Below are 72,089 nucleotides of genomic sequence, written 5' to 3'. Positions count from 1 at the left end.
GTGAGCGCCCTCGGCGGGTATTCCCCAACCCCAGCGAGCTCTGCTGCGACTTCCCTCCCACCTCCCCAGCAAAGGATGGAAAAGTTTGTAAGGCCGGAGTTAGAAAGTGCCCACTATTCCGGGTGGGTGTTCTATAAATGCAGAAATAATAGATCCATGATGCTTGGCTCGTAACTTGTCCGAAATGAGGCGTTTTCCTGCTTGCATGCTAGTTGTTAAAAAGCAAACAAACTTTTTGCATAGTACCCTCAGAAGAATCTCCCCAGCCCACCATGGCGGATGAAATTGATTTCACTACTGGAGATGCTGGGGCTTCCAGCACTTACCCTATGCAGTGTTCCGCCCTGCGCAAAAACGGCTTCGTGGTGCTCAAAGGACGACCATGCAAGATAGTGGAGATGTCAACTTCCAAAACTGGAAAGCACGGTCATGCCAAGGTAAATGCCCTTCCTGGTCTGCCTTGGCGTTGGGGTTTTGATCATTTGTATTCCATTACAGAACATGAGGTTTCTGAACTTGTAAGTGTATAAGAACACATTTTTATTCTTCCCACAATTACTGGGTGATCGGCTATTTGAATACTGAAAGGTAGCATTTCCTTCCTGGGCCCAATAATGTTTCATTAACTGGGAATAGAAACTTTCCTGAATCCTAGTGACTTAGGCGATCTATTTTACAAATGAAAAAACCTGTTCTAACATCATTCTAAGGAAACTAACCTCATTTTTCTTAAGCACTTTTATGATTGAGTTACTAGACTGTATGATATTGTGTCTTGATATGTCATGATACTGTTTAGTTGTTCACTGCTTCTCAGTTGTATGACCACTACTTTTTTGTTTTAAGAAAGTAAAATTAGATGACCTTGAAAGGAGAAAGAATCTGTCATAATCAGCATTGGTATTATGCTTCTGTGTATGTAATGAGTGATATCTTGGCAAAGATTAAACAGATTTCCTGTTCTCCCTTCTCTGTTAGGTTCACCTTGTTGGAATTGATATTTTCACGGGCAAAAAGTATGAAGATATTTGCCCTTCTACTCACAACATGGATGTTCCAAATATTAAGAGAAATGATTATCAAGTAAGTATTAATTTCCTTTAAAATATTACTTGTTTCCTAAAGGTGCAAATACTTTCTACTGTCAGTTGTAATTTAATAAAACCCACAAGTAGTTTTATAGGTTTTTCTAACCCATTATTAGGTACTGCTTATCTTAGAAATTGGAGAAATATAGTGCTGTTTAACACTTGTATTTTATCTAGGATGACTGTTAGTTTGCCCTTTAACATTCTTGCATTTTAAAAATTTGAACACTTCCTATTTTTCAGATCAAGTGACTCCATATTGTGAGTCCAGTGTTTAGTAAAATTACTATTCTCTTTGCTGTAAATTATTTCAAGTTTAAATAATTCCCTTCTAGGTAATGTATTTTTTTTTTTTAACCTTACCAGACCTAAGATTCTCAAGAAATTTTTGGAATTCATGTTCCACCAACCAAGTTTGTATGTATTAAGGAATGAGTGTCAGAATTTGGTGTCCTTAAATAGGGAAATAAGTTGAAAGCCATAAATACAAAGGACAAAATGTATGGTCACTGAATAGGTGAAGGAAAAAAAAAAAAAACTTTGTAGTTTTATTTATATTCAGTGACCATGCTGTGAAATTATAGGTATAAACTGTAACTTTTAGCTCCAATTATACATTTAGATAAGTCATGTTTAATGATAGCATTTTCTTGTTTGGAGTATTGATAGTAACTAAACCACTGACCTCATAGGATGTGGAAACTCAGATTAATCATAACTAAAGTCTTTCTTGAAAGTCTTTAATTTCTTTATCAAACATGCTATATGTAGAACTCTTTTCTATTCATTTTACATAGTGAAAAATACAAATGTGATGCTCAATTTGTTTTACCCAATTTAAACTGATTTCTTTCCATACCTAATATTGTGTTTATAATTTTTAAAGAATGTTACCATTAACTGCAATATCCAATGATTTCCTTTTAGTTTTTGTCCACATGTAAACATATTTTTTTGGAGAAGGAAATGGCAATCCACTCCAGCACTCTAGAGAAGGAAATGGCAATCCACTCCAGCACTCTTGCCTGGAAAATCCCATGGACAGAGGAGCCTGATAGGCTACAGTCCATGGGGTCGCAAAGAGTCGGACACGACTGAGCAACTTCACTTTCAAACATATTTTTACACAATTTTAATCTAGTAAGCAGTTTTATATTTTCATTTTCCCTCTTAATAAATGTTTTCTATTGTTGTTAAAAAGTCTGTAGAAATTTGAATTGTCTTAGTAGAATAGTAGAAAGTTTTTTTTTTTAAGTCAGGCAGATCTGAGTTTCAATCTAGTCCTGCCACTTTCAAGCTGGGTGATCTTGGACAAATTATGCAATGTTTCTAAGCCTCAGTCTTCCCATCTACAAAGGAGGGATAATATGAAGGTTAAAAGATAATATGTACCCCATAATTACCTCTTAATTAGATTTATGCCCCAAACTATTTTTTCCTATATAAAAACTTCACTTAATCACTTATTCTTGGAGTACTTAGACATTGCATACAGTGCTGCTGCTGCTACTAAGTCACTTCAGTTGTATCTGACTCTGTGGGTGCTCGGTAAACATTTGTTAAATGCATACATGATTATTCAATGAGGTAAGGATGGTACAGCCAACTAAAGCTAAGCATAGAATTTTCTTTTGCCAAAAATGAATTTCTGTTTTCATCCTTAACACGTGAATGCTTTGAATATGCAATATTCATTCAGTATATAATGCTTTTGCCTTTGAATGTTTCAGAAAAATAGTAGTTCAGATGACGACCACTGTGATTAAATTAGCCAATCATTGATTAGAACTCAGGATCAACATAAAGGAAAATTTGGGTTTGAGTTGTATTTTGGCAGGACCAGAACTAGAATGAGGGAAATGAGATTAGTAAAGCCATTGCCTCAAGCACAAAATTTTACATAAAGACAAGACCAGTAACAATGCCAAGCAACATAGGGGCCTAAGTCAGAAGGGAAAAATCAGAAATTCTGATCTTGTTTGAAAATTTGTTCATTATAGAATTTTCACATTCTAATTTTTAAAAATACTACCTTAACCCGATCACTGAGGGTTTTGTGTGTTTGTGTGCACATGCACACCACCTTAAATTCTGCACCCAAAACAAGTGCCTCACTTGGTTCACTGTAGTCCCAGCGCTCAGTATATGGTCTGTGTTGCAGAGCTGCTAAGACAATGGCTCAAGCCTAACAGTCTAGGATCAGATCCTTTCTTTGGCACCTACTAATTACATGACGTTGTTTGACAAGTTATTTAATCTCTCATCTGCCTTTTTGTATTTATAAAATAAGGATAAGAATAATAAACTCCTCGTGAAATCACTGTAAGGATTAATTAGTTAATTCTTAGAAAAGTGCCTTGCAGAGTGAGCACTCAGTGATCACACCCCTTCATTATCAAGTCAGCATAGAATATTTATTTCTATTCATTTAAAAAATTAGTTTGATGAACCCTTCCAGTTATATTCATTGTGCTATGGAAGGCAATGGCACCCCACTCCAGTACTCTTGCCTGGCAAATCCCATGGACGGAGGAGCCTGGTGGGCTGCAGTCCGTGGGGTCACTACGAGTCGGACACAACTGAGCGACTTCACTTTCACTTTTCACTTTCATGCATTGGAGAAGGAAATGGCAACCCACTCCAGTGTTCTTGCCTGGAGAATCCCAGGGATGGGGCAGCCTGATGGGCTGCTGTCTATGGGGTCTCGCAGAGTCAGACACGACTGAAGCGACTTAGCATTAGCATGGTGGTCTTCACTATCCAAGTGGCTTGATTCAATTTCTACTTATTATTTGACTACTTGTAGTCCTTTGTGTTTGCTGAATTCAGTATTTCAAATGCCAGTTTGGCAGTCAGCTGAAGTGAAATATATACATATGTGTGTGTATATTCGTTATAATAATTAAAAGGTAAATCTTTGTTTAAGAAAATAAAGGTATTTATAATTTTATGTATTTTAAAATAAGTTCAAAATGAAAGAAAAATTGTCTTCTGAATTCCATTCCAAGATGTAGCTGGAATTGCTAATTTCCATCCTTTCTCTCAAAACTAGTTATGGTTGTCTGGGGCTCACTGATAGTGTAAAATATAAATACACTTAAACACTTTTGGGAATCCCCAGACTCTTAAATACAGAAACGCTTGTTCAAACTCTGCTACTCCCTTGAATCATATTGGTTTAGAAAGTTCTATGTTCCTGTGCACCACACCACAAGTTAAATGCATTTTCATCATTCACTAAAGTTTTATTTGTCATTTAAAGATCACTTTTTAGAAGGAAAGCTAATCACTATAGGACATGTTAAAGTATAGATTTTGTATCTTTGGATTATTGGTGAATTTCCAAAACTGTGAATGTTAAATCCTAGTATATTCTTCAAATAAGTGTATGCCTTTTGTATAAGGAGTCGAATTTTGTTACTGCAACTTAAAATAGAACAAAAAAGAAAATAATGATGCAATGAATTCTCTGTGTTTGAAGTCTTTTTATACTTTTTAACCTGTTTGTGGAATCTTTGTGTTCCCGGGTAGAAGCAGTGTTTCTTTGGAATAGAAAACCTCTAAATCAGCAGATCCCAGTGTTGCAGGGAGAAGAAACAGATATTTTGCTACAGGATCAGTGAGGGTAATAGTGAGAAGAGCCTTCTACCTTTGGTTCCTAGGCCTGTGTATTTTACCTTTGGGAGAAATAGTACCATATATTGGAATATATTGTAACTTGTAAAACAGCACCCAGGCGTGCATTGTCCAGCAGGTGGCAAAGATGAGTAGGCCAATGCAAACTCTCTTAGAATGATGGGAGTACATGGAGCAGTGAATCCTCTGAGTGTTGTCCTGCTGTTTTTTATTTCGCCTGTCAAATGAATTTTTTAACCAGAAATGACACTGTGTGAGGTTCTGAAGGAATGTGACAGTTTATAAATCCACAGATGAGATTTCAGCAGAAGCACTGCAGGCAGCAAAGGCAAATTTATATGTAAAGTAAGAATATATTGCAGTGAGCGCAAACTGCTGCCTCTTCCATGATGGAGGGAATATACTATCACCAGGCAGCTGGCTCTTTGCCCTAGGTCCAGTTCAGTCGCTCAGTCGTGTCCAACTCTTTGCGACCCCATGAACCACAGCACGCCAGGCCTCCCTGTCCATCACCAACTCCCAGAGTCCACCCAAACCCATGTCCATTGAGTCCGTGATGCCATCCAACCATCTCACCCTCTGTTGTCCCCTTCTCCTTTCTCCCTCAATCTTTCCCAGCATCAGGGTCTTTTCAAATGAGTCAGCTCTTCACATCAGGTGGCCAAACTGTTGGAGTTTCAGCTTCAACATCAGTCCCTCCACACCCAGGACTGATCTCCTTTAGGATGGACTGGTTGGATCTCCTTGCAGTCCAAGGGACTCTCAAGAGTCTTCTCCAACACACAGTTCAAAAGCACCAATTCTTCTGGGCTCAGCTTTCTTGTCCAACTCTCACATCCATACATGACCACTGGAAAAACCATAGCCTTGACTAGATGGACCTTTGTTAACAAAGTAAGTCTCTGCTTTTTAATATGCTATCTAGGTTGGTCGTAACTTTCCTTCCAAGGAGTAAGCGTCTTTTAATTTCATAGCTGCAATCACCATCTGCAGTGATTTTGGAGCCCCCCAAAATAAAGTCATCCACTGTTTCCACTGTTTCCCCATCTGTTTGCCATGAACTGATGGGACTGGATGCCTTGATCTTAGTTTTCTGAATGTTAGTTTTAAGCCAACTTTTTCACTCTCCTTTTTCACTTTCATCAAGAGGCTCTTTAGTTCTTCTTCACTTTCTGCCACAAGGGACGTGTCATCTGCATATCTGACATTATTGATATTTTCCCGGCAATCTTGATTCCAGCTTGTGCTTCATCCAGCCCAGTGTTTCTCATGATGTACTCTGCATATGAGTTAAATAAGCAGGGTGACAATATACAGCCTTGGCGTATTCCTGTTCCTATTTGGAACCAGTCTGTTGTTCCATGTCCAGTTCTAACTGTTGCTTCCTGACCTGCATACAGATTTCTCAAGAGGCAGGTCAGGTGGTCTGGTATTCCCATCTCTTTCAGAATTTTCCACAGTTTATTGTGATCCACACAGTCAAAGGCTTTGGCATAGTCAGTAAAGCAGAAATAGATGTTTTTCTGGAACTCTCTTGCTTTTTCGATGATCCAGCAGATGTTGGCAATTTGATCTCTGGTTCCTCTGCCTTTTCTAAAACCAGCTTGAACATCTGGAAGTTCACAGTTCACATTTTGCTGAGGCCTGGCTTTGAGAATTTAAGCATCACTTTACACTAGTGTGTGAGATGAGTACAATTGTGCAGTAGTGTGAGCATTCTTTGGCATTGCCTTTCTTTGGGGTTGGAATGAAAACTGACCTTTTCCAGTCCTGTGGCCACTGCTGAGTTTTCCAAATTTGCTGGCATATTGAGTGCAGCACTTTCACAGCATCATCTTTGAGGATTTGAAATAGCTCAACTGGAATCCCATCACCTCCACTAGCTTTGTTCATAGTGATGCTTTCTAAGACCCACTTGACTTCACATTCCAGGATGTCTGGCTCTAGGTGAGTGATCACACCATTGTGATTATCTTAGTCATGAAGATCCTTTTTGTACAGTTCTTCTGTGTATTCTTGCCACCTCTTCTTAATATCTTCTGCTTCTGTTAGGTCCATACCATTTCTGTCCTTTAATGAGCCCATCTTTACATGAAATGTTCCCTTGGTATCTCTACTTTTCTTGAAGAGATCTCTAGTCTTTCCCATTCTATTATTTTCCTCTATTTCTTTGCATTGATCACTGAGGAAGGCTTTCTTATCTCTCTTTGCTACTCTTTGGAACTCTGCATTCAGATGCTTATATCTTTCCTTTCCTCCTTTACTTTTTGCTTCCCTTCTTTTCACAGCTATTTGTAAGGCCTCCTCAGACAGCCATTTTGCTTTTTTGCATTTCTTTTTCTTGGGGTGGTCTTGATTCCTGATTCCTATACAATGTCACCAACCTCCATCCATAGTTCATCAGGCACTCTATCAGATCTAGTCCCTTAAATCTATTTGTCACTGTCACTGTATAGTCTAGTCATAAGGGATTTGATTTAGGTCATACCTGAATGGTCTAGTGGTTTTCTCCACTTTCTTCAATTTCATTCTGAATTTGGTAATAAGGAGTTCATGATCTGAGCCACAGTCAGCTCCCTGTCTTGTTTTTGCTGACTGTATAGAGCTTCTCCATCTTTGGCTGCAAAGAATATAATCAATCTGATTTCACTGTTGACCATCTGGTGATGTCCATGTGTAGAGTCTTGTCTTGTCTTGTTGGAAGAGGGTGTTTGCTATGACCAGTGTGTTCTCTTGGCAGAAATCTATTAGCCTTTGCCCTGATTCATTCTGTACTCCAAGGCCAAATTTGCCTGTTATTCCAGGTGTTTCTTGACTTCCTACTTTTGCATTCCAGTCCCCTATAATGAAAGGGACATCTTTTTGGGGTGTTAGTTCTAGAAAGTCTTGTAGGTCTTCATAGAACTATTCAACTTCAGCTTCTTCAGTGCTACTGGTCGGGGCATAGACTTGGATTACCGTGATATTGAATGGTTTGCCTTGGAAACAAACAGAGATCGTTCTGTTGTTTTTGATTGCATCGAAGTACTGCATTTCAGACTCTTTTGTTGACTATGGTGGCTACTCCATTTCTCCTAAGGGATTCCTGCCTACAGTAGTAGATATAATGGTCATCTGAGTTAAATTCACCCATTCCAGTTCATCTTAGTTTGCTGATTCCTAGAATGTCAATGTTTACACTTGCCATCTCCTGTTTGACCAGTTCCAATTTGCCTTGATTCATGGACCTAACATTCCAGGTTCTTATGCAATATTGCTCTTTACAGCATCAAACCTTGCTTCTATCACCAGTTGCATCCACAACTGGGTATTGTTTTTGCTTTGGCTCCATCCCTTCATTCTTTCTGGAGTTATTTTTCCACTGATCTCCACTAGCATATTGGGCACCTACCAACCTGAGGAGTTCCTCTTTCAGTATCCTATCATTTTGCCTTTTCATAGTGTTCATGGGGTTCTCAAGGCAAGAATACTGAAGTGGTTTGCCATCCCTTCTTCAGCGGACCACATTCTGTCAGACCTCTCCACCATTACCCATCCATCTTGGGTGGCCCCACACGGCATGGCGTAGTTCCATTGAGTTAAACAAGGCTGTGATCCATGTGATCAGATTGGCTAGTTGTCTGTGATTGTGGTTTCAGTCTGTCTGCCCTCTGATGCCCTCTCTCAGTGCCTACCGTCTTACTTGGGTTTCTCTTACCTTAGATGTAGGGTATCTCTTCATGGCTGCTCCAGCAAAGCACAGCCGCTGCTCCTTACCTTGGACGTGGGGTAGCTCCTCTCAGCTGCTGCCCCTGACCTCAGGCATGGGGTAGCTCCTCTTGACTGCCACCCCTGACCTCAGGCCCCTGACCTTTGCCCTAGGAAATAGTGCCATATCAGTGACTCTGCGTTGGTCTGTGCTCTGAGGTACCAGCAGCAGCTGTAGTCAGTAGTGGCTGTAGGTCACATCAGCCTTGGTGAGAAAAAACCTGTGTCAATTAGCTTATGCCACAATGGCCAGTCATTGATAAGCCAGTTAAGCAAGGACTGAGAAGACTACAGTAAGAAACTAAGTGACATTTGCCGATAGAATCATCTTGTCACCTGTCTGCCTCCTCAGTGGCATGTCCCCTGAGAGACCCCTCAGGTACCAGGTACCAGAGAGGCCCCTCCAGGTACCACTCTCCCAGACCTTATTGTCAGCAGTTTTCCCATCTTGTTCTTTCAGTGTGGTTGAACTTCCATACAGACTCTTAGCCATTGCCCATCATTCGTGTAAATCTAAACCTTCAGTTCTTTATCCTCTGAGTCCAGTGCATGAAGTTCTCATCCTCACTGTCTCTCCAAGTAGTTTCATCAGACCATGCATAACCATCTAGAAACCACTCTGGCTTTTTTTATTTTTCAGTCAGCTGCGCATAGGGAACTCCCCCCATAAAGCCACTGGTATGAGTTGAGGGGGAAGTGGTGGATGTTGCAGAAGGTACTTTCTGAGTCTCATACAGCTTGCCTGTGCCTTCAGGACCTGCTCACGTTGGTCTCATATATGCAGCTTGCACTTGATGATGAAGTGGCGCTATGCATAACCAGTTTTATGGCTTGATGAGTCAGATAGCACTCTAGTTGATAATAGTGTTATTTACTTGTGTTGTTTGATAACAGTGGTCAAGCATTCAGTTCCTTCTTGCCCAGTCTCCTCCCCATGCCCCCCTCCCCCCGCCGCCAGGGACCAGCAGCTCTAAAGAAGTAGCTTGAGAGTGCTGGAGGAAAAGGAAAAGGAAGGAGGAGAAGAAAGGAGGTCTTACTTAAAAGTCTGACTATTTTGAAATATATTGAGAAATAAAACTAAGTTCAGAAGTTAGGGCTAAGAAGGCACCTGTAGTGATGCTATTCCTTCTCCAGCTTTCTGCTGTTGTGTACCAATAAATTACAGGCAAAAAGTTGCCCCATAATTTTCCTTTTTCATGTTCTTATATGACCACATCATGGACAGAATCTCCAGTCACTGGCTTTCTCCACATACTTCCTTTCAGTTCATGCTTTGTTTCCTCAGCTCCCTGTGCCTCCAGCTATTTAGTGGTTACGGTGCTCTTTCTAGAATTCTGATATACCATAGCATTTTTATTTTTTGCTTTTTATAGTAGACATTTTCAAAATATGATGAACCTCATATACCCATCATCTGCCTTAAAAAATTATCAATACATAGCAAATCTTATTTCATTTATACCCCACCATCTACTTTTATTTCCTGTATCCTCTGTCTCTTGATTATTTTGAAGCTAATTCCAGATATTATGTTATTTATCGTTTCATCTGCAAATATTTTGATACACATTTTTAAAAGGTAAGGGCTGTAAAGAGCAAGATCAAAGCACACTGTGGTACCTCAAAAATTAGTAATTCCTTAATGTCTTCAAATATCCAGTCAATATCTACATTTTCTTAATTGTATTTGTGTTTTGCTTTTTCAGATGTGATAGTTAATTGTTTTTATTTTGTAGTTTTTCTAAATCAGGACCTAAATAAAGTCCACACAGTGAAATTGGTTGAGGTATCTCTTAAATCTGCTTTATAGGCTCTCCTCTCTCATACATGCATTTGAGTCTCTCTTTCCTCCCTTCCTTATTTCTCTCTCTCTCTCTGCCCCCTCTCAATTTTTTGATGAAGAATGTTGCTCTATAGACTTTCTCACAGGCTTTATTTTGCTAATTGCATTTTCCTTGTTCTTTAACATGTTCCTTTGTCCCACATATTTCTGAAAATGGATAATTAAATGTACAGATCTAGTTTAGATTTTTATTTTTTTCATCTTTTTTCTTTAATAAGAACTACTCCAAAGGTGATGTTCTGTGCAGTCATCAAGTAAATGAATCTTATGGTTTGCTCTTTTGTGATGTTATTAGATATGTAATAACTGCCTCAATCCATTAACTTATTAGGGAAGACAAAGTAATAATAATCAGTTATTCTTTTAAAAAAAAAATAAAAGCCAGAACACTTCTATAAAGAGAAATTTTCCTTTAGCTTTTTTGATTACCCTTGCAATAGTATATAATAGGAAAGGCAATATAAATACTTGATTCTTTGCCTTTAATTACCAGTTTTCAAAATTAGTTGGTTCTCTGGCTTTTATTGAAGATGACCAGTGAAATGTTTTTTTGCCACTTTGAACTCAAGCATTTAAACACATTTATGTTTCAATATATTATAGTTATTATTATTATTCATTCTCAAATTGTTCTATCTTTGGCCAGAGGGCCCTTATTTCAGTTAGCTCCTGAATCCCTTTGATATGGATTATCATGCTTTCACATCTTGTATGCTTCCTACTCTGGACCTGGAATTATCCATTTTCCCAAGAGCCCTATGGAGAGAAATAACACCATACATTGTATTCTTTTAGTAGGGAATAATAGATACCACATTCTGGTACTAGTATTTTGGGGGTATGGTATAATTTCAGATGTCATTCAGTAGCTTGGTATGCCACTGCATGATTGACTCTTCTATTACAAGTTTTCTGACCCTGCCCTCTCCTGTCTCCTTGCTTACCATTAAGAAAATGATTTTTCTACCAAAAAAAATTCTTCAAAACATTTCAAAGTTACCAAATGAGTATTGTTATTCAGTCGCTCAGTTGAGTCCGACTCTTTTCAACTCCATGGACTGAAGCACACCAGGCTTCCCTGTCCTTCACCATCTCCCAGAGCTTGCCTCAAACTCATGTCCATTGAGTTGGTGATGCCATCCAACAATCTCATCCTCTGTCCCCTTCTCCTCCTGCCTTCAATCTTTGCCAGCACGAGGGTCTTTTCCAACAAGTTGGCTCTTTACATCAGGTGGCCAAAGAATTAGAGCTTCAGCTTTAGCATCAGTCCCTCCAGTGAATATTCAGGATTGATTTCTTTTAGGATTGACTGGTTTGATCTCCTTGCAGTCCAAGGGACTCTCAAGAGTCCTTCTCCAACACCACAGTTCAAAAGCATCAATTCTTTGGCATTCAACCTTCTTTATGGTCCAGCTCTCACATCCATACATGACTACTGAAAAAATCATAGCTTTGACTAATATTGACCTTTGTAGGCAAAGTTACATCTCTGCTTTTCAATATGCTGTCTAGGTTTGTCATAGCTTTTCTTCCAAGGAGCAAGCCATCTTCTAATTTCATGGCTGCAGTCACTATCCGCAGTGATTTTGGAGCCCAAGAAAGTAGAGTCTGTCACTGTTTCCATTGTTTCCCCATCTGTTGGCCATGAAGTGATGGGACCAGATGCCATGATCTTCGTCTTTTGAATGCTGAGTTTTAAGCCAGCTTTTTCACTCCTCTCTTTCACCTTCATCAAGAGGCTCTTTAGTTCCTCTTCACTTTCTACTATAAGGATGGTTTCATCTGCATATCTGAGGTTATTGATATTTCTCCCAACAATCTTGATTCCAGCTTGTGCTTCATCCAGCCTGGCATTTTGCATGATGTACTCTGCATATAAGTTAAATAAGCAGGGTGACAATATATAGCCTTAATGTACTCCTTTCCCAATTTTGAAACAGTCCATTGTTCCATGTAAGATTCTAACTGTTGCTTCTTGACCTGCATACGGATTCCTCAGGAGGCAGGTAAGATGGTCTGGTATTCCCATCTCTTGAAGAATTCTCCAGAGTTTGTTGTGATCCACACAGTCAAAGGCTTTAGTGTAGCCAATGAGTAGATTTGCTTACAGTGAAGGATCAGAAGGAAATACTTAGAATTATAACTCTCTCCTTACCACCATCTCCTTCTGACTGTATAGAATCAGAGAGGGCTTTGAGGAAAGATTGAAAAAGTTGCACAGTAATATGTTTGAAACACAAAAATGACACCGTTAGGTTTTTTTTTTACAAGATTGAAAATTACAAAAGGGGAAATGATACCTTGAAAGTGGAAAAATCTGGCAGATACTACTGTAGCCAGGTAATCAAAGTTAATATCACCAGTAATAGGAAATAGACATTATTTACCTCTTGATGTGATACTCTGAGGACACATCATTTATGCAGTAATCCTTCCAAAAATGCACTATCTTATTCATTAAGAAACTGACAAACTCAAACTAAGAAACATTCTATAATTCAATGAATCTGTGCTTGTCAAAAACGTCAGTGTCATGAAAGACGATGGGAGCTGTTCCAAATTAAGAGACTGAACTGGTATGATAGCCAAAAAGATACCAGGCATGATCCTGGAGCTGGGAGGGAAAAAAAGACAATACTGCAGCTTTGAATACAGACTGTATATTAAATAATATGTTAGCAATATTGAATTTCCTGATTTTGAAAAATAAACTGTGGTTATATGAGTATGTCCTTGAGAAGAACACAGTATTATTGCTAAAGAGTCATAATGTTTGAAACTTACTCTCAAATGGTTCAGTGAAAATAAAAGAATAAGAATGTGTATGGAAGCATTTTATATATTCCATATATACTAGAGATTTTAAAAAAAGCACATGGTTAAATGTTAACAAAGAGTAAATTTAAGTAAAAGACAAAGGATTTTATTGCATTACTTTTACAGCTTTTCTTTAAGAAGATCAAATAATTCATTATTATTATTTAATTTCATTTTTCTATAGCTTAGTTTTATTTTTGAAAATTTTATTTATTATACCAATTTATTTTAATGCTTATAAGCAAATACTTTAGTAGATGTTTTATGTCTGTACATTTTTGTATTTGAAATGCTTTATAGTTCATCCCATGGCTTATGAATGCTATGTTATGAATTGCTCTTAAAAAATAAAATACCATATAAATTTCAAAATACCAATATTATTATTTGGCTAATGTGGTTCAGTCGCTAATGGAGTGGGAACCTTTAACTCTTAAAATTGACAAGTTCTACCTCAGGGAGTTGCTAAAGGAGCTAAAATAAAAACAATGAGCCTGTGGTTGTCTAAAAGTCACACTTCTGTCTCAATCTCCTTGCTCCCCTGCCCTTTTCTGCCAGCTATCTCACAAATGTTTGAGTGACCAAAAGATTAAGTTGTTTGTGGTGGCTCAATAGGGTGGCTTTTTGTTTTTGAGATTATAGACATGTGCAAAAACTGAAATCTCCTGTGGTCAGTGCAGTGTCTGTGGAAAGCCATTGCCTAAGTCGGTTGCGCCATAAGGGAGCGCTCTGACACCTGTGGTTGGTGCAGTGTCTGTGGAAAGCCACTGCCTGAGTTGGTAGCGCCATAAAGGAGCGCTCTGACAGTCTATCTCTGGGGTATGCCTGTGTATGAAATAGTGGCTGAAGGGGACCAGGGACCGTGTCTCTGATTCCTTTTGTGTATCTCAGTGTTAGCATCTGGTGTGCTGGCTGGTTGCCTTTCATAAAACCTCTTGGAATTCTAGGCACACTGATGGTGTACCTGCTTTTAGAATAAATGAATGTGGCCTGCCAGTTTCCTCATACCTGTAATGAAAAAAATTCAATGATATCAAAACTATGTCTTTTTGCAGGTTAGGTTGATGACTGGGTTTGTTGCACTAATGTCATCAACAAGCTAATTTTTTTCTTTTTAAAAAAACCTAGTGTTGTTAGCAGTGAGCTGGAGACTAAAAATTTTCCACTTCAGTTTGTGTATAATCAAGTTATAAAACGTATTGTTTATAGTCATGAAAAACTGAAAATAACTTTTATGCCCATTAATACAAAAATGGTTAAATCAGTAACTGTCTCCATACAGATTAAAGAGATTAAGCCAAGTCCATATTTTCTAAAATTGAAAGATTTCTAAGACATATTTAAGTGAAAACAACTTGCTGAAAAATAACTCATTTATTTTTGAAAACAACTATATTTGTATTGTGTACATAAATGTAAATACTTCTGGATATGCTATTTTAAAAAAGCCAGATTGTTGAATAATGTAGAGATTTGTGGGGGGGGGAAGAATGCAAGAAGGAATGAACTTATACTTTTTCTCTATATCTATCTTCTACTTTTCTATGTGTAGCATTCTTAAGTACCAAGAATTTATTACTGTATTACTGTGTACTTATACAAATAAATGTAAATGGCAATTCATGTTAAAATTACAAAGGAGTGGATATAATCTAATCAGTGCAAATGATATAATTTCTTTCAACAGCTGATATGCATTCAGGATGGTTACCTTTCCCTGCTAACAGAAACTGGTGAAGTTCGTGAGGATCTTAAGCTGCCAGAGGGTGAACTAGGCAAAGAAATAGAAGGAAAATATAATGCAGGTGAAGATGTGCAGGTAAAGACCTATGGGGAGATTTTTTTTAAGCCATTTTATAAAAGCTTTGACCTAAATTAGCATAAAATACTATAAGAAATACAGCTGTTAAATAGTGCTGAAATGTTGAAAAGGAACTCTAGAACTAGGCAGTTTTCCCAGGATACCTTTTACCATGCCCATTCCCCAAAAAAGTATCAAAGTTCATTTTTTACTACATAGACACTGTCAATCCCAAATTTGTTTCGAAGGTCAGCCTGAACTATTCTGAAGGATGAGAAAGGATGTTATGGGAATTCTAAAGAGTAAAGGTGATTTATTTTATCTTTGGTATGACTTTCAGAAGTATAACATCTAAGTGTTGTGGCATTTATACTTCTTATTTTCCTGTTCCCTGGAAATTGTTTTAAAAACCACAGTTTAAGAAACTCTTCTCTAGAAAACTGTAGAGAAAGATGATTTGATCTTGGAATGCCTCTTTCCAAAATAAATATGTATAAAACATCCATGAGTACTCATCTCATCCTCTCCTTCCCTCACTGTATCCACAAGTCTGTTCTCTGTGTCTGGAAACGTATACATGACCACATGCAAAATAGATGAGCAGTGGGAACTTGTTGTATGATGCAGGGAGCTCAAACCCAGTGCTCTGTGACAACCTAGAGGGGTGGGAGGAGGGTCAACAAGGAGAGGACATAGGTATACCTATGGCTGATTCCTGTTGATGTATAGCAAGAACCAACACAATATTGAAAAGCAATTATCCTCCAATTAAAAATAAAGTTTTAAAGTTAAATAAGCAGGGTGAAAAATAGATCCACAATTATCCAGTGTATGATGAATTAAATATATCTTATATAGATACTGCCTTTTGAATAACTTTTTACCTGCTTTTTTTTTTCCTTCTAGGTATCTGTCATGTGTGCAATGAGTGAAGAATATGCTGTAGCCATAAAGCCCTGCAAATAAATGGGAACATCAGGCATGACCAAACTGTTTAGGTCTGGATCAACTACAGATCTAAAGTTTGGTTCTAAGTTGTCACCAAAGCTATGGCCTTCATAAGCAACCTCATTTCTTTTTCAGTTGTTTTGAAATTGTGCTGAGTTAGTTTTGTAGGCAATTAGCAATTTAAAAAAATAATCAAGATATATAACTTTTTTTTTAATTTTGTAGGTGTCTTTATTATATAACATTCCTGTGGTTTTCAGTATGTGAGTCCAAGAAACAGATGAGATAGCTTCAGCAAATATGATTTGTCTGAGCAAATCATTCCTGAATTTTAGTTAAATGATAAATAAACCAGGGTTTTAAACAATGTAGCATCCAGTGGTATTGATGTACCACATTTAAGTTGAATTGCTCTGCATTAATTTCAAACTTAATATCATAGAATAAGTAGATTATGGATTGGAATTGTCAAAATTTCAGCCTGGGTGTGGCAAGTACAGATCCTTAAACAAAAATCATGTTATCAAAAGTGCCAGTTATCTTAGTAATCGTGTGCAGCCCACCTGTGTTACCTCAGTCATTCTGTTCTTTGCCAAATTTCTGGCAGACTTAGTATAATCTGTATTATGGTCATTTTAGTACTTTGTTGTGGTTAACAGAGGCGTTAAACTGTTGTGTGACTGTTAGCAAGTCATATTGTAAAGAAGGCCCAAAGGACAGTGGCAGAGGGTGTTGGTAAAAGCTGTAGCTTTTTATTTGAGCCCTTTGTAATCAGCATAAAAATAGGAAGTTTCTGTTTGCATTTTTAACTTTTGTTTTCTCTATTTAAAGGAGTGACATGCTTTACAGGATACTATGCAGTACTTTTTATCGATTATGTTCAATAGTTGATATTTTAGTAATCACTCCTTTCTAGACATTTTTAAGTAGACTTTTTTTGACATCAGAGTATTTGTTCAACAAAAACTGGAAATTCTTAAATTATTTGGAATGCTTGTTAAATTTATGTATGTTTTTTCTAACATGAAAGTGAATCATAGAAGAAAAGTTACTTTATATGATTATTATTTAACTTAAGTATATGTATTTATCTGATTGTCATGTGACTTAATTCACTTAACTGGTATGAAATATAGCTAGGAAAGATTTCTATAAACTGAATTACTTTTAAAAGTATTTTAGGTGATTCTGTTACATTTCTGTTCAGTCTTTTGGATCATATATCTATTTCCAGAATTCTAGGCATTATATCACAGGGTTTGTGAGGACTCAGTAACAGCCATTATATTGCAGTGAAACTTAGAACAAAATCACCATTTCAGTAATACTTTCATTCTCTAAGACTGATTCTAAGACCTCTCCCATCATACATTGACTTCTAAAAGGCCTTTGTACCCTATCACCTAGAGGAAAATCTGCATGATGCTATAATCGGTCTACTCAGTGATTGGAAATAGCATTAGGAACAGAAGATCCCAGTTTTAGTTACTTAATTTGCCCACGTTTTAAATCTTGTATTGGCCTCAGCAAAACCACTTGGAGAAGAAGCAAGATGCTTTAAGGAAATGCAAGAGGAATTCTAAAGCACAAGAAATATTGATGTTGTAGTTAATCATTTTTTAGTATAACATTTTAGCTTTTGCCCATCTAAAGCACAATTAGTAATTAGGCTAAATTCTTTCATTTCCGGAATTCCATTTAGGTATCACTGCTCTAGTTTTTTTAATACTCGTGTAGTATGATCTTACTTGTGACTGGTTGGCATCGTTACCTGCAGGAATTCCAGAAAGTTACCAATCTGTGCTTCTTGCTGGCCATTCATATGACCCCAGTTAACTACACTAGTATTCTGGTTTAGTATTAATTCTGGATTAGCATGCCCTTGTTCTTCCTAATTTATCAAACTTGACATAAATATATTTTCAACTGCAAGGTAAAGTATTTCAATTGCAAAGTATATATAAATTATGATAATGCACCTATACTTCATATATTGAATGGCAAAAGCTACTTACGCATAAGTATTTCAAGTACTATAATAAAGTGTAAATTCTCTTCTGACATATAATTATAGATTTTAAAGATATGGGACTGTTTATTTTCATGTAAGTCAATACTTGTTTCTCTTGAACAATATATTTCATTTAGAAAAGCTTTATAAATTGTATTAAAAGGAAGCAGGAAACATTTTTTAATAGAACAGAAAAGACTTCATTCTTTTTTGACATCAGAAATGTTAAAAGTTGATTCCTAGTATTTGTTGTACTTTTTTGTAGTAAATGTTAAATGTCACAGTTACCACGTGTAGAATGTAGACTGTCATCTTGATAGATTATACAGTGATATACCTTTTTGTCTGCAGGCATTTCACCAATTTATATACAGTATTATACTAACAAGTGGAATATTTGTTTCTTTCTAGAACAACATATTTTATTTCTACTGTGAAGACTTTGTTATATCTTATTTGCTACAAAGTTATATACCCTCTGAAACAGATCAAATTATTGCTACTTTGACTTAGCATTTGCATCATAGACATGATGTTTCTTTCATGCTCCCTTCCAAGGGCTGTCAAGTCACTTGAAATTGTTGCTAACTGAGCAACTTCACATTCACTTTTCACTTTCATGCATTGGAGAAGGAAATGATAACCCACTCCAGTGTTCTTGCCTGGAGAATCCCAGGGACGGGGGAGCCTGGTGGGCTGCCGTCTCTGGGGTCGCACAGAGTCAGACATGACTGAAGCGACTTAGCAGCAGCAGCAGCAAGCTCTTGAATCCATTTCCATTTATGGTACAAAATTCTGTATGGATTCTTTATAACTATTACCAAAACTCTCCTGCAGCCAGAGCATGAAATCTTTAATAGGAGATGCTGCAATAAAATGTTTAGGCTATAAAATTTGGGGATACAGTTTTTCATTAATAGCACAACATGTGTGCATATGTGCACATAGCTTTGTATGTTTGTTCTCTTTACAAAGTCCTTCCAACTCTTAAAAGTACTGTAGTCTGGTAGTGCCTCAAATGTTGGTAACTTTTTTTTTATTTACAACTTTTCCAGAATTTGGTTTTGTATTTTAAAGTTTCTCAATTAGATTATTTCTAGTTGCAATTTGAATGCATTGTTCTCAGGGCTGTTTGTGCTAAGAGCTGAAGTTTCCTTATTTTAAAGCTAACTGCCTGAAAGAATATTGTAAAATTTTCCCACATTGTAATACAGTGATACATACAAATAAAAATCTGTAATATCAACACACTTAAACTATATGCTAAATATTCAAGAAAAAAATTGGAATATTGCTAACATGTATACTGGAATCTTGGCATATTTTTTTCATTTTAGAAAAGAATTTGGTGGTCTTATCTTAGAACCTTATCCTTAATGATACACCTGAAAGCATTCCTTTGGCATGGACCCCAAAGATAGCTTTGGAGCCAAACTTGGATGTGATTTTCAAAACATGTCTAGGGAGAAAAGAATTAAAATTCATAACACTTTTGGGGGCACATTAAAGTGTTTACAGATTGAATTCTGTATATGAACTAGTAACATTTATTATAAGAAAATATGACTCTTAAGCAGTATATGTACAAACTATAAGCATATATCCATAAACAGCATAATATTAATTGGTCAACAGTTTAAACTTTTCTGATATCTAGGCATGATATTTCATAGTTTTCAAGCCTTTTTTCCTCCCAGCATTTGGACAAGTAATAGGTAACAAAGACTTAAGAAAATTTCATTGTGAAAAACCTTAAAATTGAGAAAATTCAATCCATTAACTTTATTAAATTTTCTTTCTCTGAATTGGGCATATGGTATTATTTGATTTTAGCAGGGAACATTTGGATTTAGCTTACAGAACACAGATGTTCTATGGGAACATGACTTGAAGTTCTATATAATTTAATATTTTTTCATTAAATGACCATCTGAGCATCAACATAACTACCACGTGAGGTCAAGTGCCTGAAAAGTGCTGTATATATCTATACACGTTTTCCTTACATGAAAGATGCATCTTATAGCAATGCATATCAGGCTTTCACCTGCTAAAAAAACATTCTTGTTGCCCAACCTTACCATCCACCACTATTCCTGACTCCTTATTACAAGTTGCAACCTATTTTACAATTAAAAGCGAGGTTCCTTTATTTATATAAAGTCCCTAAAACTATGTCTTGATATTGGTAGACTTAAGTTTATCATAGTTCAAGATTGCACTTTTTTAAAACTCTGGATATAAACTTGATTCAGTGGTGACTATACAGCTTGTCATAAGTCACGGTTGTGATTTTTCTTGAGAGGAATCCTTTATATGGTTAATATCTACTATAAATAAGCACTCTTGTGCTTGTTATAAAGAATAATGCAGATTCCTAGCTCTGTACTGTTTCTGTCCTTCTCTTCAAAAAGGAAATAGTTGAAATGGCATTGTCTAATCCAGTGGCACTTTATTAGTAATACATTTTATTTGTCATAGGTATAAGAGAACTCTTACCTGCAGAGACTCATAAGTTTTAGCTAAAACTTTAAAATTGTAAGATATGTAGTATGGGTATTATTATAATTGTGTATTTTACATTTCAAAAATGGGTAAAATTCATATAGTAAGCCTTTGACTATGTTAAAATAATTGTGAAATCCTTTAAAATGTGGAACATAAACTAATCAATTATAACTTTTTGTTACAATATATTTGTCTGTTAACTTCATCAGTTATATTAAATAAAAATAAAGTTAATAGCTTATACTACTCTTGTATATATACATTCCTAGAGACATTTTCATACTAGAAAATTAACTACTGTTAAAATCTAACTTGTATTTTGTTTGTTTTTCTATATTTTAGGTTCTTATTGTACAGCACCCTAGCTTTACACCTGAAAATGTTAATTTCTAAATTTCAGTTCCAGATTTAGATATACTTAAAAAAAATCTTTTAAGTTTTTAATAGTTTTTAGAATATATAAAATACATGGTTCAAAATTCTATAGATACAAGAATAAATACATCTCTTCCTCCTCTTCCTGTGTATTCTTCCAGGGATACATAATGCAAGAGAGTTCAGTGGTCCCAACCCCTGATCAGGGTCTGAGGTGTTCCTTCCCTACCAGACTTGCTATTCGCTTTCTATACTGATGTGAATGGTGTGATGAGTCCCAGAAGCAAACTCTTCCCAGTCCTCATCATATCTAATCAACATCATCTGGACAGATTCATTCTGAGGGGGTGCAGCAGTTTCTTCCTTTTACCCACTGTACCATTCTAGAACATCTCTCACTTCCTGACGTGTGGACCATACCAAGACTACCAGCATAATTGTCACCTCCTATCTGTGATGAGCATTACTGTTACCCATAACCCTCCAGATCCAGCAAGCATAACTGGGCAGTGGGAGAAGCACCAGATTAAAGTCTTGTACACCTCAGCCCCACTCTTTTTTGCCACTTGCAAACACTAATAACTGTATTATTAGTACATTATGTATGTCACATATCAGCTTGAGTTTCTTCACGCCCCCCACCCCCCGCAACCTCATATTTAAACAAATATTCTATCCAAATAGGATGTGTCCTATGGGACTGCCACTTTTAGAACTTGTACTGCCTGTCTAAAGTGTGTGCCACTGGGAACTTAAAATACCGATTCCCACAATACTTTAATCCAGCAGGATCAGTTACAATCACTGGGTGTGTATCGGCTCAAAAGGACCCACCTACAATGTTTTATCAATCCACTGTCCATTTGTGAGTTATTTAAATCTAGTTGAAACAATTTTTGATCCCACCCATGGCTACTACCCAGCATCACAATGACTTGTGTCCTAGTGTTTAGAAGGGCAAAAAGACTTGGCAACCACAATTGCTATCAGATCCCTGACAAAGATTCTAATTGGGAGAACGGAGGTTTATCTACCTAATATTGATAGTGTGTCTGCCTTTTTTGTTCACACAGATGTGTGAGTTTCACTTAAAATTGTTGCCACTCTAGTGCATTTTAATTTGTACAATCATTGAGGTAAATCTTAGAGAAAAAACAAATACATGGAACTTTCTGAAAAGAAAAGGACATTTAGGGCACAAAGAAAACAGTTTCTACAAAGAGGAAATGGTAAAAATAACGCTGATACCAATCCTAAATGAAAATAAAAAGACCCTACTACCTGGAAATTTGAAAACCTATTACATAATTCTATAGTGAAAGGAGTACTACAAACAAAGAATTCCTGAAAAATAATGAAAACTATATCAGAATCTAAAGCAGTATATAGGAAAATTTGTAGCTTTAACATCTATATCAAAAATGAAAGGAATGTAAATAAACTCCTAAATCAAATAACCAGAAAAAAAAAAAACAAGAGAGCATAAGAGAAATGATAAAAACAGAATTAGGTGACTAGAGAACTTCCCTGGTGGTTCAGTTGGTAAAGAATCCACTTACAATGCAGGAGACATGGGTTTGATCCCTGGGTCGGAAGATCCCTTGGAGAAAGAAATGACAACCCACTCCAGTATTCTTGCCTCGGAAATCCTATGGATAGAGAAGCCTGGCCGGCTACAGTCCATGGGGTTGCAAGAGTTGGACACGACTTCGTGACTAAACCACCAGGTGAATAGAAAAATTGAAATAAAAATTCTGGTTTCTTGAAAAACTAACAAATCACTGGCTAATTTATTTAAGGTAAATAAAGGAAGAAAACAAAAGTAAAAAATGAGAACAAGAAAGAATGACTAACAATGCAGAGGGAAAATGAAAATAAATTCTATGCTGATAAATCTGAAAACCTACATGATACGATTTTTTTGGAAAATACGGTTATTAGAATCAACCTCCATAGAAAGAGAAAGCTTAAATAGAACAACTTTAAAACAGAGAAAGTTATCAAATTGTTCACACACACACAAAACCCAACAACCAAAAATGAAACCAGGCAAATAGTTTCACAGGAGAATTTTACCAAACTTTTAGAGTCTAGATGGTCTCAAAGTTACATAGATTGTTTTAGAGCATAGAAAATTAGAACTTCCAAATTCTTTTTACAAAACAAGTATAACATTGATACCCAAACTTGATAAAGATAACATAAATACAAGTACTCATGCAAATATCTTAATATACTATACTAGTAGTGAATAGACTCAAACCACACGTGAAGAAAATGATACCCACACCCACATGGAGTTTACATCAGAGATACAAAATAAATCAATATGAAATCTATCAATTCACTCCCAAGGAAATAGATTAATATCTTAGGAAATCTCTCTTAATAGTATTCACTATATTAATGAGTCTAAAGAGAAAAGTCATATTATTTTCTCCATAGATGCTGAAAAAAAACTTTGGATAAAACAAAATCCATCCTCAAAACATCTCTCTAAAATGGGAGCTGTGTCAGGTTCGTGAAATTATAGAAAAATTCCTTATTTGTGTTACTAGTGCTATGTTCCATGTGCAATAAATTTGATTTCCCCCCACAACTTGTTTGCATGAAGCACAGGTAGGTTTCTGTAACAACCCAAGTGGGCCATTTTTAAAAAGGTAACTGTAGGTTTTACTAACTGTGAGATCAGACCAGTGCTGCCAAAGTTGGGACTAAAGTTCAGCAGAGATTATCTGGGATCTCTGAAACCAAATTATTTTACCTGAACTTGGTGAAAAAAAAAAAAAACTCTTCGAAAGAAAAAAAGAGGTGGATGAATATTTACCACAAATGATACCATATGATAACATGGTATATGTAACATTATATGTGTGTATGTGTATGCATGATCACATGTGGGTGTGTGTTTGTGTGTAAAATTGTAAAAGCTAGCCATTTACCTAATGGAAAAACACCGAAGGCATTCTCAGTAAGGTCAAGAAATAGACAAGAATGCCCACTATCTTGACAACTATTATATTGTTTTGAAAGTATCAGCCAATACTATTGCACAACAGAAAACAGTTAAGACACATTACAACTGTAAAAGAGAAGAAGCTCTCCTATTTTTAGATGATCTGATAGAATACCTGGAAATCCCAGATAATCAATGATAAAGCTAACTCAATAGAATTATTCATCAAAGTAGAAGGATATAAGATTAACATACAACAGCTTTTATATACAAAAATAATGACCAATTAGAAGATATATAATGGAAGGAAGACCAGCAAAAAGATAAAATACAATGAAGAAACATACAAAAATTTTTCAAAACCTATATGAACTATAAAACACTACTGAAAGACACAAATCTGACTTAAACAGGTGGAAAGATATTCCTTGTTCTTGGCTGATAGCTCAACACTATTGAGATGCTGCTGCTGTTGCTGCGGCTGCGGCTGCTGCTGCTGCTGCTGCTAAGTCGCTTCAGTAGTTTCAGACTCTGTGCGACCCCATAGATGGCAGCCCACCAGGCTCCCCCGTCCCTGGGATTCTCTAGGCAAGAATACTGGAGTGGGTTACCATTTCCTTCTCCAATGCATGAAAGTGAAAAGTGAAAGTGAAGTCACTCAGTCATGTCTGACTCTTAGTGACCCCATGGACTGGAGCCTACCAGGCTCCTCCATCCATGGGATTTTCCAGGCAAGAGTACTGGAGTGGGTTGCCAATGCCTTCTCCAATTGAGATGCTAGCTCTACTTAATTTAATTTATAAACTTAATGCAGCCCCCTCAAACTACAAGCTTTTTTATGGAGCTAAGCAAGTTGCTAAAAAGTTCATGTGGAAATATAAACAAGAAATAGCTAGAAAAATACTGAAAAGAGCTAGAAATAGCTAGAAAAATACTGAAAAGAGCTGTAAGTGGGGACTGCTGCTACTGCCAAGTCGCTTCAGTCGTGTCCGACTCTGTGCGACCCCATAGACGGCAGCCCACCAGGGTGGGGGTGGGGGGACTAGCACTACAGAAATTAAAACTTACTATGAGGTCTCTATGGGGCTTCCCAGGTGGTGCCAGTGGTAAAGAACCCACCTGCCAATGCAGTAGACATTAGAGATGTGGGTTCAATCCCTGGGTCAGGAAGATCCCCTGGAGGAGGTCATGGCAACCCACTCCAGGATTCTTGTCATGGAGAATGCCCTGGACAAAGGAGCCTGGAAAACTACAGTCCATAGGGTTGAAAGAGTCAGACACGGACCAAAGCAACTTAACACACACACACACACACACAAAGACTCTATAATGAAAAGAGTGAGGTACTGGCAAATAAACAGACCAAAAGAGTGAAATATGAAGTCTCAAAATAGACCCAAATATATACAAAAAAATTTTGTATTTGATAAAAGTAGTATTGCAAACCACTGGGCAAATATTTATTTAGCTAAATTGTTCTGGGACAACTGGAAAAAAATAAACTTGGAAAAAATTAAATGAATTCCATACAACATACATAAGAATAAACTCCAAATGAAGCAGTGGTCCAAATGGAAACAATAAACTCTACAAGACCTAGAAGATAATATGGGTGAATTTCTCTATAACTTGGCTTCCTTTCAACTATGACTGAAAATCCAGATACAATAAAAAAGATTTATAGATATATAGATATATTGTAGATAAAAAACAATAAATGGAGCAAAATGCTAATAGTCGGTAAAAGTCTAAAGAATATATAGACACACATATATATTTATATATTCTTTACCAGATTTTCATGTATTTATATATGTATACATTGTGTTTTGAAATATTTTTACAATTTTAAGTTTGAAATAGTTTATAGTTTTTTAAATTTCAAAAAAGTATGCATTGTACCAACTAATATTTACAAATGTATAAAATTACTTGTATAATCTAAATGATATAGATATATAAATACACATTCATAAACATGCATGTTCCAAAGGATTAAATGGCTATTTTAAGCAGGTGTGATTTTAGATATTTTTATGCATTATCTTTTTTACTTCTTTATATTTCCTTTCTTGAGCCATTTATTTCAGCATAAGAGGATAATAATTTTGTTCTTTAAAAGTTTCCCAAAGCATTGCTTATAGTAGTGAAAAAATGGAAATAATCTAAATGGACACAAATAGGGGAATGACTATGATAAAAATGACAAGTAATAAAATTAAGCAATAAAAACAGATACTTGTTCTTATTTTAAAGGTTGACCAATTATTCAGAATTCTTTTGGCATTGTATAGCAATAAAACCTTACTTCTGAAACTGCAATTGTTAAAAATAATTTAAAAATAACTTTGGTTTTTCTAAACATACACTGAGGGCTTCCCTGGTTGCTCAGTGGTAACAAATCCACCTGCCAATGCAGGAGATGCAGGTTTGATCCCTGGTCTGGGAAGATCCCAAATGCTGTGGAGCAGTTACGCCCCTGGGCCACAACTACTGAGCCTGAACTTTCACAAACCACACACACTTTATGTAACCACCCCCAAGATCAAGAAACTACATTACTAGTACAGATCAGATCAGATCAGTCGCTCAGTCGTGTCTGACTCTTTGTGACCCCATGAATTGCAGCACGCCAGGCCTCCCTGTCCATCACCAACTCCCGGAGTTCACTCAGACTCACGTCCATCGAGTCAGTGATGCCATCCAGCCATCTCATCCTCTGCCATCCCCTTCTCCTCCTGCCCCCAATCCCTCCCAGCATCAGAGTCTTTTCCAATGAGTCAACTCTTCGCATGAGGTGGCCAAAGTACTGGAGTTTCAGCTTTAGCATCATTCCTTCCAAAGAAATCCCAGGGCTGATCTCCTTCAGAATGGACTGGTTGGATCTCCTTGCAGTCCAAGAGACTCTCAAGAGTCTTCTCCAACACCACAGTTCAAAAGCATCAATTCTTCGGCACTCAGCCTTTTTCACAGTCCAACTCTCACATCCATATATGACCACAGGAAAAACCATAGCCTTGACTAGACGAACCTTTGCAGACCCACAAAATAAACTTTTTTTTATGTGCAGTAGGTGTTTGTTTAGATTTACGCACATCTTAGACCTTTTCTTTGCTCCCTATTTCTTTTGGCAGATACCCCTTCTTTCTAGGATTATTTTTCTTTATACCAAAGTATATTTTTCAGAGTTCCTTTACTAGGGGTCTGTTATTAATAGCAAATTTTCAGTTTTGTTAAAAATATCTTAAATGCATCTTTACTCTTGAAAGTTAGTTTTAAACTTTTTAGTTCTAGTGTTAGTGTTAGCCACTCAGTCATGCCCAACTCTTTGTGACCCCATGGACTGCATCCCACGGGGCTCCTCTGTCCATGAGATTTTCCAGGCAAGGATACTAGAGTGGATTGCCATTTCCTTCTCCAGGGGATCTTCCCACCCCAGGGATTGAACCTGGGTCTCCTGTACTGCAGGCAGATTCTTTACCGACTGAGCTACAAGCGTTTAGTTCTAAGTAGACAGTTATTTTCTCTCGTATATGTGTCAGTTGCTCAGTCGTGTCCGACTCTTTGCAACCCCATGGCCTGTAGCCCACCAGGCTCCTCTGTTCATGGAATTCTCCAGGCAAGAATACTGGAGTGGGTTGTCATGCCCTTTTCCATTTTTCTTTTCTCTCTTAGTACTTTGAAGGTAATAATTCTCTGCTCCTGGCTTTCATTGTTGCTGATGTGAAATCAGTTGTTAATATATCTCCTGTTAATAAACATTTTGGTTTTTCTTCCTGGATGCTTTGGAAACAACTGTGTGTTTGTGTTTTGAAGTTTCACTACAATGTGTTTAGGTATGCATTCCTTTTCAGTTGTCCTGCTTGAGGCTTCCTCAATCTAAGAATTTAGCCATTATTTCTCTAAATTTTGCCTTACCCCCACTTTCTCTATTATACCCTTCTGTGCATGCGTGTGTGCTTAGTTGCTAAGTCATGTCCAACTTTGCAACCCCGCGGACTGTAGCCCGCCAGGCTCCTCTGTCCATGGGATTTTCTCAAACAAGAATACTGGTGTGTGCTGCCATTTCCTTCTTCAGGGGACCTTACTGACCTGGTACCCTTCTAGATCTCCCATTTGACATAACTAGAACATTCTTACTCTGACATCTTTGTCTCTTAACCTACCTTTTTACATTTTCTCTTTGCTTGTCTATGTTGCATTTTAAGTAATTGCCCGTTCACTGATTTTCTTTGCAGTTGTCTATTCTGTTTAACTCATCCACTCTTCCTAATTAAAGATTTTCTGTTTTTAATTTTTAGAAGTTTAGAATAAACTCAAAATGGATTAAAGATCTCAACGTAAGACCAGAAACTATAAAACTCCTAGAGGAGAACATAGGCAAAACACTCTCTGACATACATCACAGCAGGATCCTCTATGACCCACCTCCCAGAATATTGGAAATAAAATCAAAAATAAACAAATGGGACCTAATTAACCTTAAAAGCTTCTGCACATCAAAGGAAACTATTAGCAAGGTGAAAAGACAGCCTTCAGAATGGGAGAAAATAATAGCAAATGAAGCAACCGACAAACAACTAATCTCAAAAATATACAAGCAACTCCTCCAGCTCAACTCCAGAAAAATAAATGACCCAATCAAAAAATGGGCCAAAGATCTAAATAGACATTTCTCCAAAGAAGACATACAGATGGCTAACAAACACATGAAAAGATGCTCAACATCACTCATTATCAGAGAAATGCAAATCAAAACCACTATGAGATACCATTTCACACCAGTCAGAATGGCTGCGATCCAAAAGTCTACAAATAATAAATGCTGGAGAGGGTGTGGAGAAAAGGGAACCCTCTTACACTGTTGGTGGGAATGCAAACTAGTACAGCCACTATGGAGAACAGTGTGGAGATTCCTTAAAAAACTGGAAATAGAACTGCCTTATGATCCAGCAATCCCACTGCTGGGCATACACACTGAGGAAACCAGAAGGGAAAGAGACACGTGTACCCCAATGTTCATCGCAGCACTGTTTATAATAGCCAGGACATGGAAGCAACCTAGATGTCCATCATCAGATGAATGGATAAGAAAGCTGTGGTACATATACACAATGGAGTATTACTCAGCCATTAAAAAGAATACATTTGAATCAGTTCTAATGAGGTGGATGAAACTGGAGCCTATTATACAGAGTGAAGTAAGCCAGAAGGACAAACACCAATACAGTATACTAACGCATATATATGGAATTTAGAAAGATGGTAACGATAACCCTGTATACGAGACAGCAAAAGAGACACTGATGTATAGAACAGGCTTATGGACTCTGTGGGAGAGGGAGAGGGTGGCAAGATTTGGGAGAATGGCATTGCAACATGTGAAATGTCACGTATTAAAAAAAAAAAGAAGTTTTATTTTGTTCTTGTTTTTAGAAAATTTCTGGCTGATTTCAATTGTCCCTGGTTCTTTTATCATATCTTAAATAATCTTAGCTTTTAAATATATTGAAGATAGTTATTTGCACTTGCTTCTGCCTGGCACTATCAAGCCAAATACACTTTTAAACTGTTTTTTAGGCTGGAGCTGTCTCATACCATTTGAGCAGAACTAATTCTAGCCCTAAATTGGTATGAGCATGAGGACTGGTCATTTCTGCCTTCAAAAAATCTTTAGCTTTTCCACCAACCTAACCATACATTAGAAATTATTGATAACTATATTTTATCTGGTTTTTTAATGTGGCTTCATATGGGAGGGTGTCCTTGTGAATCTAACCTGCCATATTGTTCAATATTTTATTTTACTGCTCTATTCAGGCACTATTATAATATAGACCCAATGATTGAAGGTTATATTAGAAATATATCTATCACATATTATAGTATCTATATTTGAATAGCAGAAAAGACAACTTCCCTTCATTGTTCTATCTTGGCTCTTTTTAGACACCTATTATTTCATATGTTTTATAATCTATTGTCAAAATAAAAAATATTTGTAGGGTCTTGATAGGCAATGTATGTACATATACTACGTATATAATGGAGAGAGAGAATCTGTGTTTAAAATTTGGTTATTTATAATATTTAATCTTACTATCCTACATTTCTGGTTAATATTTTCCTTAAGTTTTTTTCATAATTAAAAGATTTTTTTTCTGTTATAGTTTCTATTTAATTATCTTGGGATTGCTAGTTATTTTCAAAAACATATTGTTTTTGATATCCACTTTGTACAAATGGCTTAATAGTTTTAAGGATTTTTTGGTCATTGCATGCAAGACTGCCAAAAACAAGCAATAAAGTAATAAGTGCCTCAATTAATGGCTTATTTTCAAAATATCAATAGTACAAGGATCATTTCTACTTTTCAGCCTGGGCAGCCCTGGAGGAGAAAATGCCAATTGCTCTTCTTTTTCCTTAATGTTTATAAAATAAAATTACAGTGGTTCCTGAAGCAAACAAGCAAAAAAAGTTGAAATGAATTTTTTCTAGGAATTCAACACTTCTATTTAGAATCTACATGTTTTATGCTTCATTAAACATAGCTCTATTACTAATCATTTTCACCAAGAACATACACAGCTATCCCTTTCTAGGGTGGATCTCCAAATTAACAAAAATCCACCCCAGCCTCTACACTTGCCCACCCCTCCCCGCTGCATGACAGTTTCACCTCAACAAACAAAAGTACTGCAGAACGCTGAGAGGCATGCCACATTTCTGAAATGACATCAACTTAGAATCCTTCAAAGTTCAGAAACTATTTTTTTTCTTTTTTCATCAAGTATGTCACCACCACATATCCATCCTCTTGCGTCTTGTACATTTTAGTAGTTAGATCTCAGCAAAATATTCTTTGGATGGCATCACCGACTCAATGGACATGAGTGAGTAAACTCTGGAAGTTGGCAATGGACAGGGAGGCCTGGCGTGCTGCAGTCCATGGGGTCACAGAGTCGGACGCGACTGAACTGAACTGAAAATATTCCTCGAATGTTTACTGGGAGGCACTGAGGATGGAGTCAGGAGTCCTAGGATTAACTCTGTGTTGTGTGCTGTGCTTAGTCGCTCAGTCGTTTCCGACTCTTTGAGAGCCCATGGACTGTAGTCTGTCAGGCACCTCTGTCCACGAGAATTCTCCAGGCAAGAATACTGGAGTGGGTTACCATGCCCTCCTCCAGGAGATCTTCCCAACCCAGGGATAGAACCCAAGTCTCCCGTATTGCAGGCGGATTCTTTACCATCTCAGCCACCAGGGAAACCCAAAAGTACTGCAGTGGGTAGGCTATCCCTTCTTCAGGGGATCTTCCCCACCCAGGAGTCGAACTGGGGTCTCCTTCATTCACCCAGGAGTCGAACTGGGGTCTCCTTCATTACAGGCGGTTTCTTCACCAGCGGAGCTACCAGGGAAGCCCAGGATTAACTCTAAAACCTATAAATAGAATAAAATAAGATAAATTACTCACATGTGTGAACACGTGAGCACTACGCATTTTTCTCTTAAAAGATTTTCTGTTTAACCTCAAGAACCTAATTTTGGCTCCCCAAACACTGATTTCCCTCAACAGTCATTCAGAAAACAAGACTTAGAGTCAAAGCATATATGTAGAAATAACTTTTTTGCTAGAGGATTATAATTGCAATATAAGACAGGAGATCCCAAAGGAACCCGAGACACTGCCTTGCCCTGATTTGGACGAAAGACCCAGGCTATTAGTGAAAAACGTTTCCTGCATCCCTCGGGTGTGTGTAGCTGGAGCGGTCTCCCAGCAAGTAAGCGCAGACACCACTGCGGTCAACCAGCATTTGCAGTCACCAGCGCAGTATCGTGAATGGTTTCGCCTACCCGCGGGCCGGCGCTCCCTAGTAAACTGACTGCCTCCAGCCCTCCGAACCAACCCCCGGTTTCCTGGGTTACTGGCCTCTGCGCTCCTCCCAAGTTCTCCTCAGAGAGACGGCGATCTTACGTTCTCGGCGCGTGACGCAGCACGCTTTGGTATAAATACGTGCGGCCGGCAGCCGCTTTCTCTCTCATCGCGCGGCAAGCCTTCAAGATGGCGCCGGTGAGTGTTCGTGTTGTTGCCGGGAGTGAGCTGATTTTCGCCTGTTGTAGATGAGTTTTGTAGCTGGCGAGTTGAGATCGTCTAATTTTAGGCAGAGGAAGGATAAAAATGGGAACTTCGGTTAGGAACACAAGCAGAACGTTAAGATTGTGAGGTTTTTTTTTTCTTAACTGTTGTCGACTGCCATGCGGTCTTGTGGAGTTCGAGGTAGGCCCGAATTGGCTTACGATGGTTGGTCGTGGCAGCGCAGGGAACGAAGAGGAGGCAGGACGGTGAACGGGGTTAGTGGGACAGCCTTTGGGCCATTACTTTTTTTTAATCTCGCGCCTGATAACGCCGATGATACCGTTTGTTTCCACTAGGAAGAGACGGTGGGTAATGCGGCAGGTCTAATGGCTTTGCCAGGCGAAGTGAGAGAGCTGAGGCACTCAATTTCCCGGGATAGCCGCGGTTGCAGAAGTTTCAGAGAACTTAAAAGTTAGGGAAGAGGTTTCTTCATTATCTCACGATAAAAGTTTTTAAAATGGTGAAAGCCAGAACTCTTAGGCGAATGTAGAAGTGGCGTTTTTCAAAGTTTTTACTTACTAAATAAGGGAACCAGTACCTAAAGCCATCCAAAGAGCATTTGAAATGTTAGGGTAAAACTGCATTTCTAAACCTAATTGATACTCAGAGGTATAAATTGCCCAGTCAAGTCCAGCTCCTAGTATTCTTTTCTACCAGTTTTAGTTAAGTCGCTCAGTCGTGTCCGATCCTTTACGACCCTATGGACTGCAGCACGCCAGGCTTTTCTGTCATCACTAACTCCAGGAGCTTTCTCAGACAAATGTCCTTCGAGTCGGTGATGCCATCCAACCATTTCATCCTCTGTTGTTCCCTTCTCCTGTCTTCAGCCTTTTCCCAGCATCAGGGTCTTTTCCAGTGAGTCAGTTCTTCTCATCAGGTGGCCAGAGTAATGGAGCTTCAGTATGAATATTCAGGACTGATTTCCTTTAGGATTGTTTGGTTAGATCTTGCAGTCCAAGAGACTCTAAAGAATTTTCTCCAGCACCACAGTTAAAAAGCATCAATTCTTAAGCGCTTGCTTGCTTTATGGTCCAACTCTCACATCTGTATATGACTACTGGAAAAACCATAGATTGTTTCAAAGTTTGGATAAAAATTTTTGACACAAATCGTTTTTCAAAAAAGCAGAACAGATTAAAGGAATATCCCATTCTGGCTTGGAGCTGAGCTTCGGCTAAGTGGTAGGCTACCTGATTCCCCACCTGCAGAGGGGGTGGCAGTAGTAAAGACATACCTGGTAATTTGAAATTGAACATGTGCAGTCTGGAAAATAATAAAAGCCCACAGAACTTAGTCTTGATAATTTGAGGGGGGTGGAAATGGACCTAATTAGAAGTTCTGATCAAGCTCTGGGTAACTTGTTGAAAGGAGGTTGATTCTCTTAATTTTTTCCATTTGAAAAATCGGATTCTTGGGAATCTTCTGGTGAAGGAAACCATAGGTCACCATGTACTTTGAGATTTCTTGAATTTTGCAGTTGTGAAACACTTACATGATGAACAAGGGAAATTTCCAGTGGATTTCATGAAACTTGGTTTTTAACCAAGTTAGTGAGTGTACTTCCCTACTCATAGCCAGGTTAGAAAAACTTAGGGTGTAGAATTTTGCACCGTTTCATACATATATAGCCTCATTGTGCATCTCTGCACTGATAACAGGGTTTTGATTTTATATGTGAATAAATTGTTGTAGAGAGCCATACTTATATTAACTTTTCTGTAGAAGAAAGACAAGAAGCCTAAGAAGTCAACCTGGAAGTTTAATTTGGATCTTACTCATCCAGTAGAAGATGGAATTTTTGATTCGGGAAATTTTGTAAGTATCAGTCTGCTCAGCTTGGTTTTATCATTTTAGTAGAATTTCTAATAATGAATTATATAATCTTGGATTTTAACCTAATCTCTGTTCCTAGGGTACCTTCCCTAGTGAATATCTAGGGTTTTCTTCCCTAGTGTGGCATTTTTTCTGTTTTAAAATAGGAACAGTTTCTGCGGGAGAAGGTTAAAGTGAATGGAAAAACTGGAAATCTTGGGAATGTCGTTCACATTGAACGCTTCAAGAATAAAATCATAGTCGTTTCTGAGAAACAGTTCTCTAAAAGGTTGGTATGTGTTTTCCATCGTGTTTTGTTTAAACAGTGTTGGGTGTTGTAATATTAGAACGTGTTTGGAGAAACATGTCTGTTGTGTAGTACGGGAGTAGTGTCCTAGCTTCTAATAGAAGCAGCCAATCAAAGGTAAATTTCTCTAATGTTCATCCTGTGGCCAGTTTTCATTTATTAAAATTTTCTTGACCGATAGTAAATATTAATACTTCATAATGACAGCACTGTTTGTTACTGCATAGCCTAGCAGTGAACTAAACACACTAGGTAGCCACTACCAAGGAACTTAAATTTAAGCATAGAAGAGAGATAATGAAATGCAGTAATATAAGTAGTTGGTAAGAGCTGTACATAAGTGCATAAAGAAAGTTGATGTTTAAAGTGGTCAGGGAAAGCTTCATGTAAATGAAATACAGTAGTAAGCCAAAGACTTAGGAGCCTGTGGTGGTAGTACATATTAGCTGTGGTTGTGAATTAATCACTAGGGATTTGGAGTTGAAGTATCTGTCCCCGAAGTTCTTATGGACATGCAGATAACTGTAATAAATGCAATATTGTAATTGCTGCATTGAAGGTAGAGATTGGGATAGCGGGAGTTTGCAGAGAACCTGAGAGTAAGCTTAGTGTTGCCAGTGGAATGAGATTCCTAACGGGGGAGCAACATTGACAGAGGGCAGGGAGGCTTTAGAGGAATGTGTAGGAGTTCAGAACTGTAAAATGTAAAGGGAGAGTGATTGGAATAATGAAATCAGGCCACGCTGAAAGCTTTTTTTATAAGGACTGCGCCATATGCAGGTTTTAAGACTGGATAATCTTGAGCTTGTGAGTAAGATTCAGCCCTGTTGACAGATTGCCTCTTGTTGATCCAAGATGGGATTGAAATTAGGGAGATTGGTGGTGAAGAGAATGTTGATATTGGCATGTAACATTTGAAGAATGAGATCATATTGTTTAATTTAAAAATCTAATGTCGAAGTAAGACTGAAGAGGAAGCTACTATTACTGCTATCCTTCATATTAGTCTCCATATAAAGATTATTGCGAGGGTGGGGGAGAATAAGGGTTTTGTTGTAGGGCATAAATTGATACTAATTGGAGTTGAGAATGCTACCTTATATCCCTAGCAGCCTTGCTCAATATTTAGTACAAATGAAATAATTAGAGGGAACTAGGAACACAGAAGATGGATATGACAGTGCATCTTATATAGGCCTTTATGTAGTATTATATGTAATGAAATTTATTTTTATTTTAAAGGTATTTGAAGTACCTTACCAAGAAATACCTTAAAAAAAACAATCTTCGTGATTGGCTTCGTGTGGTTGCATCTGACAAGGAGACTTACGAGCTTCGTTACTTCCAGATTAGTCAAGATGAAGATGAATCTGAGTCTGAGGACTAGATGATGCCATCCTTCACAGGGCTTTGCTTGCTAATAAAACTTATTAAGCATACAAAAGAAACATCTTGAAATGGACCTTTAGCTTATCAGTGAATAAAAAACCTTACTTTGTATGTTAAACATTGATCTTTATTTAAGTGTATGCTGTTTATATAGTGCTGGCTTTCCATTAAGACTTTTTTATATTTTTATTGGAGTGTAGTTGATTTACAGTGTTGTGTTAGTTTCAGGTATATAGCAAAGTGAACGAGTTATACATAGACATCCACTGTTTCTTTTGTCATATAGACCATTACAGAGTACTGAGTAGAGTTCCCTGTGCTATACAGTTTCTTAGTTATATGCTAAGTTACTTCAGTTGTGTCTAACGATCTGCAAACCCACGGACTGTAGCCCGCCAGTCTCCTCTGTCCATGGGATTCTCCAGGCAAGAACACTGGAGTGGGTTGCCATTTCCTACTCTTACCTGTTTTATGTATAGTAGTGTGTACATGCCAGTGTCAATCTCCCAATGTATCCTTCTCCCCTGTATCCTCTGGTAATCATAAGTTTGCTGCATCTGACTTCCATTTTGTAAATAAGCCTTTGTCCACCTCCCCCCCACCCCAAGTACTTTGTATAAACAATATTTAAATAGCTTATAGCTGGTGGAATTTCAGGATTTATCTAGTGTACTGGTTTTACAGATGCCTCAAGTTAAAAGTATATAGCAAAAACACAATTGGGTGTAACTATATAATAAAATCTATAGATTTGATCAACAGTCTGTCTTTGTACAATGTGTAAATGAATCCTGATTGCCTACAACAGTTCTTAAACGTAAGTGCTCAGTATTGAATCACTCCTGCCTTTTGCTTCAGGGGAACACTTCCCTAATTAGCGTAAAGGGTCTGAGTTGAGCATGGTACTATAAACCAGATTGCCTGTTGATCATGATCCAGGTGCCTTGTGGGCACTAGAAACAAAACCTTTGAAGGATTTGAATCTGAACTCGTACCCACTAAATCTGCTTGTATGTTCTTTGAATAATTAGAATTCCCTCAACTAGTTGGAATCTCTCAACCTCCATACTAATCATTCAGAAAATGTTGTTCTTCTCTTGCTTGAACCTGTGGACAGACCCTTTCTCCCAAATAAAGCAACCGTTGAGAGCTCTTTAAGCAGTCAGTTCAGTCGCTCAGTCATGTCCCCATGAATTGCAGCACGCTAGGCCTACCTGTCCACCAACCCCCGGAGTTCACCCAAACTCATGTCCATCAATTCGGTGATGCCATCCAGCCATCTTATCCTCTGTTGTCCCCTTCTGCCCTCAGTCCCAGTATCAGAGTCTTAACACTGAGTCAATTCTTCTCATGAGGTGGCCAAAGTATTGGACCTTTAGCTTTAGCATCAGTCCTTCCAAAGAACACCTGGGACTGATCTCCTTTAGAATGGACTGGTTGGGTCTCCTTGCAGTCCAAGGGACTCTCAAGAGTCTTCTCCAACACCACAATTCAAAAGCATCAATTCTTCGGCGCTCAGCTTTCTTCACAGTCCAACTCTCACATCCATACATGACCACTGGAAAAACCATAGCCTTGACTAAACAGACCTTTGTTGGCAAAGTAATGTCTCTGCTTTTGAATATGCTATGTAGGTTGGTCATAACTTTCCTTCCAAGGAGTAAGCGTCTTTTAATTTCATGGTCGCAGTCATCATCCGCAGTGATTTTGGAGCCCAAGAAAATAAAGTCTGACACTGTTTCCCCATCTATTCCCCATGAAGTGATGGGACCAGATGCCATGATCCTAGTTTTCTGAATGTTGAGCTTTAAGCCAACTTTTCCACTCTCACTTTCATCAAGAGGCTCTTTAGTTCCTCTTCACTTTCTTTAAGCAGAATGGTTAACAATCTCCAAATTGTAGATGAGAATTAATGCAAGGGAGGTACTAGAGCCGTATCTTCTACTGGCCCCAGGATGGTGGTAGTACCTCAGGTACTTAGGTGGGCCATGAATCCTAATGCCAGTAGAACAGTGTTGCCAGATTTTGACTATTCCAACAATATAGATGTGTGTGTAATTGGTTTGGGGAGTGTTAAATGTTTTCATTCTATTAAGAGCTTTAAGTACTCACCAAAGTTAACACAGCCACTCCTCCCTTAACTCTGCCCCATTTGAATTGTTCATGTTTTCCATCAACATCCTACTGTGTGCTTGCTTTGTTGGGCATGGTGGATGCATTGAAGTAAAAACAGCCTGCTTTCTGGTATTGTGAGGGAAACTGACCACATGGTGAGGAAAATTGCATTAAAGTATAACAAAGGGAGAAGGCAGTGGCACCCCACTCCAGTACTCCTACCTGGAAAATCCCATGGATGGAGGAGCCTGGAGGGCTGCAGTCCATGGGATCGCTGAGGGTTGGACACGACTGAGCGACTTCACTTTCACTTTTCACTTTCATGCATTGGAGAAGGAAATGGCAACCCACTCCAGTGTTCTTGCCTGGAGAATCCCAGGGACGGGGGAGCCTGGTGGGCTGCCGTCTATGGGGTCACACAGAGTCGGACACGACTGAAGCGACTTAGCAGCAGCATAACAAAGGGGTTTTAAAAGAGTTTAATGTGGTCAAGGGAAGGAAGTGAGGAAGTGTTTGAGCTAACTTAAAACAGGCAAAGTCAACTCTGGATAAAGAGAAAAGGGTGTTTCAGGCAGAGGGAACAGCATAGGTAAAATTCTCAGGACATTGGGGGTCTGGTTGGCATACCATTCATCTGGAATAGAATGATTGGTCATGAGAAGAATCTGGAAAGTTAAGTAGAAGCCAGCCCATGTAGGACAGAAGTTGATGCCTCCTTTTAATCGAGAGCTATGGGAAAGTGCTGAATTTTAAGTAGTGGATAATGAGAATCCGATGAGGTAAGCATTTTGAAAAAGATCAGTGGCTGCTTTATGAAGATTGGTTGTCAGTGGAGGTCATATTGGATGCTTCCCAGGTAGCTCAGCTGGTAAAAGAATCTGCCTGCAATGTAGGTGACCCCAGTTGGATTCCTGGGCTGGGAAGATCCCCTGGAGAAGGGAGAGGCTACCCACTCTGGTATTCTTGGGCTTCCCTGGTGGCCCAGACGGTAAAGAATCCACCTGCATTGCTGGTGACCTGGGTTGGGAAGATCCTTTGGAGGAGGGCATGGCAACCCACTCCAGTATTCTTGCCTAGAGAATCCCCAGGGACAGAAGAGCCTGTTGGGCTACAGTCCATGGGATTGCAAAGAGTCAGATAACGACTGAACAACTAAGCACATATTGGGTGCAAGGATACAGGAGGCTTATGGCTAGATCCTTGATGGTAGAGAAGAGTGAGGTGTTGGAGATGGGCAAGTAGATGATTTAGGGATTTTTCAGAGGATAAAATTTTGAGGACTTGGTGATGGACATTGGTGGAATGGGAGAAATGTCAAGGGTGACACACAGTGGGCTTAGATGGTGGCGTTTGCTGAGTTTGGTTACAGTGGAAGAAGTAGGTTTAGGCCATGCTGAATTTGAGGTCCAAAATGTGTCAAGTATGGACTTGAATATAGTACAGGTTTTGAGCTCAAAGGATCTAGGTGAAGATAACCTGCTTGTCTTCTGCACATGGGCAGTAAAGAAAACAGTGGACATGGGTGAAATTGCCTATGGAGAGCGCAGGGTGAGGATAAAGTATTGCAAACACCAACTGCTTCCTTATTTCTCTCCTAATCTTTCAGAAACAATTAATTTAACTTTTGATCCTGTGTGCTGGAGCTTGGATATTTTGCCAAGTAAGATACATATGCCTTTAAGGAGTTGGCAAGTTAGTTGAGATAAGCACATTCATTTAACATTTTTTTGAGAAAAGCTGCATGCTAGAATTGCTGATAGTAGTGCTCCCTCAGTCCTGTCCGACTCTTTGTGACCCCATGGACAGTAGCCCATCAGGCTCCTCTGTCCATGGGATTCTCCAGGCAAGAATACTGGAGTGGGTTGCCATTTCCTCCCCGTGGAATCTTCTGACCCAAGGACTGAACCATACTGAAGTACAAAATAGACATTTGTTTTTTGAAGCTTATACTCCAGTGGAGGAAGATAGTAACATGTATGATTGTTGTTTTCATTGTTGTTTAGTCCCTAAGTCATGTCCAACTCTACTGTGACCCCATGGACTATAACCTGCCAGGCTCCCCTGTCCATGGGACTTCCCAGGCAAGAATACTGGAGATGATAGCCTTTTCCTCCTCCAGGGAATCTTCCTGACCCAGGGATCCAGCCCACGTCTCCAGCATTGCAGGCAGATTCTTTACCACTAGTGCCACCTGGGAAGCCCCAGGATGTTTGGTACGTAGTGGTAAATTTTATGAAGAAAAATCAGAGATAAGAAATGTAGGGAGGATGGCTTGTTGAATTTGTCAATAAGGTCAGGAAAGGGTTAACTGAGAAAAGCTTAAGTGAGGAAAGACCTAAAGGAGCTAGGGTCCAACCAGATACCTGAGGGGAAACATCCAGGCACAGAGAGTAACAGAACAAAGGCTCTGAAACAGGAGTGCCTCTGGTATTAATACAGGCAGAGAGCAACAGGGAGGCCTCTGAGCTGAGCTGTGTGTGGTGGAGAGTAGTGCTTAGTCACTCAGTTGTGTCCAACTCTTTGCAACCCCATGGACTTTAGCCCGTCTGGCTCCTCTGTCAATGGGATTCTTCAGGCAAGAATATTGGAGTGGGTTGCCATGCCATCGTTCAGGGGATCTTCCCAACCCAGGGATTGAACCCAGGTCTCTCGTATTGCAGGAGGATTCTTTACCAGCTGAGCCACCAAGGAAGCCCCTGGTGGAGAGTAGGATGAGGTGAAATTAGAAACGAAGTGGTATATGTGTTGGAATGGGGGTGGTGGGCAGGAATATAGATGAGAGTGTGTTAATTCCATTATGGCAAGGTGGCTTAAATGGTAAAGCATTTGCCTGCAATTCAAGAGACCCAGCTTCAATACCTGGGCTGGGTCAGGAAGATTCCCTGGAAGACGGAATAGCTACCCATTCCAGTATTCTTACCTGGAGAATCCCACGGACTGAGGAGCTTGGCGGGCTACACTCCATGGGGTCACAGAGTCGGACGTGACTGAGCAACTAACACTTTCATTATACCATTATCATATCTATAATAAATTAACAATATTTTCTTTTATTATTCAGTGTCCAGTCAGTGTTTAAGTTTCCACAGATAACTTTTCACCTGAGCAAGTCAGGGTTATAATATGATCCATGTGTTGCTATTAATTGATTTCTTTAAAATCTCCTTTAGAGTTTTCTCTCTGTCTCTGCCTCTCTCCCTCTTGCCCTGCCAATTTATTTGTTGATCTAACTAGATTGTTTGTCCTATAGAATTTCCCACAATCTGGATTTTCATGATTCCTCACCCCCCAGCCTCAGTACAATCATGGCATCCGGTCCCATCATTTCATGGGAAATAGATGGGGAGACAGTGGAAACAGTGGAAACAGTGTCAGACTTTATTTTTCTGGGCTCCAAAATCACTGCAGATGGTGACTGCAGCCATGAAATTAAAAGACGCTTACTCCTTGGAAGGAAAGTTATGACCAACTTACATAGCATATTCAAAAGCAGAGACATTACTTTGCCAACAAAGGTTCGTCTAGTCAAGGCTCTGGTTTTTCCTGTGGTCATGTATGGATGTGAGAGTTGGACTGTGAAGAAGGCTGAGTGCCGAAGAATTGATGCTTTTGAACTGTGGTGTTGGAGAAGACTCTTGAGAGTCCCTTGAACTGCAAGGAGATCCAACCAGTCCATTCTAAAGGAGATCAGCCCTGGGATTTCTTTGGAAGGAATGATGCTAAAGCTGAAACTCCAATACTGAGGCCACCTCATGCGAAGAGTTGACTCATTTGAAAAGACTCTGATGCTGGGAGGGATTGGGCGCAGGAGGAGAAGGGGACGACAGAGGATGAGATGGCTGGATGGCATCACTGACTCGATGGACGTGAGTCTGAGTGAACTCTGGGAGTTGGTGATGGACAGGGAGGCCTGGCGTGCTGCGATTCATGGGGTCGCAAAGAGTTGGACATGACTGAGCGACTGATCTGATCTGAGCCTCAGTACTATCATCTAACATAGTCCTCTGGCCACTGTGTTAGAGGTGCTCTTTGCTACTGCTTTGGTCATTATTTCTAGACCTTTTCAGTGAACAGAGCAAGAAAATACACTTTTCTTTTTCAAGAAAAAATACTTTAATGAGTTAACACTGATTAAATAATACAAATCTAACACAAATTCAGGATAACAAGATTTTCGTAACCTCATCTATTGTATAACCATGTTTCCTTTTTCCAGGCTGAAAATGTCAATGTCACCAACACCAGTACTCATTCGCTTTACCTTACGGTCCACACATAATAGTCTCAAAAAAGCAATAGCAATACTACTGCCTATAACACGACGACTCTGCATTTAGGGCTGTTTCACAGTTATTTGTGTCCTCATGATATATCCACTATGAATGAACAAAGCCCTGTGTTTTAAAGTCAATGGAGATGATTCATTGCTGTATGGCTAGGACACAGACTTGATCCATGGGTTCATTTGTTTCATTTTACTTTTGATTTTAAAAGTTTGCTTAAAATCTTTTTATGTTTTATATTTCTGTATTTACAAGGCTTCAAAGTCCAAAACAAAGTATGTTTAAAGAACTCTAACTTCTGTATTAGTCCCCTTTATTCTGTTTACTCCTTTCCCCTGCAGATAGCCATTTAAAAATGCTATTATGATCAGGTGTTGTTGTTTAGTCTCTCAGTTGTGTCCAGCTCCTTGTGACCTATGGACTGTAGGCTCCCCGCCAGGCCCCACTGTCCATGGGATTTCCTAGGCAAGAATACTGCTGTGGGTTGCCATTTTCTTTTCCAGGGGATCTTCCCAACCCAAGTTCGAACCTCCGTCTCCTGCATTGCTGGTAGATGCTTTACTGCTATGCCATCAGTTCAGTTCAGTCGCTGTCGAGTCCGACTCTTTGCAATCCCATGAATCCCAGCCCACCAGGCCTCCCTGTCCATCACCAACTCCCAGAGTTCACTCAAACTCACATCCATTGAGTCAGTGATGCCATCCAGCCATCTCATCCTCTGTCGTCGCCTTCTCCTCCTGCCCCTAATCCCTTCCAGCATCAGAATCTTTTCCAATGAGTCAACTCTTCGCATGAGGTAGCCAAAGTATTGGACTTTCAGCTTCAGCATCAGTCCTTCCGAAGAACACCTAGGATTGATCTTTAGAATGGACTGGTTGGATCTCCTTGCAGTCCAAGGGACTCTCAAGAGTCTTCTCCAACACCACAGTTCAAAAGCATCAATTCTTCGGCGCTCAGCTTCCCTCACAGTCCAATTCTCACATCCATACATGACCACAGGAAAAACCACAGCCTTGACTAGACGGACCTTTGTTGGCAAAGTAATGTCTCTGCTTTTGAATATGTCATCTAGGTTGATCATAATTTTCCTTCCAAGGAGTAAGCGTCTTTTCATTTCATGGCTGCAGTCACCATCTGCAGTGATTTTGGAGCCTCCTAAAAATAAAGTCTGACACTGTTCATTGTTTCCCCATCTATTTCCCATGAAGTGATGGGACCAGATGCCATGATCTTCGTTTTCTGAATGTTGAGCTTTAAGCCAACTTTTTCACTCTCCACTTTCACTTTCGTCAAAAGGCTTTTTAGTTCCTCTTCACTTTCTGCCATAAGGGTGGTGTCATCTGCATATCTGAGGTTATTGATATTTCTCTCGGCAATCTTGATTCCAGCTTGTGCTTCTTCCAGACCAGCATTTCTCATGATGTACTCTGCATAGAAGTTAAATAAGCAGGGTGACAATATACAGCCTTGATGTACTCCTTTTCCTATTTGGAACCAGTCTGTTGTTCCATGTCCAGTTCTAACTGTTGCTTCCTGACCTGCATATAGGTTTCTCAAGAGGCAGATCAGGTGGTCTGGTATTCCCATCTCTTTCAGAATTTTCCACAGTATATTGTGATCCACACAGTCAAAGCCTTTGGCATAGTCAATAAAGCAGAAATAAATATTTTTCTGGAACTGTCTTGCTTTTTCCATGTTCCAGCAGATGTTGGCAATTTGATCTCTTGTTCTTCTGCCTTTTCTAACACCAGCTTTAACATCTGGAAGTTCACAGTTCACGTATTGCTGAAGCCTGGCTTGGAGAATTTTGAGCATTACTTTACTAGCCTGTGAGATGAGTGCAATTGTGTGGTAGTTTGAGCATTCTTTGGCATTGCCTTTCTTTGGGGTTGGAATGAAAACTGACCTTTTCCAGTCCTGTGGCCACTGCTGAGTTTTCCAAATTTGCTGGCATATTGAGTGCAGCACTTTCACAGCATCATCTTCCAGGATTTGAAATAGCTCAACTGGAATTCCATCACCTCCACTAGCTTTGTTTGTAGTGATGCTTTCTAAGGCCCACTTGACTTCACATTCCAGGATGTCTGGCTCTAGGTCAGTGATCACACCATCAGGATTATCTTGGTCGTGAAGATCTTTTTTGTACAGTTCTTCTATGTATTCTTGCCACCTCTTCTTAATATCTTCTGCTTCTGTTAGGTCCCTACCATTTCTGTCCTTTATTGAGCCCATCTTTGCATGAAATGTCCCCTTGGTATCTCTAATTTTCTTGAAGAGATCTCATCTTTCCCATTCTGTTGTTTTTCTCTATTTCTTTACATTGATCGCTGAAGAAGGCTTTCTTATCTCTTCTTGCTAGTCTTTGGAACTCTGCATTCAGATGTTTATATCTTTCCTTTTCTCCTTTGCTTTTCGCTTCTCTTCTTTTCACAGCTATTTGTAAGGCCTCCCCAGACAGCCATTTTGCTTTTTTTCATTTCTTTTCCATGGGGATAGTCTTGATCCCTGTCTCCCATACAATGTCACGAACCTCCATCCATAGTTTATCAGGCACTCACTCTATCAGATCTAGTCCCTTAAATCTATTTCTCACTTCCACTGTATAATCATAAGGAATTTTATTTAGGTCATACCTGAATGGTCTAGAGGTTTTCCCTACTTTCTTCAATTTCAGTCTGAATTTGGCAATAAGGAGTTCATGATCTGAGCCACAGTCAGCTCCCGGTCTTGTTTTTGTTGACTTCCTACTTTTGCATTCCAGTCCCCTGTAATGAAAAGGACATCTTTTTTGGGTGTTAATTCTAAAAGGTCTTGGAGGTCTTCATAGAACCGTTCAACTTCAGCTTCTTCAGCATTACTGTTTGGGGCATAGACTTGGATTACTGTGATATTGAATGGTTTGCCTTGGAAACGAACAGAGATCATTCTGTCGTTTTTGAGATTGCATCCAAGTACTGCATTTCGGAGTCCTTTGTTGACCATGATGGCTATTCCATTTCTTCTGAGGGATTCCTGCCCGCAGTAGTAGATGTAATGGTCATCTGAGTTAAATTCACCCATTCCAGTCCTTTTTAGTTCGCTGATTCCTAGAATGTCTACATTCACTCTTGCCATCTCTTGTTTGACCACTTCCAATTTGCCTTGATTCATGGACCTGACATTCCAGGTTCCTATGCAATATTGCTCTTTACAGCATCGGACCTTGCTTCTATCACCAGTCACATCCACAACTGGGTATTGTTTTTGCTTTGGCTCCATGCCTTCATTCTTTCTGGAGTTATTTCTCCACTGATCTCCAGTACCATCTTGGGCACCTACTGACCTGGGTAGTTCCTCTTTCAGTGTCCTATCATCTTGCCTTTTCATGCTGTTCATGGGGTTCTCAAGGCAAGAATACTGAAGTGGTTTGCCATTCCCTTCTCTCAGACCTCTCCACCATGACCCACCCATCTTGGGTGGCCCCACGTGACATGGCTCAGTTTCATTGAGTTAGACAAGGCTGTGGTCCATGTGATTAGATTGACTAGTTTTCTGTGATTATGGTTTGTGTGTCTGCCCTCTGATGCCTCTTGCAACACCTACCGTCTTACTTGGGTTTCTCTTACCTTGGACTTGGGGTATCTCTTCATGGCTGCTCCAGCAAAGCGCAGCCGCTGCTCCTTACCTTGTACGAGGGGTATCTCCTCACAGCTGCCCCTCCTGACCTTGAACGTGGAGTAGCTCCTCTTGGCCCTCCTGCGCCCACGCAGCCACAGGGAAGCCCATTATGGTTTATCCATCCATTTAAATGTAATATGAACCATTTGTTAAATGATACCTTAATGTACTCACTTTTCTCCATGTTACTTATTTTTCCTTAATAGTTCATGGAGTCATCATTCCCATATGTGTCCACACTTCATTCAACCAGTTCCTACTGATGGACATTGGAGTTGTTTCCAAGCCTTTACTACTATAAATAGCACTGTGATTAAAAACCTCATGCATGTGCCTTTTCTTATTTTTGCCATTAAATCTTTGGACTGTATTCCCAGAAGTGAGACTCCTAGGTCAAAAGATATATGAATGTATAATTTCACTATATATTGCCAGACTTTCCTCCATGAGGGTTCTACTTTTTTACCTTTCTAGTAGCCTTCCACGGAGAAGGCAGTGGCACCCCACTCCAGTACTCTTGCCTTGAAAATCCCATGGATGGAAGAGCCTGGTAGGCTGCAGTCCATGGGGTCGATAGGAGTCGGACATGACTGAGCGACTTCACTTTCACATTTCAGTTTTATGCATTGGAGAAGGAAATGGCAACCCAACCCAGTGTTCTTGCCTGGAGAATCTCAGGGATGGGGGAGCCTGGTGGGCTGCCGTCTATGGGGTCACACAGAGTCAGACACAACTGAAGCGACTTAGCTGCAGCAGCAGCAGCAGCCTTCCCACTGTTGTAGTCACGCGTTCTGGGAAACAAACTTACTCAGAAGGACAATACAGATAGTAGAGTGCAGTTTATTACACAGAGGAGCCCAATGCAGTCTCCTCTTAGCCAAGGAATCCGACTGGTTTTTGTGAAAACCTTATATACCCTAAGTGTACGTGCACAAACCCACCTCCCCAAATTCCCTGAAACTAGTCTGAACAAAGGAAAAAGAAAGATACAATCAAAGTTAACCCGTGATTCAAATGCCTTAAGCCTAGGTAGTTAACAGTGGACATTTATCAATAGGCCTGTGGTCATACCCCAATAAGCATATAGAATGTATGATTCTATTCAGTTACACAGATAATTAGGGTATTCTTTTAGGTGGTGGAGAGTCCAGGTACAAGCCCTGGGGCTCTTCCTTCTGGGGGCCTGGTTTTCCAGTTGGTATCTCGTTTCCATAGATACTGGGCATATGGCTCAAAGTCCACAGTCCAGCCCAAGATGGAGTCCTGCTTTCAAGATAGAGCCTGTTGTTTCCTCCTTCACCACCAGCAATGTACGTAAATGTCCATTTGCCCACAGTATCACCAACAGCTTTTATTGTCCCACTTGGGTATTTTTGCTGATAGATGAGACATTGTTTTCAGGATCATTTAATTTGTATTTCTCCCATGAGTGAGATTGAGTGTCACTTAATAAGTTAAGGACTATTTACACATCTTTTTCTGTGGGCCACTTGTTTATGTCTCTAAGATGTATAAGGGATTCTTGGTCTTTTTATTCTTTATTTTTAGAAGCTCCCTCTAAATTAAGGCTATTAAGCTCTTGTCTATGATACAAGTTGTAATTTTTCTTTTCAATTTAAATATGTCTTTATGGTGTTTTTTGTTTTGTCTTGTTGAAGTATTATTTTGATGCAATTAAATCTTAATCTTTTTCTCATTGTTTCAGAATTTTTGAGTCAGGGTTAAAAATGTTTTCCCTATTTCTAGGATATAGGAGAATTCATTGATGCTTGTATGGTTTCATTTTTAAAATTTAGGTCTCTATTCTATTTAGAATTTATCCTGGTTTGCAAATTTGAGAAGTAAATATAATTTTACCTTTTGTTTTCCCATGTGGCTATCCACTTATACAATTTTCCCTCATTAAAAAGTGCTAAAAAAAAGTTTTGATTAGCATTAATTTTTCTACTTTTCTGGAATTCCTTGTTTGTGGTTATGCTGAAGTGATTGGAGAGTCTACAGGTATAGCTTAAGTGTGTGTCTCTTTTACAAGTTGGATGATTTAAATGCTAGAAAAAGTTAAAGTTAAGTGGCTCAATCGTGTCTGACTCTGTGACCCTGTGGACTGTAGCCTAGCAGGCTCCTCTTTCCATGGGATTCTCCAGGCAAGAATACTGGAGTGGGTTGCCATTTTCTTCTGCAGGGGATCTTCCTGACCCAGGGATTGAACCCAGGTCTCCCACCTTTTCTCCTGCAAATGCTAGAAAGGTCACCTTTAAATAACATGTTGCATTTTATAAAAGAACTTGTCTTCTCTTTTGGTCCTTAAGCAGCCCCATGTGGTAGAATGTTGTCTTCCCCATTTGGCATATGAGCACATTGGGTCTTAGACCCCTGGCTTTCTCAGGATCACACCACGTTTCTGCCTCTCTGTCCTCTCTCAATGTTCCTCCTGCTCTTGGGCTGTGCCACTTCTTCACCACACAAAGCCATGGTCAGGCTGAGATGCAGTGGAGAAACACAAATCCTGCCTCTGCTTGCACACACGGTGTGTCTCCTTGGACACACCTGTTTCCTCATATGTATGCAAATAAGTGGTTGGAAATAGGTTGGTGTTTGTCAGGCTTCAGTAATGCCTACCTCCTTTTGACAAAGATACATGATGCTTCCCTGTCCTGGTTCTGGTTGCCCTCATGATATAATTGACCCACACCTATCCCCACCAACTGAAGTTTTTGGGTGCTTTCCATTCCAAAACTCAACAAAGTAAGGTCCTTCTTTAACTTTTCCAAATATAAACTTACAATGTTGAGTACCGTTTTTAAGACACACAAGCTGCTTGAGATAGTCCCCTCTCCTCCCATGATGAAGCACTCTCTAAAGCTTTTTCCTGCCTTAGAATTCTATGATCCAAAGACCCAGACTAGGAATCAAGGACCTACCATCTCAGTTTTGATTAATTGGATATGTTTTCTCCCAAGGGAGGAAAGAAGTGACATAGACTGCTCTTTCCCTATCTCTGAGGTGGAATGGTGTGAATTACACAGATCCCATATATGTCACAATTGCCAGGTCATTGATTTCTGTTCTTCCAGGTCCTATCTTGAGAGCTGTACTATACAATTTGAGTAGTAAACATAATTTTACCTTTCTTTTTCCCATGTGGGAAATACTAACAATAACACTGCTAATGTGGGAAATACTAATAATACTAATAACACTACTCTCAGGAATACAGTGTTCTCTATACTCAAGGAGCCCACAGTTCCAGTTGGGGGAAGTGACTTTACAATTTCAAGTAAGTGTGGTTAGTGCCACAGTAGAGATATCACAAGATGCTTTGGAAGCATCTATACCATAATGAAGGGGGAAAGGAGTCCAGGAAAGCTACTGGAAAAGATGGCTGACTCTGAGCTATCTTTAAGGGAGAGTGGGAATTAATGGGGCAAGGAAGAAAGAAAAAGGGATTGTAGGCAGAGGAAGGATGGTGATGGTGGTTACCACTCATGGAGGGACTTCTCTTTTAGCCTTTTTCACACCCAACGTTTCATCTCCACAGCCATTCTTCACATTAGCTATTATTTCCCTTTTACCAGTCAGAAAATCAAGGGCTTAGAGTGCTGAACTGTCTACCTGTGGTTACACAGCTCATAAACTCCAGGTCTATCTGACTTCAGTGATCATTCCCTGTAAAGGCCTTAGTATAAAAATATTTCTAAACTTCTCTCTCTCTGACAGGCAGTTCTTTCTCACAGTGATACACATTCAGCTGACTCCATTCAGCTTTTTAGGAGAACCAAAATTTTGTTCTGTTTACTGCTTGAGATCCACAAACAGCTTTAGCAGTTGTCTGGTGCCTATCTCTGTTGTAATAAAGTCAATTATGGGAGCTGGCCCACTACTTTCTAGAAACAGCTTGGAAGATTCTGTATTTCATCACTCCTATACTTTTCATATAGGCATGAAATAAACTTTTACAATGAGACCTTTTCTGTTGCTTTTCAGCTGAGATCCACAAAACTGAGAACAAAATTGAAGGTGGCAAATTTTCCCACTTCCCAAGTGAGGTGTTTATAGTCTCTGTAGACCTTGCAAAGAGGTGCTCAGGTTCCAGTTTTGTAACCTTAGTTCACTATCTACACACCAGGACTATAAACACACCTAGACTCCTGAGTGTTTGACTCAACCTTGAGAAACCAAGGCTCGCAGTAGTGGCCAGAGCAGTTTGTCAGCAGCAGAGCAATGGGAGATGGATGTCCACAGATGCAAGGATGAACAAATGTTTCTTTGGACCAAATGTGATCCATGAAGAAGGACCAGGCCTGGGTTAAATATTTGTCCACTTAAGAGGATTTCCTGGGAGAGAGATAAGACCCCAAACAAAAAGAAATTGTGTAGAATGAACTACCAAGTACTCAGAGGCTACAAGAGGAAAGTGAAAGTTCTAAGAAGGGGCACTGCCCATGTCATAAATGTAAATAAAGATTCTCAGTGATAAATCTTTGAGAAATGCAGATACGTGTTGTCTACTGAAATAGAAACATACAAGATAAAAGTTGTGAATTTAGTTTCATTCATGGACCTTACTGAGGACTATAGTCCAGGAGACAGCCTCTTAGATAGCTTTGAGGAACTGCTCTGAAGAGGTAAGGGAGGAACCATGAAATGTATGAGGCGTTTTGCTGGGAAAAAAAATGTAGTCCAATGTCAGAAGATTACTTACTGCTATTCAAAAAGAACAGACATCTCTAGTTAATGATTTTAGTGCTTTTCTGTGTATGGGAAGATGCAAGAATCTGGGCTTACTGCAATTATTCCTTAGATATGAATCTTCACTATCTAGTTTCAGTATAAAAAAAGCACAGAATATTTCCTGTTTTTCTCTATCCTGAATTCCCCTGAGAGTGACTGCAGTGGCTAATGGCTTGCCCATTGTAGAACTGGAATGGTGGATCACTCTTTGCTTAGAGTATCCTTTAAGATGAAGAATAAGGGTCAAATTTTCTTCTTGTCCAGAGAGCCATGCCACCAAACCATTGCTCTTACATCAGACTTTTCAGTCTGTTTCTCTGCCAACCCCTCCATTTCCAGCTCAACCCAGAAAGAGCCAGAGGCAACTACGAAGTTGGAGGAGGGGCACACTTGAAATTTCCTGGCACACAAACTAATACCACCACCTTTTCTTTTTGGTTAAACTACACTATAGGCATTCTGACACCGACAGAATTTTTAATTTGCTTATTTTCCTCCCTCACTAGACTTCAAGGCCAAATTTACCTCTGCGTGCCTTTCTATATAAACCAATCCATATAACTTCAAATGAATTCCAAGCCAGATCATTAATAGGATCTTTCATTCATAAATATGGAAAGATCAACCAAAGATGACTCAAAATGAATAAAACATCTAAGAAAAAGCAACTGGTTTGAACAAATCAAAACAACTGGCCCAGATATAGACATGCAAGGAACTGATGAAGGTTTCCCTCACCCTAAGGAAGCTTGGATCTTCATAATAAAAAGGCTGACTGAAAGCCAGGCAGAATGAAAGGAAAAGCTCATACTTAGACACATCCTGAAGAAATTTCAGAACTCCAAAGTATAAAGGGAAAATCCTAAAAGCTTCCACAGGGAATACAAAACAGTTTACCTACAAAAAAAAAAATAATTTTGAAAGGGACTTTTTCAGTGTATTATTAGATTTAGCAGCAGGAACATCTGGGTTTTAGTCCTAAGCTGTGTCCTTCATTGGCTGTGAGAATTCTTTCCTATTCCTGGACGTTCTGTCCTCTGTGAATGAAAAGACAATACCAGATGACTTCTGGGATATTTTTCAGCTCTGACTTGCTGCCAATTCCTGTTGCTCAGCTGCAAAGCCAGCCTCACCACTGGAGCCTCCTCCCAGTGAACCCCACCAGACCATTCCGCTCAGTGACTGCAGTCTACACAGCTGTTTTTCCTTTTCTTTTTTCTTTTTTAACTGCCTTTCCTTTAAATGGCCATGTGCATTTGCTTTCTGGACACCTGCTGATTCATCAACTCAGCCTTAACTTCTGAGAACAGGAATTGTGTTTTTAAATATTTGGTGGTGGCTTAGTCGCTAAGTCGGAGAAGGCAATGGCACCCCACTCCAGTACTCTTGCCTGGAAAATTCATGGACAGAGGAGCCTGGTAGGCTGAAGTCCATGGGGTCGCTAAGAGTCACACAGGGCTGAGCGACTTCACTTTCATTTTTCTCTTTCATGCATTGGAGAAGGAAATGGCAACCCACTGCAGCGTTCTTGCCTGGAGAATCCCAGGGATGGCGGAGCCTGGTGGGCTGCCGTCTATGGGGTCGCACAGAGCCGGACACGACTGAAGTGACTTAGCATAGCATTAGCATAGCATTAGTCGCTAAGTAACCCTATAGACTCCTCCATCCTTGGGATTTCCCAGGCAAAAATACTGGAGTGGGTTGCCATTCCCTTCTCCAGGGGGTCTTCCTGACCCAGGGATCGAACTGGCATCTCCTGCATTGCAGGTGATCTCCTGAATTGCAGGCAGATTCTTTACCACTGAGCCACCAGGGAAGCGTTTTCAAGTATAATACTCTATAAATAGAAAACATAATAAATGTCTGTGGGATCCCCCTATCAGCAAACTTGTATAAAGATCTGCAGTGGGTCTTGCTCCATACAAAATCATGGAATTCTGAGAAGACCAGTTAGGTTTTTTCTTCCAGTGTTTATCAGAATGTGTAAAACAGGACTCTAGTTCCATGTGAATATAATAGGTAGTACAACAACAATCACAACAACAAAACCCGAAGGAAATGCACAGTTAAGCAAAATTGAACATTTCCTCACTTTAGGATTTTTCAGGTCTTTATCTGTAAATCTCCATATGTTGATTTACAAAGTATACAGCATTTCCCAAACGTACTGCATCATAGAGCCCTTTTATTTACCCACTCAAGAAACACATTGATTCCTAGGTCTGTCTACTGGCTTACAAAAAATTCAGTGAATAAAGACATATAAAACAACACCAGGAGGATTTAACTAGCTATACGCAGAATGTGAGAAATTCTACAAGATAAATGACCTGTTTCTTCAACAACAAAGAAGTAGCATTAACCAAAGGGGATAGGACTTTTACAGAATAAAAAGATTTAAGAGAAAAATTAACCAAATATAATATGTGGACCTTTTTGGATCACGATTCAAACCAATCAAATGTAAACAGACATTTTTGAGATAAGCAAAAAAAAAAAAAATGAACATGAAGTGGGTATTAAAATTTTTAAGCATTAAACATTTCTAATTCTAATTATTGTTAATTTTACTGGATGTGATAATGGCATTATGGTTATGTTTTTAAGTTTCTTATTATTTTATCAATGGTATTATGATATGTGTTGAGAGAGACAATCTAAACGAAGAGGTAAGCTGAAGCAGGCTCAAATGATTAGATATTGAGTTTATTTGGAAATAGCAGGGGAATTGCAGCCTAGGACACACCAGGCTACACGTGAATCCATTGAGGGTTTGAGGCAGGTGGTATTCTTGGGCAAAAGGTGCAAAGAAAGGGGGTTCAGCCAGAGTCCAGGCAGCAAGTTCATTGAAAATGGGGAAGTATTCGTGGTGGATGTTCATTGGTCAGGAGACAGGTTTGGGGAAATTAGTCTTTCCATTCTTCTTAAGTTTTATTTTTCTGGGTGGGGGGGGGGGGCACGCCTGAGATTCTCCATTTCAAATCCTCCCATTCCACTCTAGGCTGAAATCTTATATCAAGGGATACATACTGAAATATTTACAGGCAAAAATTTTAAATGACTGGTATTTTCTTTAAATACACACTGCTGCTGCTACTGCTGCTAAGTCGCTTCAGTCGTGTCTGACTCTGTGTGATCCCATAGATGGCAACCCACCAGGCTCCCCCGTCCCTGGGGTTCTCTAGGCAAGAACACTGGAGTGGGTTGCCATCTCCTTCTCCAGTGCATGAAAGTGAAAAGTGAAAGTGAAGTCGCTCAGTCGTGTGTGACTCTTAGCGACCCCATGGACTGCAGCCTACCAGGCTTCTCCATCCATGGGATTTTCCAGGCAAGAGTACTGGAGTGGGGTGCCACTGCCTTCTCCAAATACACACTAGTAGTGCTCTTTTACTTGACATGAATTTTTTTACTTGGTTATGTTGACTTTATAAACGTTTGCTGTCTTTCACACTTAAAATTTGTACACTTTTTGCACGTAAGTTCTTTTTACAAAATTTTACAAAATGCTTAATTTATTGGATTTTTGATTTACAGAAAATACACACAGATGGTTTTAAAAATCAGTTTATATAGAAAGGGTATATATGAAAAAGTATGTCTTCTTCCCCCTGAACCATTTCTTCTCTCAGAGGCAACAACCATTACCAGCTTTCATCTGGAGGTATTTTTCTTTGTGTACAAGTATGTGTGTACAAGCATGTCTTCAAGATAATTCCATGTCAGTGTATATAGATTTTCTAACCTTAATGGTTACATGGATTTCACTATGCATTACACTAGACACCTAGTGCTGGACATTTAGGTGGCTTACAGTTTTGGTGACTGTCCTTACCTATAGGTCTTATACTCATGGGTTTTAAATATTAATAGATGTTGCCAAATTGTCATCCAAGGTATTTATATTAATTTATTTCTGTTTCTACCCACCAGTATGTATCAGAGGGCTGGAGTTTAACAGTATACTGATGCATAAGTAGTAATGCCCTCAAGAGGGAGATATTTCAAAATAAATGAACCTTTGATTATAACAGTTCTTATTCAAGTACCTTAAACAAAGAGGACATGGCTTGTTTGTTTATAAAATTAGTACTGAGAAATGTCTACTGGAGTACTTCCAGAGCGAAAAGTTTTCCCTTCTAAATGGTGTGATGCTAAATATAAATTTTGGGAAAATAAAATCAGTAAGAAAACTTTGATTTATCCTTATTTAACAAGAAGACTAATGAGATAAACTCAAAATTTTGAAGGAATTGATTCTGATGTCTTTTCTCTCTGACCTTACCCTTGCTGTTGTTTGGTTCAAGACAGATGCATATAAACCTTATCCATATAAGTCCTCGTTATAGGATTGAAGTTTATGTTAGGGAATTTGGGGAGAATTTAAAGCAGTTTGCTCAAGTTTGGATGTTGTCAGGAAGTAGGAGTAATTATGTGATTAAGTTTCTTTATGAATCTTACCTAGGAGGTAGAAACATTTCACTGGGGCTAAAACTGTAATAATAAAACAACAGTTCCTTATGTTAGCCAGAAAATGGAAACATTTGATGCTTTTTGTTGTTTTAAGATTGTTGTTTGTCTTTTCTCAGACATGATTACTAAATTGCCTTGCTCTCTCATGGTCACAAAGTGAATTTGTCTAATGTTAATGTTTTGTGAATTTTTTTATGTTTAGTAGAATACCTTTGTCTGCCTGTGAGGCCAGGCCAACTCCTGGTTGCTTTTCTTTTTTTTCAAGAGGTAAGACTCATGAAATTGCAAAGGACATAAAACCCCACCCCCAAATTGACTTAAGTAAAAAGATAAGTCCAGGGCTATACTGTTTATATTTTTATTGATGAAGTAATTGAGGCTCAGAGTGATTAAGTAGCTGAATAGTCTGATTTCACAGCCTTTGTTTGTTCGCTGACTTCCAGGCACTAAAGTATGAATGAGCAGAAGGAAATGGAGCTACCAGCAGAGCATGAATGGATGGGAATGGGGAGCAGGGAGGGAAAATGTCAGGCGAGTGTATGCTCCTCGGTTTTTGTCTCGTCACAACAAAGATTTGGAGTGACGGAAAAGCCCCCTCGGCGTGTCACAGCCCTCGGGTCTTGGACAGACCGTGTTATAGCTCTCAGGTCTCGAACGGACCGTTAGAGCTCTTAGACAAATCAGTGTTACAGCTCAGTGTTACAGCTCTATTTTATTTAGAAGATAGCAGGAAAATCCATCTTCAAGGCGTGAGGGCACATCGATCCAAAGATGCTAAGAGAAGAGGGCCCCAGCGCGCAGGAGAGAGAGAGAGAGCCCTTTGGTTCCTCTTTTTATATGTTTTTTTTCTTCCCCGAGGCCTGCCCTATGCAAATTGGGCTTTGTCAGGAACTCTGTTCTACCTGAAGTCCTCACTCCGGTCCTCGGACAGTCCCCTCGGACAGTCCTCTGTTCTATTTTTACGGGCTTTTCTCTTCCTTGTCTTTTAGCCACCGCTATTTTGTACTCCCTTTCCCTATTCTAACTACCTAACAGAAAAGTTCCAATAATCAGGGTGGGATAGAGTAAGAAACAAAATGAAATGAAGATGTGTGTTTTAGGGCAAGGGGAGGAGATGATGAATGCCATTTTTAGGAAATTTAGTCTGAAAATAACATGTATTAGTTGGGAGAACATGAAGGCTGGAAAATTAGCCCCCTCAAAAAAATTAGCTAGGAGACTGTAATAGTTACTCGGGCAGGAGGCACTGAGGGTTTGGTTTGAAAGGGAGTGGGTGTGGATCTAAGAGATCCCAATTTCATTTTTTAGTTCAAATCTAAGCAAAGGAGTGGATATGCAAGAACTAGAACTAAGTAGTTCTCCATCTTATCTGGTTCAAAAAACAAAGTAGCACAGAAAATTGTGTGTGGTGTGTCTGTGTGTTTGCGGCCTACACGTACTTTATAGTTTTACCAACACTCATGGAAATATTCCTAGCTCTATGAAGGGCTGTAATTAGATGTTTCCTCCATTAGATGGAGCTGGTGGCTCAGTGGTAAAGACTCTGCCTGCCAATGCAGCAGATGCAGGTTTGATTCCTGGGGTGGGAAGATCCCCTAGAGTAGGAAATGGCAACCCACTCCAGTATTCTTGCCTGGAAAATCCCATGGACAGAGGAGCCTGAAGGGCTACAGTCTATGCAGTCACAAAGGGTCGGACTCAACTGAACATGAGCACGAATGAATGAAATATCTTTGTTACAAGAGAGTTTATGAATTTTATAAAAGGAATGCTTGATAGATGATGAACTTTAATGGAACAGAAAAGAACTGCAAATTAAAATGATTTTTAGAGTAATCATTTTATTTATAATTTTTGAAATATCTAGAGTTTTAAGATGGGTACCTCTGCACAGGTCTTACACTTTACATACTTTGTTCATAGAAAACATATTTAATACAACTTTGTTTCTTGTGACTTTCTTCAAAAGGGCCCAAACCAAACCCTATCCCTAGAAGAATGACTGTAACAGTATTTTAGTTAGGATATTTCTCTATACATGTCCACAATCACTTGTTTGCAATTCTGAAATCCAAAAAGCCAGAGTTTGCAAATAAAAAACCAGGAAGCTCAGTTAAATTTGAATTCTAGATAAACATTGAAAAACTTCTCTAGCCCAACTGTGTTTCATGCAATATTTGGGACATATGCTAAAAAGTTATAATATTTGTTGTTTATCTGAAATTCAATCAGACATTCTGTATCCTATCTTGTGAGTGCGTGCTGAGTTGGTTCAGTTGTGTCCGACTCTTTTGCGACCCTGCGGACTGTAGCCCACCAGCCTCCTCTGTCCATGGGATTCTCTAGGCAAGAATACTTGAATGGATTGCCATGCCCTCAGGATCTTCCCAACCCGGGGACCAAATCCACATCTCTTATGTCTCCTGCATTGGCAGGTGTGTTCTTTACCACTGGTGCACCTGGGAAGCCCATCTTAGCTTTTAATGCATTCCAAAAACCAAAGATTTTTTTTAACTTACTTGATTGGAGAATGTAACCTAGATAGATAGGATGTTATCTTATAGTAGACTTTACCTCACTTAGTTCAAATATTTGTATGTATAACTGCAAAAATATTAATATGTTTGATTATGCCTACTATCTCTACTTCACTGGGAGTGCTACATAATATATGTTATTTGTATCATATTATTGTTTGAAAATCAGAAATGTACTGAATTTTAAAATACAGTTGTCTCCAAGGCTTTTAGAAAAGAAACCATGAAACTGCAATAACTTCTCTTTTTTTTAGTAAGCAAGAAAAATAAAAATACAAAAAATTATTTTTGAAGGTACTGTAAAAAAATTTTTTTTAATCTGAAATTAGTTCTTTATAGGTAATACAACTGAAAATAAACTTAATGGCTTTTGAAAAGAATGTCTTGGCTTTATGCTGCTTCAAAAAAGTTATAAAAGTATTGTAGAGAATAGGGGACCTATGGTTCAAACTGAAAAAACAACGGAGAAATCATTTAGTCATCCCCAGCCAAAACAAAATTACCTCAGACTCTGAAAGTGGCGGCCATCTTCCCTTTCCTTCAAATGAAACAAACCTTATGGAGGGACACTGCCTTATTTCCTTGGCAATATATTCCAGAATGTTGTTACTTTGCTATTTAGGAAATGCTTACTTATTCTTAAATCCGTCTGCTTTTAGCAGATATTTGATAGAGTAACTGTTAATGTCCTTAAAAGAATCGCTCATTAACATGTTCACAAATATACCTTTACCTCATTGAATATCTATTGATTTTCTTCTCAGTTTCTATTTCCAGCTTAAATAATCTCAATTCCCTTCAACATTTTTCTATTGTAACCATTTACAAACTTTTAAATTATTATAAAACATATAAAAATCTTATATGCATTAATGTATTAAAGTCATAATATATAGGAGGATTACCTTTCTATAGGCATTTTTTATTATATACACATGTCCTAGAATTATGTACCAAAACAGTCTCAATGTTTATAATGTATCTACTAGATTTTTTTTTTCTGGCTAGCTCTTTTTATAGTGAATCAATTTCTTCTGATAACTTTGAAAATAAGTTTTTGTCTATTATATATATTATGTAGACATATATATATATTATGTAGACATATATACAGAGAGAGAGAGAGACAGAGAGACAGAGAGAGCACTAAGTTTGGTAAAAACCTACATTGCGTTTATCTTTCAACTTTCTAAAATCAGCTTAATATTTTATTATGTACCCTCACATTGTCAGCAAGTTGGTGATGGTTTGGGGCACTAGTTAATAAATAATACTAGTCCTTCAGTTGTGCATTTATGACATAAATCATATCCAAATGGTCTTTTTAGAACCATTGTATGAAGTGGTCTGTTCACAGTGACTGTCAAAATAAATACAAAAAATACATTGTATGGTATAAGTACATTCAACATATTTGTGATCACACCACAGGAATGATTTTGTATAATTACTTTTTAGTTAATAGAACGTAATCATCCTTCCCATAAACATAATTTTTATTGAATACCTCGTGTAGATTTACCATAATTTACTTCAATCATTTCTCTATTATTAGACATTTTTGGTTATTTTAACTTAATACAGTATAGCAATTAACATAATGTTTTGTTTTAAACATGTGAGATTCTTTAGGATAGATTCCCAATTGTTGAATTGCTAGGTAAAAATGATACATATTGCCACATTTCTTTCCAAAAGGATTATGTCAAATTATATTTTAACCAGCAGTATATGGTTGCGAGTATTAAGGATCTTAAATGCAATTGTTAGGTACCTAAATAGGGTGATCCCTTTCTTATCACTTTTTGGTATGACTCTTTACTCAAGATTTTTATTCAAAGATAACTAAAAGCATCCCCTGGAAATGACTAAATCCACCCTTGGAATGAATGATATGCAGTTTACTAAACCCGATGTTGATACATGGGTTTTAGTTAGTATGGAGTTAGAAGTACAGAGAGTTTCTGATGTTAACAGATCCCTCTTCATTAAAGAATGGTGAGGCTAATCCAACATGGCAGCATGTAGACAGAGCCTGTGCCCTTCTTTGGAGGCAAAAAAAATTAACGAAGAACAACCTGCTATTTCTCCCTTATTAAAATAGCATCAAGTTTCCTAGTGGTACTCATCAGGCCCGTTCCCAAACATTCCACTTCTCTTTCTGCACACATGAGACTGCACCTTCCCAACTCCCTTTGAAGTTAACTGTGCCATATGACTTGCCAGAGCCAATGAAATATGAGAGAAAAGTCACAGATACCACTTCTGGGTGACAGCTGTGTGAGTCAGTGTATGTTTTGCCATTGCCCCTTTTTGTGCTTTTTGGTTGTGGAAGCACACGTTGAGATGGCATCTCCATCAGCCTGGGTCCCTGATGGCTCAGTGAACATCCTTTCGAATCTGTGATGGATATGGAAGTGTAAGCAAGAAATAAGCACAGTTTTAAGCCACTGAGATTTAAAAAATTTGTTTCTGCATCAAAATCCAGCCCGTTCTGACTGATACACGTCTTTCAACCCAGCTGCATATGGGAGAGTGGCTCTTCACCCCCGAACCCCTACCCTCATCGCACCTCCCCCACCAAAGGGCTTATTCATTGTTATCCTTCTATCTCCCATGGTTGCTCACACCTCAGGCAAGTCAGTTTCTTTACTCGATAAAGACTGATAATAAAGGTGCAAATTTTCTGAGTCTCTTTTTCTGCATTCCTCAAGTTCAGATTTTAAAATGTAGAATCCTCACCAACTGTATTTCCACTTCTACTGCCCCAACATACAATTTATTTATTACTGCATGCATCTTTATAAGGGCTTCCCCAATGGCTCAATGGGTAAAAAATCTACTTGCAATTCAGGAGACACTAATTTTGGAGATTAAGAATGTGTGGCTTAGTGTTACTCTGCATAAAAGCTTGGTACCCAAAAGTGATTTCTTCTTTTATCTTATGCTGATGGGTAGGTTATGTAGGTGTCCAAACATCATTTCTTTTGAGAGACAACCTCAAAGTTGGACTTGACCTTGAGATGTTTTCCTTCATTATTAGGACAAAGAGACAACCAAAAACATAAATCATAAAAGCCATACTGTATCTGTAACTGCCTGGATTTTGATACCTGAGTATTTCACACTGATTTATGTGAGGGTTATCGAGACATCTTATGATTGTACAAGGAAATAGACATTGTACGGTAGGTTTTTTAAGTGATTTATTTATTTTTGTTGTGCTGGGTCTTTGTTGCTGCACGTGGGCTTTTTCTAGTTGCACAGAGTGTGGGCTACTCCCTAATTGTCGTGCTTGAGTTTCTCATTGCTATGGCTTCTCTTGCTTTGGAGCACAGGCTCTAGGGCTCACAGGCTCAGAAATTATGGGACATGGGCTGAGTTGTTCCGTGGCATGTGGAATCTTCTCTGAACAAGGATCGAACAGGAAAGTTCTGTATAGTAGTTTAGAATGATGCTCTGGAAAGAGAGAGCTGGATTTTGTACCCTGGACTTCCCTCAGTGCAAACCAAGGATGCTGAAACCTATCATGAAGACTTGCTATGAACATTTAGTGTGGGTGTAACAGGAGAGAATAAAATCATTATTCATAATCCCCCTTCACTTTGTAAAGAAGACCCTTAACTTCTTGACAACTGAATATATAAATATGCAGGACGGAGATGGGGCTTCCCTGGTAGCTCAGCTGGTAAAGAATCTGCCTGCAATGCAGGAGACCCTAGTTCGATTCCTAGGTCAGGAAGATCCCCTGAAGAAGGGATAGGCTACCCACTCCAGTATTCTTGGGTTTCCCTGGTGTTTCAGACGGTTAAAGAATCTGCCTGCAGTGCGGGAGGCCTGGGTTAGATACCTGGGTCGGGAAGATTGCCTGGAGGAGGGGATGGAAACCTATTCCAGTATTCTTGCCTGGAGAATCCCTATAGACAGAGGAGCCTGGCGGGCTGCAGTCCACCGGGTCGCAAAGAGTCGGACATGTCGCAAAGAGTCGGACATGACTGGGCGACTAAGCACAGCACAGGATGGAGATGAGAGACTGGAGGAAGGAAAGGGAGCTGGTGCGGCTGGAGGTTCTCTGAAGGATGAAGGGTGACAAGGAAAACCCCAGCTTTACTGGCAGCAAAGCTGAAGAGTGAGGGAGGAAAGACAGCATTGGATTGGATGTTTGCTGCAGTTTGTCGAGAATGTGTAATGTAAGACTTCTTTTCTATTTCCCATTTGAAATCTGTAGTAAGAAAAATCTTGAAGTGCTAGGAATTACTGTCTCGTGTAAAATGAGGCAGGGCATAAGTGCCCACTGGTGTTGGGTAAGACAGAGAGCCTGTGAGGTTGAGTGACAGCCTATCTCTTCATTATAAAGAAAACTACTGCACTGCCTGGCAGGTCCAGGAGTCACCCCCACCCCCTCCACCCATGCACTCATTGTCTGAAAGAAAAGATGTTTTGTGCCAGGAACAACAGTGGACATTTATGGCATCTGAACAGAGTCATATCTGCAAAGATCTGTGATACAGCAATTAGAGACTTAAGTAGCAATATAATTAAAGAAGACATTGTTTCTTGAAGTATAAGACTCGAACAATTGGAGACAGAAAGATGAAGAATTCAAGCACAATATAAAGAAATAAAATATTGGAGTGAGGACTGTGTCTGGCACATGATTCAATCCAGCAAGGGGCACAGAGCTGTATCCCTGAAATGATACTGAAAGGCTTTGAGAATACAAGACTAGATGAAATCATGGCTTCCCTAGTAATTTCTCTAATCATTTCTGATTCACAGTTTCTTCTGCATCCTAGAGAGAAAAGTTTGGGGATAATACAGTTTTGTTTGCATACTGTTTATATGATATTGTTTTTGTTTCATTTGGGGGCTTTTTTTTTTTTCTTGGTAAAAAGCATTTAGTCAACATGAAAGGTTCAAAGACACATCTCATAACCCACTACCCAGAAATCACATGTTAATATTTGAGCATCACTCAGAATTTCTCTAAGGATACATTGAAGAATGAGTAGAAATAATTTTACAGCATTTTTGTTATCTAGCTATGTAAGTATTGTATGTTATATAATTATATCATTATATGTCAATATAAATGTTACCAGATCTTCTTTTAAAAAGCATAACCACTAAGTAATTTGAAATTAAAGCTAGTGTGTGCTCTGGGAAACCCTGACATTGGGGGCTTTGTTTAGAGGGTTTTGGGGCTCTGTTTTTAACTTTGAAAGTGAAAGCCGCTCAGTCGTGTCCAACTCTGTGACCCCACGGACTGTAGCCTGCCAGGCTCTTCTGTCCATGGAATTCTGCAGGCAAGAATACTGGAGTGGGTTGCCATTTCCTTCTCCAGGAGATCTTCCCCACTCAGGAACCAAACTAGGGTCTTCTGCATTGCAGGCAGATTCTTTACCAGCTGAGCCACCAGGGAAGCCCTTTAATACAGGTCATTTTACTTGGTTCTTCTTAATTAAACGCTTAATGCAGACCAGGAAGCAACAGTTAGAACTGGACATGGAACAAACTGGTTCCAAATAGGAAAAGGAGTACATCAAGGCTGTATATTGTCACCCTGCTTATTTAACTCATATGCAGAGTACATCATGAGAAACTCTGGACTGGAAGAAACACAAGCTGGAATCAAGATTGCCAGGAGAAATATCAATAACCTCAGATATGCAGATGACACCACCCTTATGGCACAAAGTGAAGAGGAACTAAAAAGCCTCTTGATGAAAGTGAAAGAGGAGAGTGAAAAAGTTGGCTTAAAGCTTAACATTCAGAAAACTAAGATCATGGCATCTGGTCCCATCACTTCATGGGAAATAGATGGGGAAACAGTGGAAACAGTGTCAGACTTTATTTTTCTGGGCTCCAAAATCACTGCAGTTGGTGACTGCAGCCATGAAATTAAAAGACGCTTACTCCTTGGAAGGAAAGTTATGACCAACCTAGATAGCATATTCAAAAGCAGAGACATTACTTTGCCAACAAAGGTTCGTCTAGTCAAGGCTATGGTTTTTCCTGTGGTCATGTATGGATGTGAGAGTTGGACTGTGAAGAAGGCTAAGCCCCGAAGGATTGATGCCTTTGAACTGTGGTGTTGGAGAAGACTCTTGAGAGTCCCTTGGACTGCAAGGAGATCCAACCAGTCCATTCTGAAGGAGATCAGTCCTGGGATTTCTTTGGAAGGAATGATGCTAAAGCTGAAACTCCAGTACTTTGGCCACCTCATGCGAAGAGTTGACTCATTGGAAAAGACTCTGATGCTGGGAGGGATTGGGGGCAGGAGGAGAAGGGGATGACAGAGGATGAGATGGCTGGATGGCATCACTGACTTGATGGATGTGAGTCTGGGTGAACTCTGGGAGTTGGTGATGGACAGGGAGGCCTGGCGTGCTGCGATTCATGGGGTCGCAAAGAGTCAGACACGACTGAGCGACTGAACTAACTAACTAACTAAAATTCTTAGAAAAGACACTTAGGTACCTAACCTAGATGGATACAAGATTACATCTATGGCTATGTTTTTGAATCCTAGATGTGGACTAGGTCAGTAGCCATCCTTATGAAAGCTTATCTCAACAAAACTCCTTTCTTCACAAGTGTACACCATTATATATTAAGCAACCTAGAATTTTTTTCTACTACCTTTCCCCCAAATTATGAAAGTGATAAATACTATAAAAACAATACAAAATAGGAAAGTATAAAGAAGATAATGAAAACCATACTTAATCACACCACCCAGAAATAAACCTTTAGTTCAGTTCAGTTCAGTCGCTCAATCATGTCCCAACTCTTTGTGACCCCATGGACTGCAGGACACCCGGCCTCCTTGTCCATCACCAACTCCCAGTGATTACTCAAACTCATGTCTATTGAGTTGGTGATGTCATCCAACCATCTCATCCTCTGTCGTCCCCTTCTCCTCCTGCCTTCAGTCTTTCCCAGCATCAGGGTCTTTTCTAATGAATCAGTTCTTCACATCAGGTGGCCAGAGTATTGGAGTTTCAGCTTCAGCATCAGTCCTTCCAATGAATATTCAGAACTGATTTCCTTTAGGATGGACTGGTTGGATCTCCTTGCAGTCCAAGGGACTCTGAAATAAACCGTGGCTCCTACCAAAGTTAAAATTTGAATTTTGGAAACTAAGTTGATGAGTTTATAAAGAATAAACCTGGAAATCAAAGATTTGCCTTTGACCAAGATTGAGGTACATACACGAGTTCCTAAAATTTACTGGAGGGGACTTCCCTGCTGGTCCAATGGTTAAGACCTCACCTTCCAATCCAGGGGGTGCAGGTTTGATTCCTGGTCAGGGAGGGAAGATCCCAAATGCCTCACAGCCAAAAAATAAAAGCATAAAACAGAAGCAATATTGTAATAAATTCAATAAAGACTTTAAAAATGGTGTAAGCAAAATGAATATTTTTTTAAAATTTATTGGAGAAATATTCAGTTTTCAAAATTGTTTCTTAAGCACTCTGGGATTTAAGTGTTTGGAACTACAGAAATGAACATTTGATTTATTGAAATAACCATTAACTATTTACTTCCATGCTGAATTTGCCTAACTACCAAACTAGGAATGTATTTATTGCTCTAGGTTTTCTATCACAGCTGATATCTGTGAGTGCAGAAACAAGGGGAAAGTGTCCACTTTCTCCATTATTATTGTAGAACAGGGGACTTCTTTTCTCTTTTTCTATTATGTATCCTGCAAGTACACTTTATTATAATGTTCCTTAATTGCTTTACCTGTCTTCATTTGTTGTGTTGCTTTCCCGATTTTACTGTGAGAAATAAGATGGAAGTGAATGAAGAATGTCATTTTAAATAATTAGGACTCGATATATTGACCCATATCACCCTGCAGTCACTTAGAAATTATTAAATTCTATGGAAAAAGTCACAAAACACTAAGCCTAGTGAGGAATCTGTATACAAGTCTGCTTTAGGGTGTTTGATATAGTGCTTTGGTAAAGCAGAGGCTTTGTCTAGAAAGATGAAGTTCAGTTGTTGTTCAGTTGCTAAGTCATGCCTGATTCTTTAGGGTCAAACCCGTATCTCCTGCATTGCAGGTAGATTCTTTACCACTGAGCCACCTGGGAAGCCGCCAAAATACCTGATGTGCTGTGCTCAGTCCTGTCTGACTCTTTGCGACCCCAGGGACTGTAGCCCATCAGGCTCCTCTGCCCATGGGATTTCCCAGACAAGAATACTGGAGTGAGTTGCTGTTTCCTCCTCCAGGGGATCAAACCCAGGTGTCTTGCTGTCTTCTGCTTGGCAGGTGGATTCTTTACCACTGAACCACTGGTACTGGTACCACTGAGCCACTTTACTTACTGAGCCTGGTAAGAGCAATGTTTTCTGGAGGGTGTGTTTAACTCCCACTAGTGGAGAGGAAGAAATGTAGACAGATTCCCCAGTATTTTGATTAGCCTACAAAATTTATCTAATTAGATGATTTTCCCTAAGCATATTAGACTTGCTAATTAATTTTCACTTAATTAAGCTAGAGAAAGCTGGTCACCATTAAAAAAAAAAAGCTCTCATTTCCTACACATTTATAAACAAGATTATCCTTAATGGCTGCTGCTGCTGCAAAGTCACTTCAGTCGTGTCCGACTCTTAGCAACCCCATGGGCTGTAGCCTACCAGGCTCCTCCATCCATGGGATTTGCCAGGCAAGAGTACTGGAGTGGGGTGCCATTGCCTTCTCCCATCCTTAATAGAGATGTTTAGAAATGAACTGAAATGTCTTTAGCATATTTTATTTCTTAGTCAAACCAAATAAGTCAGAACCCTGATACGGAAAACTTGCCACTTCATTTTGGGCTAAAATCTTAAAAAATAATCTGACTAGATTTCTCCTCAAATCACTGTTTTAGGATCATCTTATTATTATTGTTTTTAAAATTATTTTGGCTGCCCACCACGTGCATGTGGAATCCTAGTTCCTTGACCAGGGGTTGAACCAACAGCTTCTCCATTTGAAAGGAGGAGTCCTAACCACTGGACAACCAGGAAAGATTCCAGGACCACATTTTATTTCTAACCACACTCATCCACCAAAGAGGAAAACATATCAGTGATTTTGAAAATACCCTTGCTACTGCTGTGTTTAAAAAGAAAAATGTGTCTTATTGAGGAATCTGTGACTGGCATTTTTCATGAACTGATGGACATCTATTCAGCCAGGGCACTGCCCTACTCAAAACACGTTTTTCCTCTCAGCATTCTTAAGGAGCTCTGTGCACTCGCAGGATGCCAAAGATAACATCTAGATCAGCAATTTCTCATAAATCATTGGAACACGGAACATGAAACAAGAAGAAGAAATCAGGAATTCAATAATAAATATGGCAAGGTGCACAAACAAGAGAATTGAAACCAGATGAAAAGGAGCCGTTCAGAACAGAAGGTCAAGAAACGCGTTTCCCCCACTCCCTCAAAGGCTTGGAGTAATCCCTCTGGTTGTTCTTCCCATCCAGCTTACTGCTCTGAGTTGGTTTTGGAATATTTATGTGGTGGATTTAAGGCCTTAACATACAACTGGAAAATTAGTGTTGTTTATCTTAGCGTGCTTGAAGCCCCAGGCTGTTATGAAATGAAGAAGAAAAGAGTGTTTATTGTACTTTAGGGAAAACTGTGACCATAAGCCTTGAAATAAACTCTAGATACGTGTGTATACACATAGCTCAGTTTATACAACAGATCTTTTTAAAACTCGAAGTTACATACGTGATAATAAAGTAATGTGATTGGTTCTCTTTTAAAACAAAATGTCAGGATTTCTCAGGAGCCATCTTAGGAAGATAGGCTTATCTTAACACCATTGGCATTACTAAATATGTTATGGGAATATCTCTTTGAGTCTTGAAACACTGCTGTTCAGTTTTAAAAAACAGATTCTCTGGTGGCAAGTCATCATCATTTGTCAGTGGATTTGAACTTCTGGAAACCTAGTCATTTGGTGACAAATATGGTAAATGATGTAGGTGAAACGATTTGTTAAAAACAATGTAGAATAATACATTAATAATAAAAACCTTTCCTATTTCCAAGGAAAGATTATGAAATATGAGCAATGTCTCCCACACAATTATTCAATGATGTAAGCTGAATATTAGGGTTTTTTAGACTTTGTTTATCTTAGAAAGTCTCATTTTACTCTTTCATTGTGAATATTTTAATTTAACGTTAAATCACAACGAGAGTTCACTTGTTAAGGGCATTCCTCTTAAGCAATCATTATAGACTAAAGATATTATGATGTGATAAAATAAATAGTTGACCACTTTGTCAGTTCAGGTTTATGAACGTTTGAATGCTTGTTTTTCAAAATCTGAACAATTTCATGGCATATTTTGTCCTGGAATTATCTTTAAGATACTGAGTTGATGTACTTTCCCCCCTTCCAGTCTCCTTAGGTTGATTTGTTTCCCCTTGATGTTAGTTTCCTGTGTTAGCCTTGTCAGAACTGGGCCCTTGCACCAACTGAAAGCTTCTGTTAGCGGCTTTCTCAGAGGACCAGTTCCTTCTCTGCAGAGAGGCATTCTCTCCTCTACGGTCACCATTCAAAAGCAGCCTATTTCTGTTTTGTCTCCTAGGTTTCTTGAGACATCGGAAGGCATCGTTGCATGTGCTTAAGTGAGTGGGTATAACCAGAAGACCTGGACCAGTTACTGGCCTTCTGCTTGCCAACCTTGCATCCTCATCCAAATTGCTTAACTGCTCTGTACCTCAGCCTTCTCATGGGCAAATTTGAAAAAAAATCATGACTCCTTATTTATGGTATTGTGAGGTTTAAATGTGTTAATGTATTCAAAATGCTGCAAAAAGCATCTGGCATGTGGTGAGTCTCAGTAAACACTTGCTATTATCATTACATTAAAATAAACGTACAGAGTGAGCCTTTTTGCTGTTATAATTTTTCTTTAATTTTGAAACTTATGGAGAACATTTTCTGATACTTGTAAACATGTTTTATAGCTGATGCCATTTTAGTTTGTGGATGTACCACAATTTACTACAAAAATTATTATGTTTGATATTTAAGTGATTCCCAGTTTTTGCTGTTTTAAATGATGTGATATCTTTGTTCATCTTTGTTTTCCTAAAATAGTAGGAGTTCCTGAACAATTCCATGGGATGTGTGCATTTTAATCCTTTTAATTTTTAGTTTTTTTCTAAATGGGACACTAGAGGGACTCTGCTGGTGGTCCAGTGGCTAAGATTCTGCACTCCCAACGCAGGGGGTCCTGGTTCGGTCCCAGGTCAGGGAACTAGATACCACATGCCACAACTAAAGATCTTATATGCCTCAGTGGAAATCAGAGATGCCTCGTGCCAAACTGAGACCTTGTGCAACCAAATAAATAATATAAATATCAAGGCAAATAAATAAATTGGACACTATAAATGTATGAACTTACACTCACTCCCATCTGTAGAGTCTGTATTGATTTCTGTAGCTCCCTGTGCACACTGCAGTATGCACATAATTCCTCCTGTTGTACTTTAACCTGTGAACCCCTGCTGCACATTTACCAGATTCCTCACGTGGAAAAACAGGTTTCGCTGGTTCAGTCATCCATATTGATGATTGATGTGCTTGGGATGTGTCACCCCAAGTGTTTGGTTCTTCCTCCTTGCCTTTGTCTTTCATCTTGATTTGCTTTTTCATTGTTCCTATTCCTTGATCCTTTTACATCCCGTTACATATCTGTCTCTCCAGGAAGGCACAAGCTTCCAACGTCAGGAATTTTCTTCAGACAAGCTATCACCAGAGTTCTTGAAAACTTAGGGTCAACTGCAGCACAAAGATGGATCATCTTCCTTTAAGCCAGAGACTATGTAAGAAGAACAAAAAGGAAGTGTCATAATGAAAACAGAGACAGGAAAAACAAAAAAATAAGTGACAAAACAGATACAAACGAGGGCAGTCAGGAATTTGTTAAGGGGCATAATTTTAAGGTATGGGGAAGTTTTTTATATACTGAAATGAAAGCATTCAAGAGATATTGTTAAGCATGAAAACAAGGTGTGGAACAGTGTAATCGAACAGTGTGTTCCTCTTTGCATTAGAAAATAGGGTCTAAGAATATATGTGTATTACTTTTTATGCATAACATACCTCTGCCAGAATGCAAAGAATACCAAGGGCTCTGATTTCCCCTGGAGAGGAAAACTGGGGAGTGGAGAAGAGGGATGTGAAAAGATTCTTTTCACTATCTAGCCTTTTGTACCATCTGAATTTTATATATGAATGTATTGTCTATTTAAAAGTAGGTAAGTAAAATATATTAAAACTTCTATGGAATGCTTTGTTTTACCCCTTAACTTACATAATGGTGCTTTTCTTTTTAGAATCCATTTTCTGCCTTTATCCTAAACTGTCCTATTAGTGTATGTAATAAAGAACCTCTGAGAATAAAACGCTTTCTTCTGACAAAATTGTTAATTGTAAATTTCAACTATCTGCAGGCTGGATATGACAAATCTCTGTCATATAAAATCTTTGCAGGTTGTCTTCATTTTCTTTTTATGTTTGGTGAAAACTAAGGGCTTAGAGGGTAGGAGGACAGTAATTGCTTCCAGGTTTCATAAAATCAGTGGCAGGGTTGGGGAAAAAAAGGGTAAGCTTTTCTATCTCTTTTCCCTTCTTTCTTCTGTTTTTGCTTTTTTTTTTTTTTCCCAAAAGAGGAAGCTCATTATGTTTAAGCTCCCACAGCTATATAGTCCAAAAACATTTTGGTCCTTTTTTTTCTTTTTTGCAGTACTCAAATAAAACTCAGAATGATACACTTGGACAAGTGGTCTTAACAGCAATGAAAACAAACACTTTATGAAAACAACATCTATAAGCCTCAGTCTCTTGTCTTTTATCTTTACTATTTTCTCTGAGTCTGGCATGAAACAGACACACACCCATCTCCACAGGGGTTAAACAGAGAACCATCCAAACATTACAAAGCGCCTTCCAGAATTTTGATGACTTCCATTCCCCAACTCTGGTGCACAAGGCTTGGCTGGTAGTGCAGGGACCACGGTGTCCTGGCAGGAACAGGCACTCGAACTGAGTGTACCAGAGTCAGCAGTTCTCCTCGGCCCTGCACACGATGCCCACATCCTAGAACAAGCCTCAGTCCTCTGTACAAGGAGCAGAGCATGCCTAGCTTGTTCCACATCTGGGTCAAAGTCAATTTCTGCTCAAACTTAGAGTTGAGTCTTTGCTCCTACTTTGTTTTAGGCCAGCTTTTAGCATGACTTTGTTTAATTAGCTAAGCTTTTCCTTCTGTATATGATCAAAGGTAGGGACAGAGGCAGAACCGAATGATCTGTATTTTAGTGGAATCAGGACAAAGCTGGGGGCTAAGGCATTATTTCCTGGGTCTATCTCAGAGAAAGGACCCTCTCTGGAGCCTGAACTCTAAATCCAGAGAGGTTGTACACAGGGGAAAAAATACAAATGATGCCTTAGATGCTAGTAGTGGTTTGAGTGTTTTGTGGGTAATTCCTATATTCTTCTTTATAACTTTTTATACTTTTTCACATTTCCTACTATAAGCCCACTACTTAGTGGGTCTGTAAGCTTGAGTAGGTTACATTATCCTGTGAAACATCTTAAGAAATCTTTAAATGGGGACAAGAGTAAAAGTTCTCAGGGCTTATGGAAGGGGTGACCTGAGGTCATGAATGTACAGTGTCTGACTTGCAGTTGTCACTCCATGGGCTCTAGTTCCCTCACTACTGTGCTCTTCTTCACACTCTGCTTTCATTATGGGGCTTGATTTAGGACCAGCTGGGAGGTTCCTTCTGTGAGAGAAGATCTGTCCACAACTCTGCTTCTTGAAGTTTAGTGTCCACCAGAATCTCCTTGAGGGCTTGTTCAAAACAAACTGTTAAGTTCCCTCCCTAATGTTTCTGATTCAATAGGCCTGGGTGGGGTCTGAGAATTTACCTTTTTAGCATGTTCCCAATGATGTTAATGTCCCTGATCCAGGGAACACACTTTGAGTACCATGGGTCTACAAGATGCATAACAATAATTAATTTCAAATTATTCTAAACATGAATATCTGATCTCTGTCTTTCTTCACTCCCTTTCTCCCTTCCTCCTCACACCCACTTATTTTTTTTCTAATTTGGAGGTTATAGAAACCACCAGACTCTATTTCTCATCTCTGTATTTTGAGTCAACAGCTCGATTCTCTTCTTATGTCAAGAAGCCAGGGGGAAGCAATAATGCTGTTTTGCTCGAAGTATCTTATTTCATTTGGATACCAAAAGAAAGAGGGACAAGCATTCTCTGGACAGCCCCTAATCTGGACTGATATATTTTACTAATAATAGAAAGACAGGCTCTTTGAAGACTGATGCTTAAAAAAAGTTGGAAGCACTATAGGCATCCTGGTGCCAGGCAATATTTTTATATTTAGGATTTGTTTAATCTTTTATCAATATAAATATTTGAGAAATAAAATGGTCAGGAAAATTACTAAGGAAAACATTTGAGGCTAGTGTGTGTGGAGTAGCAGCTTGATGCCTGAAAAGGCCCTCTTGGTCTTTCTAAATACTACAAGGCAGAGATGCTGTGCTTGGGATTCACGAACCCCCTGAAGTTAAATGCAAGAGGGTGTGTTTGCTTCTCTTTCTGGGAAGAGGGACTATGGCCTTCAGTGGACTTTGACTTAGAAAAGATTAATACTGCCATGGAGACTTCCTTGGTCAAAAGTCATATGTTAATTTCTTGATGAATAAAGCAAATTTCTAGTGGGAAAAGGAGCTGGGTGCATGCACTGGCAACTGACCTATTGAAATATGAGTGAGGAGTGAAGTCTACCAGTGAACTCTGTCAGGGAACCACTGCTTTATCCTTTCTCAGCTTTAGTTCCCTCATCTGTAACCGGTAGTTAATAAAGAT

The 72,089-nt window shown here is 39.0% G+C and overlaps 2 protein-coding genes across 5 annotated transcripts in view; both read left to right on the top strand.

The window, feature by feature from the left end:
• Positions 1-20,640, top strand: part of EIF5A2 (eukaryotic translation initiation factor 5A2) — a 21,148-nt gene extending 508 nt beyond the window's left edge. The window contains exons 2-5 of the mRNA XM_086394090.1: positions 244-437; positions 979-1,083; positions 14,819-14,950; positions 15,839-20,640. Of these exons, the coding sequence (XP_086250216.1) occupies positions 273-437; positions 979-1,083; positions 14,819-14,950; positions 15,839-15,898 (462 nt within the window). The 5' untranslated portion in view covers positions 244-272 and the 3' untranslated portion in view covers positions 15,899-20,640. The remainder of the gene's footprint in view (positions 1-243; positions 438-978; positions 1,084-14,818; positions 14,951-15,838) is intronic.
• Positions 20,641-31,764: 11,124 nt separating this feature from the next.
• On the top strand, positions 31,765-68,075 carry RPL22L1 (ribosomal protein L22 like 1). Of its 4 annotated transcripts, none has more exons than XM_086394094.1 (4): positions 31,765-31,799; positions 33,588-33,680; positions 33,845-33,966; positions 67,774-68,075. In XM_086394094.1, the coding sequence occupies exons 1-4, from the start codon at positions 31,791-31,793 to the stop codon at positions 67,811-67,813; spliced, it is 264 nt and encodes an 87-aa protein (XP_086250220.1). In that variant the 5' UTR covers positions 31,765-31,790; the 3' UTR covers positions 67,814-68,075. The 4 variants fall into 4 exon arrangements, 3 of the variants coding, with proteins under 3 accessions (XP_086250220.1, XP_086250225.1, XP_086250218.1); XM_086394099.1 differs by lacking the exon at positions 67,774-68,075 and adding an exon at positions 35,227-36,134 and having other exon boundaries at positions 33,845-33,970; XM_086394092.1 differs by lacking the exon at positions 67,774-68,075 and adding an exon at positions 35,227-35,491.
• Positions 68,076-72,089: the final 4,014 nt, after the last annotated feature.

The sequence above is a fragment of the Bos grunniens genome, chromosome 1 (assembly GCF_055505025.1).
Source record: "Bos grunniens cultivar Pamir isolate PY7600 chromosome 1, Bosgru_T2T1.0, whole genome shotgun sequence".
Lineage (NCBI taxonomy): Eukaryota > Metazoa > Chordata > Mammalia > Artiodactyla > Bovidae > Bos > Bos grunniens.
The sequence above is the reverse complement of the archived record's forward strand: the minus strand, read 5'-3'. Positions and strand labels throughout refer to the sequence as shown.

Coding starts and splice junctions, on each gene's coding strand:
- RPL22L1 (XM_086394092.1), top strand. Junction 33,681..33,844: donor TTTTTGATTCGGGAAATTTT/GTAAGTATCAGT, acceptor GTTTTAAAATAG/GAACAGTTTCTGCGGGAGAA. Junction 33,967..35,226: donor GAGAAACAGTTCTCTAAAAG/GTTGGTATGTGT, acceptor TTTATTTTAAAG/GTATTTGAAGTACCTTACCA.